Source organism: Chiroxiphia lanceolata, chromosome 7 (genome assembly GCF_009829145.1).
Source record: "Chiroxiphia lanceolata isolate bChiLan1 chromosome 7, bChiLan1.pri, whole genome shotgun sequence".
Lineage (NCBI taxonomy): Eukaryota > Metazoa > Chordata > Aves > Passeriformes > Pipridae > Chiroxiphia > Chiroxiphia lanceolata.
In genome coordinates, this window is record NC_045643.1 from 37948298 (window position 1) to 38018948 (window position 70651).

At 44.8% G+C, this 70651-nt stretch overlaps 2 protein-coding genes across 5 annotated transcripts; one reads left to right on the forward strand and one right to left on the reverse strand.

Moving 5' to 3' along the window:
* The first annotated feature begins 2529 nt into the window (after positions 1-2529).
* On the forward strand, positions 2530-37146 carry LYPD6 (LY6/PLAUR domain containing 6). 4 transcript variants are annotated; one of them, XM_032693074.1, is made up of 6 exons: positions 2530-3061; positions 3403-3584; positions 30696-30841; positions 32368-32466; positions 35388-35518; positions 36378-37146. In XM_032693074.1, the coding sequence occupies exons 3-6, from the start codon at positions 30739-30741 to the stop codon at positions 36600-36602; spliced, it is 558 nt and encodes a 185-aa protein (XP_032548965.1). In that variant the 5' UTR covers positions 2530-3061; positions 3403-3584; positions 30696-30738; the 3' UTR covers positions 36603-37146. The 4 variants fall into 4 exon arrangements, with proteins under 4 accessions (XP_032548965.1, XP_032548964.1, XP_032548963.1 ...); XM_032693073.1 differs by having other exon boundaries at positions 3408-3584; XM_032693072.1 differs by lacking the exon at positions 2530-3061 and having other exon boundaries at positions 3093-3584.
* Positions 37147-47463: 10317 nt separating this feature from the next.
* Positions 47464-58523, reverse strand: MMADHC (metabolism of cobalamin associated D). The gene is made up of 8 exons (XM_032693079.1): positions 58437-58523; positions 58038-58087; positions 55976-56120; positions 55541-55758; positions 53172-53277; positions 52403-52533; positions 50614-50700; positions 47464-48398 (listed from the first exon to the last, which is right to left on the reverse strand). The coding sequence occupies exons 2-8, from the start codon at positions 58044-58046 to the stop codon at positions 48204-48206; spliced, it is 891 nt and encodes a 296-aa protein (XP_032548970.1). The 5' UTR covers positions 58047-58087; positions 58437-58523; the 3' UTR covers positions 47464-48203.
* Between the last annotated feature and the right edge of the window lie 12128 nt (positions 58524-70651).

A 70651-nucleotide genomic window follows, 5' to 3' on the forward strand; every position in this document is an offset into this window, starting at 1 on the left:
GCCATGAACTGATGGCTCATCAACCACTGCAAGCAAGAGATGAATAAAAGCAAGAAATGAATAAAAGCCATTGAATGCTGGCACAGAAGCCAAGGGCTGCACTGGAGATACTGTTAAATACTAATGGGTTTCATGTCTGGCCAATTAGGAAGTGTCTGAAGATGTGTGAAAATCTAAATCTATTTTTATATCGTGCCCAAAGGCAGAACCCCAGTATTTATGGCCCCCAAAAACCCTGAAGGAACAGATGCCAGTCACTCATTCACCATAAGGGTCTGCTCACAACAGAGCTGGTGTTGCCCTCTGTGAACATAAATTCTTTCATGTAATATTTTAAATCAATGAATTAATAACAGCTATTAATAGCTGGCCTTTGATGTTTTGGGATTCCCCAGTTTGGCTTGGCTGAGACAGCAGAGCACTCACTGGGCTGTTGTGGTTTAATTGCTGCTCAGGACCTGCCTCCAATATCACATGTCAGGGCTCAGACTCTCAGCAAAGGGATGCACGTGGTGCCTGGATCCTCCTCAGGAGGAGAAAGAAATGCCTTTCACAATAAATTACACAGCTTTTTTTTACGCTTGACATCAATTATTTCATTAATCCTCCACTCTGTATGGGACTCTTAAAACGCTTTACAATTTGTTTCAGAGCTGACATAATTTTATGAGTTGTTTTAACAATGGGTTTGACACACAAAGGGTTTGAAATAACTCTGTGCATGCACACACAGGCAGGGAGGTGTTCCCTGCTCTGGGTACTGATGGAGAGAGTTGGAATAAATTGATTCATCTAAACCCCTGAAAATCAGACATTTTGACCTCCTAATCTCCCTACAGGAACACAGGGCTTTTGTAGCCTTCCCAAGACTTACAGCCCTTCTAATCCTCACACTGTGTTGGGATTTCTTGCCTGTCCTGTCAAACTTTCCATCCCCCTGATGTCGTCTCACAGCCCTGCTGCTCCTTTTCTCTTCTCTAAGCTCCTTGTTTTGGTATCATTGATTCATTGGGATGATTCACCAGCACTGAAAGCACCAGACAGGTCATTCTGTTCCTATTAATGTATTTATGGGGATAAATGTGGAAATAATTAGGTATGTGTAATTAAATCCTGTGCGTCAGGTGAGGGTTTTTTGGTCTGATGGATGATTTGAGCAGAGCCAGGAGCTCTGTCCCAGGCTGCCCACCCTCTGTTGGCAATGCTCAGTGTCTGTTCCACTCTTCTAACCATGTTTTCTCCCCTGAAAAGGAGATTTCTTTCTCTACTCATTAATTTTTGGGGTAAGGCTGGCTACCACCTCCATCCAGAGAGGATCACTGTGGCTACCCAACATGATCCAGGGAGATGCCCCTCCTTAAACTAAGAGGGGAGAGATTTAGATCAGATATTTGGGAAGAAATTCCTGGCTGGGAGGGTGGGGAGGCTCTAGCACAGGTTGCCCAGAGAAGCTGTGGCTGCCCCTGGATCCCTGGAAGTGTCCAAGGCCAGGTTGGACGAGGCTTGGAGCAACCTGGGCTGGTGGAAGGTGTCCCTGCCCATGGCAGAGGGTGGAACAAAAAGATCCTTAATTTCCCTTCCCTTCCAGCCCATTCTGTGATTCCACGATTCCTGGTCCGAGCAATTCCCTGTCTCTGTCTGGGGCTGCTGTAGCTTCCTCCTCACACAGAATTCCCAGCTCCTGCTCTCTCCATCCCAGTGCTGCCTGCTCAGCACGGAGTTCTTGTCCTCCACACCCAGCCCTGACTAAGTTCTTACACCCAGAGCTGGGACCTGCCTTTCAGCTCATGGTCCAGCACCACCCCCAGCTCTGGTCCTGCAGCAGGACAAGGACAGGGATTGTGTCCTGCCCATGCCAGGGTTTGTTCCTCAGTCCTTAAAGGTTTTCCCAAACCTCTTTATTCATTGCCTGCTCTTCTAGACCGTTTCCCTCTTTCCCAGTAACTTTCCAAGTGCTCCTCCAGCCTTTATGTGACTTTTGGGATGCAAAAGGAGGTCTGCCCTTGACCCTGAGTTAGGGCTCAATTACACGGTATTTTTCAGGCAAAACCCTAAGGAATCTTTAAAATTAATATTTATACTTTAGTAACCCTAAGAGAAAAAAATGGATGTCTCCAAGAGGCTGTGTAGGTAAAAACCAAGCAATTAATTCAAGAATTCTGACTTTGCAGCCTTTACAGTAAGAGTGGTTGTATCAACAGAGCAACTCTTAGAAAGTTAAATTATACCCAGGAGTGTACACGTGGCAGTGCTCAAAACCCAGAGGACAAAAACACCTTTGGCCATGTCAGAGAACTGTTTGAGCGAGCTTGTTATTTTATAGATGCCGTTCCCATAAACACTGCAAGAGGAAGCAGGAGAAGCACGGAGCAGGAAAGACCTGCCGGAGCCCCTGCCCCTGATTTGTGTGCCGGGAGAGCAGTGGGAATGGGAGACAGGTTGTGTAGCTTCTCCCAAGAGCATTCCTGCCTTTATTAGCAGCTTCCAACTGGCAGCCAGAGCTGATTTAATAGTAATGCTTTTTTTTTTTTATGAATCGTTGCTTAGACTGTTTTGAATACTTTCTGCATGACTAATTAACGACCCGAAATGATTTAAATTGCGCTGTTAAAACTTCGGGACGTGCGAAACAAACGGCTCTTCTTCAATATTTTATCTAATCTCGGCAGTCGCAGGGGCTGGGGGGGGGGGGGTATCGCTTGTTATCTAAAAGCCACTTAAGTGAGCTAAAATGTGATGTCATGTTCTCTAAATACACGGAGGTATTTGTGCTCAGTCTACCGAGACGCAGCCGTGACTGTGCGCTGTGATAAACCTAATTACGGCCTTTTAAACGATAACAAAAACCCACTGGAAACTGGCAGGAGATGAAAACCTGCAGCCTCGTACGCGCAGTTTTGCTTGGGTAAAGCGTTCTGTAACATTATGCCGGGATAAACCGGAGTGATTCATCGCTGGAAAGACACTCCCAGCTGGAGCAGGGAGTTGGAACTCGCTCGCCGGTGACCCCTCGGGAAGAGCGGCATCAGCCCCGCCGAGCGGGAAAGCTGCTGGGAATAAGGTAACCCCGGAGCCAGGAGTGCTCATGGTTCGTGGTTGAGGTGTTTGGGTCGCTCTTTGCTGCTCAGGATACGATTCCTGTCCCTTTGGGCTGCTAATTCCCTGTGCTTTTGAATCCGTGCTTATCCATAGATTTTTTTTTTCCTCCTCTCCCCCCTTCACCCCCCCCCCCCCCCCCGGAACAACGCCGGCTTGTGTAAGAGAGCAGGATAACAACCTAATTGTTCGATGTGTATATAAACGCTTGAAATAATGCGGCATCTAATTTTTAATGAAGCATGAAGGAAAGCTAGAGCTCAGCACAATCCCTGCCCGCCGGAGATCCTAATCTTCCCTTCCCAGCGCAGGAGAGTGCTCCATGAGCCGGCCCCGGGAGGGAGCCGAGCCCAGCCTGCAGCCCCGGCACCCGCATCCCTGGGTCCCGCATCCCCGAATCCCGCATTCCTGGCTCCCGGGGTCCCCCGGCCGCCGAGGGCGCGATGGAAATCCCCTGAACGACCGGCTGGAAAATACGTGCTGCAAAGGTACATAACCCTTCTCTCTAACCCTTTTCTTTATTGTTTTCTCTGTTTTTCTCTCTTGTTTTCTCCATTGCTTCTCTATTGTCCTCTATTGTTTCTCTATTGTCTCCTCTATTGTTACGGCGGAAAAAAGCCACTTTTTTTACTGGGAAAGTCACTCGGCTTGACACGTGCTTAGGAAAACAAACCGTGTCTGTGTCGGGTTAAAGGGAAAATGCCCTTTTTCAGCTCGTCCAGCCCTCGGACGGGTGATTCCAGCTGGATTTATGGACCACCGCTCCGTTCTCGGAGCAGAACCGGCCCCGCCTTTGCGAGCGGGTTTGGGGGCTTTCAGGGGGTTCCAGCCAAGCCCCCCGGGAGTTGGAGCCCTCCTTCCCCTCCAAATGTGCCTCTTGTCCCCCCAGAGTCACTGGTTTGGGGGATCCCAAACACAGGAGCGGGTTCTCCGGGTGCTGGAGGCGCTCCCGGGGCTGGTCCTGCCCCGCTCCCCAGCGTTTGGCAGCAGACTCTGGGTGTGATTCTCATTTTTATTTTATTTTTATTTTTGAGAGCCCGCTCGGGGAAATGTAGTTCTTCACAAATCGTTTCCCGAGTCAAAGCAAACGGAATAATCGTACGTGTTGTGAATCTGTAAAAGAGAAATGTCACTGCTGCAAAAGGGCTTCCCGAGCTTCCCTCTTAATTAAAAAACATCACTCTGTAAAAAAATCACGGAATGGTTTGGGTTGGAAGGGACCTTAAAGCTCATTTCATTCCATCTCCCTGCCATGGGCAGGGAAACCTTCCACCAGATCACGTTGCTCAAAGCCCCATCCAGCCTAGCCTTGCATTGAATTAAATTAAAAATTAAATTAATTTCATGGATAAACAGTTGTATTTCCAATTGTAGCTGGTGTCTGCGCTCTTTCTGGCTAAAATATACTTTTTTTTTTGGAGGGAATATTAACCATTTCTTAATTATAATTACATTCTGTAGCTAAACACTCAGTTACATCACTTGCCAGTACAGTAAGCTGTACAATTTTTCATAAACCCACGTGATTTCTGTTATATTTTGCAAATTTTTATGTGGCAATAGATATGGAAACCTGCCCAAATTGTGGGACTGCCTGCAGGAATATCCCTTGTGTGTAATACAGTACGTTGTCAAGTGTGTGTTGGTTGATTTTTCCAGCATCAGGAGCCCAGACTGCACAGAAAGGCTGTGATTAATTTTTTTTTAATCACTTGAAGATTCACTGTCAGGCCAAGCCAGACACAGGCCTGATGTTTGTCACGGATTGTGAAGTTCCAGTGGGCAGAACTGGCAAAATATATGTATTTTCTATTTAAAAAAATTATTATGTTGCATCAGAAATTTTGTTGTGCAGAAATTATTGTAACTAAGGCAGATCCCAGCGTGGACGGGGTGGAAATCCCCACCTTCAGAACAACCTCTGGTGAATTTTTTCCTGCTTTTATTGCCGTGGAACCAGATAGGAATATCTGGATGGGTATAGGAGTATCTGGATGGGTCAGAGCTCGAGGCTGGGGGGGGCAGGAGGTCGGGCTGGTTCCGTGTCCCGATCCCGCTCCACGGCCTTTGGATGTCAGATGTGTGAGTTTGGTTCCCTGGTGTGGAAACACTGCCATCCTTTGTGTAATGAGTGCTCAAGGAAGGCCAGGTGGAATGGAAACTTAGATATTCCTGCTCTGGTTGTGGTTAGGGATGAGCTTTCAGTGTCCAACACCGGGAGCGAGGAGGTGTCAGGACGAGGTTTCTCGGCTCGGGCCCCATGGAACGAGGTGAAAATAAACCATGGGTGAAACGCTCCTGGGTGGGTGATCACCAAAAGGGGCACAGTGATTTAGCTCATTAGCACTGCTCAGCTAAAATGATTCCCAACACTCCACTGATTAGTTATGCAAACACCCAGGACAGGCTTTTAATGGGGCTCGCCCTTGGGTCTAACCCTGCTGCCTCCAGACAGCCCCGGGAGGTGCCAGCAGGGAGGGAATCCGACCCTTCCAGTTTCCACTGGAGTTTTTTTAGGCCAGTGCTGACATAAAAACATGTGAAAAGCCATCCTGGCCGTGTTACAGTAGAAGATTTGTTCGCTGTAAATCTAAAACTTTATTTATGCATCAGTGATCCGCCAGTTTAATTATTTGGCATCCGCATGTCTGATCTTGAGTCTGATTTCCTCCGATTCTCTGGTGTAAAAGGCAAAGTTTAAGTTACAATGGAGTTTGGAAATAGAATAAATTATTTTCTTTCAGTTCTGCTCATGAGCAGGGGTGGGAACCCAAGCCTGAATCTCATGATTTACCCAGTTAGGAACCGGATCGATCGGCAACAAAAGAGTTTAAAATAATCGCTCTATGTCCTTCGAGGTGTCGTTCAGCCACCTTTGGACCTGAGGGCAGTAAGTTATAACCCCCCCTCCTTTTCCTGGCCCCCAGGTTGCACCTTGTGTCTGTCAAACTGATGTGATGGAACGGGCAGAGCGAGTCAATGGGGTCAAGTGGTACAACGGCCGAGCTTGGGCCAAGCAAACTCTGCAGGGGAGGGTGGAGTATTTTGGTGAGCCCGATAGTTTGGTCCCATAGGGCTCAGTGAGACCTATTTAGTTAAAATGGACTCATTTGCCTCGAAAACCAAACTGTTATTTTAATCCTGGGGCGACTGATGTGGTCCCTGGGTAAAAGGTGGCGTGTCCTGGTTGCTGATGGGGCAAGAAGAGATTTACTGAGTGACAAGGGCACAAAGTCGGTGGGAAAGTGGAATTTCTGCTGATTCTTTGGCACTCTGGATAGGTTTTTATATTAGACAGTGATGTAATTGGTGAGGAAGGACAAAAGTACAAATGTATCTCCTGTTTATGTGATTTATTTTTTTAATTATTTTGGATTCCATGATTTTTTTTGGAGGACGGGTCAGTTCAAACGACAAGACTCATCCGAAATCCCTTTTTCTGTTATAAAGTGGATAATTCCTCGTGGTTTTCCGTGTTGCCAAGTGTTACAATATCTGGGGTAGACCTTAGATGCCCATTCTCCCCCTGGTGTGTTCTTTGTTGTGTGGTGTGACCTACTGAGAGAGGAGCGTGGTTCTTATCCCTCAGTCACCATATGTTCCCAGAAATAATCATCGTTTTCCGTCGGTCCCAGTGTTTGGCCTGCTGTGTGTCCGCAGGACTTTGTTGCCTTTGGCAGAGTTTTCCTAAATTTACTGTGGAAATTCTGATGGTTTCCACGGTAGGGATGGAGATCTGCAGGCAGCACTCCTCCATCACAGGAAATATATCGTTGTTAACTTCTCAAATATTGAATTTTGCATGCTAAATAAACCCATGATTCTGTGGGGTTCTAAAATAAATGCAATAATTTCCTTGCTTTTTTTTTTCCCAGATAAAAAACATTTTAAACATTTTATACTTTGGTATAAGTCAATTTTAGATCTGATATTCAGGTGGCAAAAAGGAAAAAGGCTTTGTCATTGTTTTTTATTTTCAGGAGTGTCATTTTCATGAGGAACTGCTTTACTGAGCACATTTCAGTTGAGGCAACCAGGAGTTGAACCATTTGTTAAATGAATTTGGATTTACCTGCTTAGCAAAGGTAGAATTTTATATACACTAAAATGTCTCATCTGGGAATAGAGTTTGGTGTTCAGACAACCAGCCCCTGGTTCTGGGGAACTGGTAAAACAAAAAATCCATGAGTTTGACCCAGTTTTAACAACAAAGTCCCCACAACGTGCCTGGCTCCGAGGAGACCCAGCTCTGAGGAAGCTGCTTCCTTAAAAACTTGTGTCTTATCCTGGTTATCACTTGGCACGGGTTAAAAAAGGGAAAAATCCCTTATAAATGGTGTCACAATTTGTGCCTTGCCCAGCTTTGTGCCTACGTGATCCCGGCTCAGACCCTTCCCCGGCGGTGCATGGTTCCCTCTGAATCCACAATATTCCCATTTATTGGGTGGCAGCAGTGCCAAGGCATTAAGACTGGGGCTCTCTCCCGAGGGATGCCGCAGATGCACGGCGGGAGCTGCGCCTCGTGCCGGGACTTGGCTTTGCTGGAATACTCGGAAAATTCTCCCTGGGAGCCTCAAAGTTAAGGATTGGGAAGCGCTTTGGGTGAGGACATAGAATATCCCGTCTGCTCCTCCATCGGGGTGTGTTTCTGAGTAAGCTTTCCCTGGTTTTATATAAATGTGAATATATTTAAAAATTAATATAAATAGCTAAATATCCTATATGTGCTAAAAATGACAGGAATTAATGGGAGGAATTAATTCGATTATAATTAAAATTTATTACATCTTTTATCCTTTTATGTGCCTCATTTACACGAACTGTTTGTAAGTATATAAAATTTGTACATTCTATTTAAATTCTGAGCGGTTCATCCGCCTTTTAATTGTCTTCCTCCACGAGTGCCTTTCGTAGAATTACATAAATTACTGTCATCAAACTGTGCCTGCAATTACTTCATATCAGTCAACCCCTCTGCTTTTGTGTGTCTCTGCTTTCATCTCCTTAGCTGGGGTGCAGACCAATTATGACTCGCAGGCAGGTGACTGGCTCCCAGTGGGATGATCCCTGTGGATACAGAAGGTATTTGCCTGGCAAAACGGGCATGGAAGCATTTCAGCACCGGGCAGGTTGCAAAATTCCCGGGGTTTGGGCTGAGGAGGGTGTTTCCACGTGCTGCCAGAAAGAAAAGTGTGTAAATTGATTATCAGACCGAATTATTCGGATTCAGGAATTAGTTATGGTGCAGTGAGTAAAATGACTTTGGGAAGCTGGAATTAGGGCAAACAGGGTGTTTTCCTGGTGTTTTATATCCAGAAATGCTGAAGGCTGAATTAGAATCTTGTCTGATTTTGAGCTTATTAGCTCTGGCTGTGAAGTGCCTGAGGACAATTTTTAAAAAAAATCCTCAAAAATATCTTTTTCTCAGAAAATTATCTGAACTGTTGCTCTCTTAGTGTTTATTTACTTTTTATTAATTAATTATATTCTCCTCCCTAAATACTTGGAAATCACTAACTCCAGTCCCTGTTCCCTTTCACTGTTACTGTTCCTTTATCCATAAAGAGATTTTCAGATGGAATAATGTCTCAGTGTGAGTCCGTGCTGTTTTCCAGTACTTGGACCGGGGTGATTGCAGCTCATTGTCCTTCTGTGGCATGAGATTCATGCTCCTATTATGGAAATCAGGAATTTTTTTGGTCTGGCTGATGGAGGGAGAGGCCTGACCTGCTCATTTCTGGAGTTTAATCAGCTGTAGGATGGATTATTAAAGTAAATAAAGTGTACCCTGGAAGATGAGGTAAAGACATGCCATAAAGTCACTTGAAAATAAGGTTGTTAGGAAGGAGAAGGACAATCAATCCAGAATATTTTTCACTGAAACCTCTGGATTTCTCTTTGCCAGCTCCATCTTCCTCCTGCAGATTTTAATTCGTTGCGTGCGTGATTTTGGAACGAGCGAAGTGGGTTCCTTCTCAGATGTGATTTCTGAATAACTGAATCAAAACTAATTTGGGCAGATGTGTAAGATAACCAGTTCCCCCAAACAGCACTGATGTGAGGGCAAACAATAGCTCTTGTCTGCAGAAGAATGGAAGCCCTTGATAAAAATTTTAGCATCTTAAGTTATCGCTCTGTTGCTCGAGTCAGACGGTCTCGTGGGCTTTCACTGACCACAGCCCCAAAGAGCAGCAGTTTAATCTCATCCCAAATTGACTGTTTTCATAGTTGTGATGTCCACTTGCAGTTGGTTTAGACCTGATTTGTATTTTTGTATAGATACCCATCTTGTGCTATTTGAGTGTCATCACGTGAATCTGATGTAGGTCTAAACACATGAAACAAAACAGACCCTTTGAATTGTCGTGAACAAGGCAAATAAACACAGTTTTAACATGAGCATGAATGTATTTCCATGACCAATTTGGCTTATTCTTTTATTGTGTATGTTTAAATATTTAATGGAGTTTAAGTTGTTTTTTTGTATATTTTACATTTATTACCTCTATGGAGCTCTTTGTTTCCGTGGATGTCATTAACAGTTAGACTTTTCTGCGGATGTTAACAAATCAGACCATGAATATTTAGCCAAGGCAGTTTGTTTTCCTGGGATTCTTGTGTTAGCAGGACAGGATTCTGAAGCTAAACCAGCGCAGGGCTGGATTTCATAGAAATCCCGCCCGGTTTTTCTTCCCAGACAAACATTTGGGGCTAAACTGCTGAGGAAGCAGATGCCAGTCTGCAGATATTAGGAGTTAATACATCTCTTGAGATGTGTTCATGCTCTTAAGGAGCTTCCAGCCCTCAGAGAGGCTCCTTGCCAGCGAGATCCGAGGGGCTGGAGCGGCGTCTCCGGCCACGGCGTCGAGCGGCGTTGGAGGAACGGGTGAGTGAAGGGCTGGGAGATGCCCTTTGGAGCCAACTTCAACCTGTGTCCTTGGGATAGAGGTGGTGGCTTTGGGTAGTTTTCCAGGGATTCCAAAATACTTATTTGGTGGGCGACAACTGTGGTGGTTTCGAGCGTCCAAGGGAGTCAACAAGAAGGGGTTTGAGGGGAGTGAAAATGTTATTGATTCCCAGGAAAAGATTAAGTGTCCTTGTTGTCCTCGTTTTACCTCCTGTCTCTGCTGAATGATGATCGTGTGCATCCATATATATATATAAAAAACCCTATATAAATATATATAAAATATCTATTTTAAAGTGTATAAAATACGTACATAAAGATATAGATCTATATATTTGTCAGTTGGTCTTCAAGGATTGAAAAGATTTTAAGGCTGTTTTATCAGCATCATTGTAAGAATGAGAGTTTCCTTGCTGTTAAGTGGTTTTCAACAAGAGTTTAGCTTGTAGGTACCAAGCCTACACTGCTTCAACACAGAGTACAAAGCAGTTTTGTGGGGTTCTAAAAATAAATGCAATTATTTTCTTACTTTTTCCCCCATAAAAGGCATTTTAAACAGCTTCTGCTTTGGTATTAACTGGATTTTAGATCTGGTATTCAAGTGGTAAAAAGGAAAAAGGCTTTCTCGTGCTTTTTTGTGTCGTTCTCATGAGGAACTGTTTTACTGAGCACATTTCAGTTGAGGCAACCAAGAGTTGAACCATTTGTTAAATGAATTTGGGTTTACCTGCTTAGCAAAGGTAGAATTTTATATACACTAAAATGTCTCATCTGGGAATAGAGTTTGGTGTTCAGACAACCAGCCCCTGGTTCTGGGGAACTGGTAAAACAAAAAATCCATGAGTTTGACTCAGTTTTACCAACAAATTCCCCACAACGCAGACCATGAGCCCCAGTTCTGAGGAAGCTGCTTTCTTACAACTTTGTGTCTTATCCTGGTTTGTAATTCAATTTTTTCCCCATTATTTGGGCACCTGAAAGGTTTTCCTTTCTTTCTCTGTCAAGTTTGGTGAGGGTATTTTTTGGTTTGGTGGTCTTTTTGGGTTGGGATTTTTGGTGTCTAACAAGGTGCTAATGCAAGTTGCAGTGTTCCCTTAACTGAGGCAGTTGGAGGATGTTCCCAGTGCGTGTTCCCTAATTTCCCAGCCTCTGCCTTCATGTCCAACCTGTTGAAATGTCACTGATGGGTCTGGAGGAACCATTGAGCGACCCAGTAGTGGTGGGAATTGAGGTTTCTCCCCTCACCTTGAAGGTCTGATACCGGTAAAACTTTTCAGCACTTCTAATAATTGAAAAGTACTGATTTCCTCGCTGGCTCTTAAATGCCTTTTAGTGGATTAGTTTGAATCACATCCACTAAGAGCTTGATCATCTGCCAGCCCCTAGAGTTGGGCCAGAGCTTTGTACATTAATGAGCTCAAGGTGATTAGTACAGGTTGGGTGCTTTGGACCGTGCACCAAATTGGTCCTGTGCAAGGTGTGCAGCCCTGGATGTCTGTCACGTTTTAATTCCTGTGCTGTGAGGGGGTTTTCTTTTTCCTGGCTTGGCAGTCAAAATAACCATGGTGGAACTGTCTGATTGCACAGAATGAAAATCAGATTGAGGTTCCAAAAGCAGGACCAACATTATAACCACAGCTTTGTTGTGGAGACACTTGTTGCTGTGATAATTCTGACTCAGTTCAAGACTTGTCGTGTATTTAACAGGTTTGTATCCAATATCCATTCATGGGACATGGTATGGGAAGATGTAGCACAGAAAATCTCTGTGGGAAGGGGTTTTTTAAGTCTTGCAGCAACACTTCAGTGTTTCTTTGTGAAGGGAAAATGTCTTGGAATAAATATGTTGGGAGCCACACAGAATTCCATGGACACCAGCACATCTTCCCCACAAACTGTTGGCCCCAAATCAAGGAGAGGAACTGAGCTCTTGTTACCCAACAGGGCAAGGTCTGGTGATGTGTTTAGAACTCACATTATCTGCAGAATTTTTTAAGAATATAGGAACTTTCAGTGAAAGGCAGGAAAGACTCTTTTATTTCACAAGCTCTCAGACAGATCCAGGTGATAGAAAAATGATGTGTGCACTGGACATCTGAATTCCCTCTGGCATTTGTGGGGCCAATGAGACTTTGGCAGTGGAGGTCTCATTCCTGAGGCTGGTCCCATTCCTGCCTGCTACCTTGCATCCAGCATTTTCAGGAATGGAGAGCACTTCCAAGCCATTGGCTTGAGTTTTGGTCTAAAATACCTGATCAGTGTGTTCAGTGCTATTTGTCTTCTCTCACTTTTTCTCTCTGATCAACATCCATGGAGGGGAGCTTGGAACTAAATGATCTTTAAGGTCCCTTCCAACCCCAACCACTCCGTCATTCATTCTGTATAACTGCTTTTCCAAGCAATTTTTTTCCTCACAGTCCTCTTCTTCCCACGTACATGTGGAAAAGCTTTATGCTTGTTGGGTATCATCAGCTTTCTTGAGGGAGGATTATTTTCGAGGTGATCTGCCTTGAAAAGATTCCATGTGCTTCCAGCAGCTGTCAGCAGCATCTGACAGGTCTGGAGCAGCAGTGCTGGATCTGTCTGAGCACTGTTGGATTTTTCCCATTATTCCCAAGTGTTTCAAGTAAGACTCTAATATCAGCTTGTTGTTTTGAAGTCCCAAATATCTGCAGCTCTGGGTCAGTTAACTTGGCATTTTTCAGGGCACTGTGTGTCACAAGAGTTCCACTCAGATGGGTTTATCCTTCAGGAGTGAAGCTCTCTCTGTGGTCTCCAGTGGGGCAATAAATCTCCTTGTAGCTCCAAGAGGTGTAAATACTTTGTCAGTCCTTGGTTGTCTCATCTCCGGGGGTGTAAGTCCATCCTGTTGGACTCATGGAACACTTGTGGTCCATCCCTGATGGTCTGGGTGGCTGGAGAAGCAGCCAGGTCCCTCTGAAGCACTAAAAGTGTCCTGTTCCATGGACACACCTTGCAGAATGTGACACTTGACTTTATAACACAGAACTTCCTGTGTCATCTGGATTTTTTTGGTCCTCTGACACGTGAAACGAGGCACTGAGGCTGCTTAAAGAAAGCACCACCATCACCAGGTCTTTGTCCATGGTTTGCTGGTGGTGGAGAGCCCAGCTCAGGCTGTATGTGAAAAACCTGAGCCCAGCCCTTCATGGGGGGTATCTTCCCTGGCCAGTGCTTGGGGAGAGTGGGGTGGTAACTTGGGTCATCAGTTGGGTGGTGACTGTGCCCTGCTCAGGTGAGACCCCCCTGCAGAGCTGCCTCCAGCTCTGGGGAGAAACATCAGGAGGACATGGAGCTGCTGGAGAGAGTCCAGAGGAGGCCACGGAGATGCTCCAAGGGCTGGAGCCCCTCTGCTCTGGAGCCAGGCTGGGAGAGCTGGGGGGGTTCACCTGGAGAAGAGAAGGCTCCAGGGAGACCTCAGAGCCCCTTCCAGGGCCCAAAGGGCTCCAGGAGAGCTGGAGAGTTACTGGGGACAAGGGATGGAGGGACAGGACACAGGGAATGGCTTCCCACTGCCAGAGGGCAGGGAGAGATGGGATATTGGGAAGGAATCCTGGCTGGGAGGGTGGTGAGGCCCTGGCCCAGGTTGCCCAGAGAAGCTGTGGCTGCCCCTGGATCCCTGGAAGTGCCCAAGGCCAGGTTGGATGGGGCTTGGAGCAACCTGGGCTGGTGGAAGGTGTCCCTGCCCATGTCAGGCAGTGGAATGAGATGGGCTTTAGAAGTCCCCTCCAACCCAAACCATCCTCTGATAACAGGGTGCACTAGTGCAGGTGAAGTGTTGTTAAAACCAAGCCTTGCTGTGAGTTGTAATATCTAAATGTCAGGTTCTCTCTTAATCTGACCCATAATTGTACTCTTAATTTGATTTGGTTAAACCTCCTTGGTGTCTCCAGCTCTCAGGACTGGTTGGCAGTGGTGTTAAACCAAGATCCAAATGATTTCTTGTAATTCCAAACAAACAGTAACTCCTCTGTCTCCAACTGTTGTTTGAAGTTTCATCTTCCATCTCTTCCATGTGCTCCACATTTGGGAAATGAGGACATTCCTTGTTGGGAATGTCTGTGGTGGGCAGATCTGACCCAGGGGCTTGATCCTGCTGTTGTTCTGAAGTGTCTGTGTGTCTGTCCCTGATTTAAATATAAACCCATCACATAAGAGCCCATAGTGTATTTTGTTCAGTGCCTGGAGGAGCTGAGAGTGTGATAAGATGGTAACTATGCCTAGAGTTGGGCATACAGATTCCTATTAACCCTCAGGGTAGTGATGAAAAAATGCTCTTTTGTTCCCAGTTTAGCACAGGAAGCTCATTTTGGCTTCTTTTAATATCACTGCTCCAGCTGGCAGGGAGTCAGAAATGCAGTTACATGACATCATATCTCTGGCACAGCAGTAGGGTTTGGAGCTCCAGGAACCAGCCCCCCTGATAATAAATCAAACTGTGAGGTATCTGGGCAAGTCTGTCATGACAAGAAAAGGTTGTACAGCACATTTTTGATTTCTTCTCTTCCGCTTCAAGAAGAAAGATGAATTTTTCTGAGCTGTTCTCTGGATACCAGATGATGAGCAAGCCCAGGGGGGGAAGTTATGGGGTGTTCTGTGGGGATGGGGACCTGCCCTGTCTCCTCTGTGGCTGTTGGGACTGAAAAATCCCTGATGTCCCTTCACTTTGGCTGGGATCTGCTGATTTAGGGCAGAATTGGGGTCAAGAGGGTTGAATGTGTTTCCAGTCACACTCAAAAAATCCTAAATCTGTGCTGGCAGGTGAGAACATATGGTGGTTTATCACAGACCATGGAATGGTTTGGGCTGGGAGGGACTTTAAATCCCATCTCATTCCACCCCCTGTCATGGGCAGGGACACCTTCCACCAGCCCAGCTTGCTCCAACCTGGCCTTGGACACTTCCAGGGATCCAGGGGCAGCCACAGCTTCTCTGCCCAACCTCTACCAGGGCCTCAACACCCTCCCAGGCAGCAATTCCTTCCCAATATCCCATCTCTCCCTGCCCTCTGGCAGTGGGAAGCCATTCCCTGTGTCCTGTCCCTCCATCCCTTGTCCCAGGTACCTCTCCAGCTCTCCTGGAGCCCCTTTAGGCCCTGGAAAGGGCTCTGAGGTCTCCCTGGATCCTTCTCCAGGTGAATCTCCCCCAGCTCTCCCAGCCTGTTTAGCTTGCAAGAGTTTCAGCTGCTTTGCTTTTGGCGTAAAGTTTTATTTTATTATTTTATTTTATTATAATTTTTTTACTTTGGTTTTTTAATTACTCTTTACTGAAAGAGCAGGAAGCAAAGACTTAAACCACTGATTATTTGGTTTTCTTAGGCAAACAGTTTTTGTGACTACTGGGTAAAGTTTTGGGGTTTATAGTGACTGAGTCTGGAAGAAAGAAATCACTTGTTTGGGATGAGACCTTTCCTGCTTTCCTGTTAATTCTATTGCACAGGTTGAAAATATAAGACCAAACTGTACAGACTTCTATTTGTTATTTTTTCTCCTCATTTCTCTATAATTTTTACCTCAAATAACACTTTTTGTCAGCTGGCTCTGGAGGAGTCAGGTGTGGTGCCCGTCCTCCTTGTAAACAAAGCTGTAGCAGAAAGAGCAGACACCTGATCAGAGGTGGGGACCTGCTTTCTAATTAATTCCTGCTGCTTCTCACGCTGCTGTATAACTTTATGAGGAGCTCAGGGAGATCCTGTTCCCTGGTTTGGGAGGCTTGGTTACTGCTCTCCTTATCCCGCTCATCTCAGCAGGCCTGGACCTCTTGGGTTACCTGTGCTCCACAGAAAGGTACATTTTTAAAAGCACTTCTTGTTTTGGGAGGTTTTTTTTTATGCTGCTGTGTCAGAGAGGGGTGGTTTCCTGGGGGTGTGAGGTGCCAGGGTGGTGCTGGGGTGAGTTGGGGGGTGAGGAAATGAATTTTCCTGTGATTTAGGAATTGTGGTGTTTGGAGCTGTGGCTGCACCTGTGAGCTGATGTGTAAAGCTGCACTGGTGGTAGGAGGTGCCAGGTTTGGGTGGCACCCACAGCTCTGGGCAGGGGCTGGTCTTTGCTCAGCCCTTGCAGGAGGATACTCATCTACAGCTTCCTCAGGAGGGGCAGGGACTGAGCTCTGCTCTGGGGGACCAGGGACAGCACCCAGGGAAGGGCTGGAGCTGTGCCAGGGCAGGGTCAGGTTGGATCTCAGGAAAAGGTTCTTCTCCCAGAGGGTGGTTGGGCACTGACCAGGCTCCCCAGGGCAGTGGGCACAGCCCCAAGGCTGCCAGAGCTCCAGGAGGGTTTGGCTGATCCTCTGGGGCACAGGGTGGGACACTTGGGTCTGTCCTGTGCAGGGTTGGACTGGCTGATCCTTGTGGGTCCCTTCCAGCTCAGGATATTCTGGAATTCTGTGTGATTTCACCGCTCACTCCCACAACACCCCTATGGAAGTGGTGTTTGAGGTCAATGGAAGGGTTTCTGCTCACTTAAATGCCATAGCACTGAGCCTCAGAATTCCAGAGGAAAACAGAGCAGATGAAGTGTCTTCTCCTGGGAATTTCTGGTTTTCACATGCTTTTGGAGTCAGTAAGGCTTGACACTTAAATATATAAGCAAACCCTGCTGACTTCTGCTGAGAGGAACATTCAGGGTGTAATCACGGAGATAACTGCACGTTTTCCAGCCTGAACTTCTACCAGGGATTCATGGAATTGTCAGAGAATCAGAATGGTTTGGGTTGGAAGGAACCTTAAAGCTCAACTCATTCACCCCCTGCCATGAGCAGGGGCACCTTCCACCAGCCCAGGTTGCTCCAAGCCCTGTCCAGCCTGGCCTTGGACACTTCCAGGGATGAAGAATCCACAAGTTCTGGCTTTAAACTGAGAAAGAGTAGAGTTAAACTAGATATTGGGAAGGAATTCCTGGCTGGGAGGGTGGTGAGGCCCTGGCACAGGTTGCCCAGAGAAGCTGTGGCTGCCCCTGGATCCCTGGAAGTGTCCAAGGCCAGGTTGGATTGAACTCTGAGCAGCCTGGGAGAGTGGAAGGTGTCTCTGCCTGTGGTGGAACCCAACCCATTCTATGATTCAAAATGAATTATACTATTATAATAGAGAATAATTATAATAATACATGATTATATCTAATAATAAATTATAATATTATAATAGGCAATAATTGCAGCCAGCAATGACACCCTGGAATGTGCCAACACTGTGCCTTTATTCCAAGATATCTCCAGAGTTGCCCTCCCTCATGAGCTGGGTGGGAGTGATCAGTGCCCAGAGCTCACAGAAACCTCCCCAGGGCTGTAATTCCTTTTTTAAATGTCTTTCTTGCATTGTTAACTTGAGATATTTCCAGCCAGTGTGTGTTTTACTTGCAAAGAGAACAGAAATGCCATTTTTCTTGAGTTGGAACCCAACCTGGATTTAAGCAAGTAGATGGTTGTACAGCCAATGACTTGTGGCATAATTGGACATTATGGAATTAAATCAGTGTTTCAGTGCCAAAATGTGTCTGTTGGTGAGCATGGAGGGGATGGTCACAGATGCTCTCAAGTAATTTATGTTTAATCTATAATTTTCTTGGAAAGTCAATCGTTCCATATGGTAAAATAACCTTATTCCATGAGAACAAAAGAACCTTGCTTTATTTTTTCATAATGTCTTGATGACATATAAAAGATAAATTAATTAAAATAGTGGCATGGAAAGCAATTTAGAATTCCTTTTATCAGACTTGTTCTCATATATCCTTTGGACCAGTAAGATTTTTGAATTTCCAACCCATTTTCTAGTTAGTCTGTTGGCTTTAGGGAGTAAACGTCTGTCATATTTTATTCTAGAGTGATTTAATTTTATTTTTGGTGGTTTTTTTTGTTTGGCTTTTTGTTTTACCCTTTTTCTTTTTTTTTTTAATTGGTTTTTTTTTTGCTTGGGGGTTTTTGTTTTGGGTTTTTGTTTGTTTGTTTTTTCATACAATGTTGTGGGCTGACCTGATTGTGCTCTCAAGAATATTTTGACCCTTATGATAATGCAAAGGAGCTTCCAGCCTTTTGGAGGTGGTTTCTCAATTATTAGGGAGTCCTTTGCTAGAAAAAAAAAAAAAAAATGAAATATAGTGATGTTGGCCCAAGTGCTTAAGCTGGAAAGCAAAACTGGGCAAAGCTTCAGTTCAAATGTTTTCAAGAAAATGGGTTTGTTTTGTCTTAAACATTCTGTTGTGTTTGGTGTGGTAAAAACAGCAGAATTGTGACTGTGGTTGGGGAGTGTCTTTTCTAGAAGCCTCTTTTCTCCCAAGGCTGGAGGAAGAGGTGCCCTCGGAGGGTCATTATGTACAGTGGTCTGTGTTTGCTGCCAGCACTGAAGTAATTGTCAGAAAAGGCCAATTTTAGAGAAATTAGTGGGTGAAAAGCTGTTTATTTTCCAGTCAGATCCACATCTCGCGGATCAGACGTGGATTCCTCACCCAGCTGGGGGCAGGACTGAGAGTGGAGATCAGATCTCCTGAAAACCAGTAAATCACCATCTTTCAGCAGTGAAAATGTCAGTGGGGACATAATGAAAGTTCTATATCGTGGCCTGTGGAATTCCAGATGATTCACAGGTGAAAATTAAGCAACTGGTTAAATTGAGGGGGGCCCATTTTGAAGACTTTGTCTGTGAGTGAGTGTTGGAGGCTGATGAGTTGGAGCATGATTCTGAGGTATTCTCCAGCCATGCTGGAGATAACATCTCTGAGCTGGCAGACACTGGAATTACTGATGATGCTCCACAAACACTCTGTACCTTGGGAAAGTGGACTTTCTGATGCCAAGATGATGAGGCATTCGGATCTTGCAAGAGGCAGAGCAGATGAAGAGATAAGTGAAGGAGCAGAGGAGTCTCCAGGAGGTTTGATGGATCAGATGGAGCAGCAGGACCTCCCAGTTACTGAGACTGAATGTTTCATTTAATGTCCTATATAATATTTGCCATCTGGTGAACTCGTGGTATTAAAGCATCTCAACTGACTGAAACGGTCAGTGGCAGAGATTCCAGGGTGTGGAATGGTGGGGATGGAAGGAGTTAGGAAAGGTGTTGGGGCAAATGGAGGAGGCAGCAGGGTGTGGGGCTGGTTACAGGTGAGGGCAAAGAGGGGGATGAGGGAGTGGAAGGCCTGACCACCCTGTGTGGGAACCTGCCCCAGCGAGGCTTGGCACTGAAGAGGTCACACCTCCTCCATTGCAGATGAGGCAGGATGGAGGGAAACATTTAATATTTTTTTTTTTTTTTTGGTTTAAAGTTTAATGCCAAGAAGGTGTTAGAGTTTAATTCATGAGCCAGGAAATGCTTCTGTGTTCTCCTCATTCTGTTATAGGGTGAACTGTAGAGAGACATGGAGCTTCCAGAGCATGAAGGGGCTCCGGGAGAGCTGGAGAGGGACTGGGGATAAGGGATGGAGGGACAGGACACAGGGAATGGCTTCCCACTGCCAGAGGGCAGGGAGAGATGGGATATTGGAAAGGAATTCTTGGCTGTGTGGGTGGTGAGGCCCTGGCACAGGTTGCCCAGAGAAGCTGTGGCTGCCCCTGGATCCCTGGAAGTGTCCAAGGCCAGGTTGGAGCAAGCTGAGCTAGTGGAAGGTGTCTCTGCCCATGGCAGGGGGTGACACTGGATGGGCTTTAAGGTCCCTTCCAACCCCAATCATCCTGTGATTCCATCATTGCAGTGGGGATTTTTCAGTGCTGAATGTATGAAACATAAAATGGGTTCAGTAATAGAAGAAATGTATCATATATTGAATACTGGAGGCAAACACTTCAAGATAACTTTATTCATGTCCTCATTATTTCTGCCAAAATGAACATATGAATAAAAGTTTGTTATTTTGGAAAAGTATCAGTTAGCCAGGAACCACAGTTTCAGGGAGATTCACTTTTTCTATCCTTGGGCACTGTTGTTGTTTGCAGCTCACCATGAATAGACACAGCAAACAAGTGATGAGCTCCAGGGAATTCTTTCTGGTGGGTTAAAGTAACAATTGAAAGGAAAAGAAATAAAAAACCACAAAAGAGAACTAAAAAAAAAACCCCAAACAACAGGAAAATCAACAACAAAAATTCCTTTTCTGATATTCCTTACAAACGGCTGGGTTTGTTTTGGGGAGAAATCCAGGAAGATGAGAGCCTGGGTTTGTGCTTGTACTGATTCCAGTGCACATGTTTACCCCTGTTCAGTATCTTAATTTATTTTATTTATTAAATAAATACTTGTTTGATTATCTATTCACTGCTCTTAAAAATTAGCACATAAATTTATGCATCAGCTTCATGACAATGAGCGATCATGGGAATGTTTTCCTTTCTAACTGTAGAATATAACAGCATAATTTTTATTACAATATTGTGTTATGCCCATGCCCTTGTTTATGTGATATATATACAGTAAAATTGAGGAGGGGTTGATTAACCATAGGTGAAATGTAGGGGGGGTGCAGAGTTTGTGTGAAAAATGAATGGAAAATTAAATGCACAAGGGAACTGATGCTGGGGGGAATGAATATATTTCCATTTTATTCCTGCAGTTTTCCATCTGCTGTTAATTCACTGTATAAGCATCTCCCTCCAAACTGAAGTTGGAACAGCGAAGTTGTTCATTTTGGCTTCAGAAAGATGAATTAAAATTAGAATTAATTCAGTTATTCGGTGCAGGGTGAGCACTTTGTCCATCTGGAAATTTTAATGGCATCAACAAGAGGGGGTGACTTTCTGCACAAGGGGAAAGAATTTTCTGTAGGAAGGCACCTTGAGTGCAGCTCAGCTTCCCAGGATATGGATGGATGGATAAAAACCAGGGAGCAGAGCGAGGTCTCCCCCTCAGGAATATCCACTGAGACCCCTCAGCTGGAAGCTTGAAACCACCACAGGAGCAGTGACCAAAATTGAGGATGGTGTTTTACGGCTTCCCATCACGGTGGAGATGATAATTTTCTTTTAATTAGACCTTTTTTTTTTGCCAACAAGTTGGAAAAACAAAGGAATTAAATGGCTTTTTCTAGGAGGACAAGTGGCAATTAACTGGCCATTGAATTCAAATAACACTGGAAAATCATATGGAGCAGAGGGAGCGTTGTTTGTTTTGGGTTATGCTGAGGTTTGTTTTTCTGGAAAAACTAATGAAAATCTTAATGAATTGCAGAGTTGTTTACTCTGTGGATTAACAGACAGCTGAAAGAACACTAATTGGTCAATTCTCATTTGGGTTTATTTAATGATACATAGCTTTTTTTACTGTTTATACCAAATAAAATATGCATTAAAATCAGAGGGACAGCAGTGGAATCAACTTGAGTAAAGTTTTTTGAGGAAAGCATTTAAATTTTGATATCACAGGATAGAAAATACCAAATCAGGTGAATTTTGCGGTTTTAAAGCAACTAATTATGGCAATTTCTGCCAAGAAATTTACGACAAAGTCTGTTACAGGAGCAAAGGCTGGCAGCAGAAATAATCAAATAGAGCAAGAGAAAGTCTGATTTATTTTGATGTAGAAAACTGGTTTTGAGAGCCACCTCTGACTCTGCTCCATGTGGGCACAGACAAACACAAACTACTTTATTCTACCAAGAGAAAAATGAGATTGAGATACTTATCCAAAGGGTGGTTGTGCCAGGGTCGGGTCGTTGGTCATTAAAATTTAAGTAGGTACCAAAAGGGAATAGCCGGGAATGGTCAATCCATTCCCAATTCCCAATTATTTCCCTGGGGGTTAATGCCGACATCCCTGCAGTGTCTCCTCCAGCCTGGTTGGAGATGTGCCCTTTGGAAAGGAGCAAAAGCAGAACTGTTGTCCTCCTCCATGTCCTCTCCCTGGGTTTTTGATGCCTCGTGCCAACGGGAATTCACGGGCGGGTCGGGAAATGAAAAATAGGATGAACTCTGGATGAACTGCCAGGGGAACAGAGCCTTTCTGCAGCCTCATCTCTGCATGGCCAGGGCTGGAAAAAAAACCTCCTGGTGTTCATTAACTGCTACATGCAAATGTTAAATTGTTTGGGGGGAAAAAACATGGCATTACAACGGGAGCAGGCAAAACAAGGAAGCTCATTAATATCTTTCCCGTTGCAAGAAGCAATAACGGGCCCGATCAATTTTATGTTGGTTTTGGTGACAAAACACTCTTCAATGGGGGGGGGAAAAGCTCAAATTTTGAATCAGTTCACGGCAAGAAAACCTCATTTCCACAAGCTGATGTTGCCAGGGCTGATGTCTGAAGTCGTACAAAGCTGGCTTGGGGTGGACGCCGAGCGGTTTGTGACTCGCTGCCTAATCTAGCATGTCAAATGTGTGGGGTGATGTCCCAGAAGAACTGTCACAAATCCCTCTGGAGAGAGGGGGGGGGAGGCATCAGGAGAGCCAGGACACAATGGTGCAGATTGATGTATGGTTTTATTAAAGCACAGTTTGTCGCACGACGACTCGCTCGGCCTTTAACGTCCTCGATGGCCTCTCATCAAGAAGTTTCTTGTCAATACTTCTGGGACAAAAATGTTCAACCTAGACTTGCAGGAAAGTGGTGGGGGGGGGAAAAAGTAAGTATTTTCATTTGGAGGCGCCCTTTTCACCAATTAGATTTGGAGATGTCACTAAGCTGGGTTTTTAATTTGGCCCGGGCATGCCTGGTTAATTGGGTAGAACTCGTTTTTGTAATCACAAGGGTTCGGTGCTTTGGGGCTGTGCTTTGGTCTCTCCCCAATTATTCTGTGTAACAGTCTCCTTTCACAGCCAGAGCCGGAATCCTGCCCCTTGGAAAACGACAGGTTTGTTTGGAGACCTATTTTCCACAACATCCACAATTTTTATCCATCCATCCATCCATATCCTGGGAAGCTGAGCTGCACTTAAGGTGCCTTCCTACAGAAAATTCTTTCCCCCTGTGTAGAAAGTCACACCCCGTCTTGTTGATGCTGTTACAATTTCCAGATGGACAAAGTGCTCCCCCTGCACCGAATAACTGAATTAATTCTAATTTTGATTCACCTTGCGATTTTTTTACCACTCAAAATACTTCTTTCTGTAGGACAAATAAACTGCTCTGTGAATTTACCCAGGATGACCTCAGACGCAGCAGTTGTTCCTTTGAGCCTTTAAAAATGCCAAGTTTGTGCTGAAGATCCTCCTGGTCTCAAGATTGTCCCAATTTTCTGGAGGTAATAAAAATACATCCTTAAAAGCTCAGCAGGATCATCTCATTCCTCTCAAAATGCTGTTTATATGTATGTGCCAAGTGGAACATAGACTAGAAAAGTATTTTTTTGGCAAGTTTCATGTCTTGGTTGCAGATTAGATAATTTTCCAGCCCTCTGATCATAAACATGGAACATGTTCTCCTGTTTTGTTTGATTTCACTTCTCTTTGGCATCTCTTTGATTATTTTATTTGGTAACACACTGAAATTCTTTCCCTTTTTCCTAGTTATTTGAATGGTCTTGCTGCTTGGTTTAAATGAAAGTAGGAAAGGTGGTCTGGGATGATCCCAATTGAGCTTCTCCAAAATTTACCTTTAACGCTCAGGATCTTGGACCTCATTTTACTTTTCCCTAGGAGAGCATCACCACCTTGCCCTCAGCTCGTGGTGGGGCCACCACCCCTGGACCATCAGTCACAGCCTCCCTGTCCTGAAATATCCTTCCCTGGGTGTCCCCTTCCTCCTTTGCTCCAAGATTTTCACTGGGAGCAGAAAGGAGCCATAGGCTCCTGTCCTGGGATCCACAGGGATAACATCCCTGTCTCGGGAAGAGGAGCCCCTCTGGTTGCCCCTGTGAATTTAAATGTTTATTTAGGAAATTATTTCACCCCCCTTCTCCAAAGGAACTCAATGATTGGGGCTTTTGGCTTCTTATTAGCAGGAAAATCCCGGGATTTCTGTGCTCACGCATGGTTTCCTTCCCCTCGGGCTGTGTGGAGCCGGGCTGTCTGAGGTCACTCCCTGTGCTGTGGGACACAGGAGGGGTGGTTCCTGCCTTCCAAAATTCCCAAACTGAGCCAAATCCTGATCTTCCACATCCCACTCAGTTCAGGGATTGCTGCCTCTATCACATACCATGCAAAATCCTGGGGGATAGGTCTTGACATGATTTCTTGGGTCATCCATTTCTTCTGATTCTGAAGTGTTTATGGTCAGGGGTTTGAATATCCTGTGTAATTTAAAAATAAAAATAGTGGTGTCCCTGCACCACTGTGTGTTCTTTATGGGGTAAAATGGGAACAAATTCTGCCTAACTTTTAATATCTCCTCAGCTGGACAATTAATTAGCAGAAATTCTATTTTCTCATATGAACGTCATGCCCTGGCTGATTTTTTCCCTGTCAATTTTTTCCCTTAATTTATGCCAAATATGAATTATCTGAACTACTCAGGTGAAATATCTCTCTTCCATCCCCTCTCTGTGTTTATCTGAAGCTGAACTATCCCAAGGACATGTGAACAGGGGTTCGTATGAGACCCAAGAAAAGTTTTACTACTGCAAATAGAAGTATTTCAGGTTGGAAAGAGAAGCAACTTGCTGCTGGTAAAATAATCTTGGAATCACATCCTGGTAAAGATTAAATTGCACCCAAGGGAAGGCAGCATGAGAGGGAACATATTGTCCCCCCCTTCACTTGCCCAGGACATGGGCTTTTAGCTCAATGAACTCCAGGCTTGGTAATTAGCAGCAAGGCGATTAGATTTCTGGGAGTAATTTGTGCACTAATTGTGTTTGATTGTTTAATTACTCTTGCTTACTGTAATTGGGGAGAGGCAGCGAAGCCCTTCTCCAAGAGGTTCTTTAGATCCAAGCTGGATGTGCTTCACTATGTCCCAGGTTATCAGGAGACACATTTAACCATTCCCAGGGAAAAACTGCAAGGAAAAGCCTCTAAATGGCACGTGGGGAGAAGTTGGATTTTAAGGCAATAATAAGAATTCCAGTTTTTGTTCAGAACCTTTCTGATGTGTGTGGTGGGAACCAAAAGAAGAGAAATGAACAGAACAGACAAAAATAAAAAAAAAAGTAGGAAAAAGGTTAAGTGGGATAGAGGAAAACAGGGAAAACTACAATCAGAGCTGGAGAAGCTGCAAATAGTCTCTGGGATTGTTGTCTGGGATCCACAGTCAGCAGATGGGAAAGGTTCCATTGCCATTCCAATTTGTCTCTGGGCAGCGATGATGTGACACAGGCAGAGAGCTGAGCTTGGATTCTGAAGCTGTGGAGAGATGTAAATGAATCCAAATATTGTAGATTCAGTCGTGGAAACCCCAACCTGCAGCTTGGTGTGACCTGGTAGAAAAATCAGCTGAGTGAATTCTTACGTTATTTGGGAAAGTCCCGCTGGGGTTGTACACGAGGGGGAATTCCTGTTGGGGAGACCCTGCATCTGGGAGCAGATCTTCCAGCCTTGTCGTGCTGCTTGTAGCTCCCATAACTTCATTTCTCCCTGGTGAACAACCATCCTAACCCAGGGCAGGGATGGCCCAGCTGACCCCGCACAGCGGAGTTCGCGAGAGCAAATTACTCGCACCGAGGTCTCTGCAGTTTCTCACAGATGTTGCTGCTTGGACATGCTGTGCCTGCTGCTTTAGGGCTGGTGGGTCCCGCTGGGAGGGAACTTTTACTTGCTCCTGCTGGTTTGTTTAGCTGAGGGAAGCGTTGCTTTGGGGCGTTCTGAGGTGGAGGCTCTTCCGTGAGTGAAAATGGCAAGATGAAATGAGGTAGGAACCTCGTAGGTACTTGGAGAGTGGCCTAGACAGCAAGAAGGAGATGTAGAAGGAAGGTTGAGGTGAGATTTCAGCAGAATCATCAACCTCCTATGGCATTAGATGCCAGGGAGAGTAGGGAAATGCTCCATCTCCCACGAGAGGGAGGTGCAGGGACACTGCCCACTGCAGCCTGTGTTGTAGGTTCATGAAGAGAACCACAGGAATGCCCATGAACTGGGAATTCCTTCATGCCTGGCTTTGTCCAAGTGTTTGTATAGGAAGATTTGATGTCTGACTCCTTTTTCTTTTTCCATTTTTTCCCCCTGAAATGGTGTATTTCCTGCAAACTTGCAGCTGGCAGTGGCCCAGCTCATGGGCTTCAGTCATGGTCACTTAGGAGGTATCTGCTGAGCTTGTGAGAGGGACGGGAGGGACAAACACATCCTTAAAAATAACTGTCTCCTCCATCAACACTTCTCCCCCAGACTGGAAGTCTGACATCCATCCGGCAGCGCCTCTGCTCCGGGGCTCCCTGTCCTTCCTCGCAGGACGGGGACCTTCCATTGTCCCAGCGCTGGTGACAACGAGGACGAGATGTCACCTCCCTAATGAGACCTGACAAATGGGCAACTGGGCTCTGCTCGGGGCCTCCAATGGTTCATTTCCATAGCGCCGTGTCAGGGCAAAGGGCAGGAAGGAGTAATCCCGGGATGGGGATGCCTTTCCGACTGAAAGGTGCTGGGGAAGCTGGAAAGATGGAGTTTGAACCAGGATTTCTGTGTCAGCGCCCAGGACCTTTCGCAAACAGACTGCATGATCTAAATACCATGTGATGTGGCCCCAAACTGCAGCCCGGTGTTGGATTCAGAGCAGGTTCCATTAGGCTCGGAAAGGAGCCTGGAAAGGAGCCGGGTTAATTCAGAAGGAAAAAATCTGTGCCCTGGAGAGGTTCTGCTAGCAGAGGTTTAGCCCTGGGGTAGCTGATCCAGCACCAATAACTCCATGAAAAACTAGGTTTTTTTCTGTGAAGTTTGGCACTTTCGGTGAAAGTCATGAACTAAAAGGGGCTTGTGAGCAGAAGGAAAGGTCTTCATGCTTTGGGTGAGGCTTCTTAGGGCTTAGAGGCTTCCTGAGGAGAATCCAGCATTGCAGGAAAAATATCATTTTGGGAACTAAACCCATTTTTTTCTTGTCAAATGTCTGCAGATTTTAAGACAGTGCATCCATATATATATATATATCTATATACATTTATCTATATATATTATATTATCTACTCCTTTAAAAGCAATTAGATTTTTATTTTTAGGCATGGGTGTAAAAAACCAGGGAGGATGAGTGTGCTGAACAGTAATTATTGAATATTTTTTTTATGTTTTATAGTTACTTTTATTAAAAACAGTCCTGCTGTTCCACTCTCTGTGAAATGTCGTTATCACCTTAAGCATCAATGAACATTTTCTCGGGTGGATGTCACATGTTTATACCTGTGTTTTGCCCCTCATGAAAGAGAGAACTGTGTGAACCCATGTGTTTATGCTCGAAATATTTATGAAATATTGAGTATTTGGGTTTCTGACAGCAGTTAATGCAGAAATACCTATTTTTATATTACCTGTGTGTGTGTGGAATGAGCAGGGGGGACGTGCCCTTTGTGGCAGGTGATTTGCCACTAAGGACTTTCTACTTCACCAAGTGCCATAATTCAAAATATTGGCCCTGCTGGCCTTGCCCTGGATCATTTTGTAACCCACAGAGTTTTTAACTTGAGTTCTCTGCCTGCAATTAAATGTTCCAGACATACAAAATTGAGGTGGGAAGTGAATTCTCCGTACTCATTCGCGGTTCTTTCTCATTAGAAGCGGTGTCGGCAATTAAACTCTTTGCAATTACGAGAGGCACGATATGAGCATTTTTAGAGAGCAGCTGGAGGATTTCTGCCACCCTTTCAGGCAGGACTAACAGCCACTTGTCCTCTGAATCTGATGAGTAGGCAAGTGCTAACAGGGTTTGGAGACGGGCTGAATCAGCAATCGGTGCCACAAAAGGGAGCGTGTGCGAGAGAGGGAGAACCGGTGTCCTCCACTGGAAGGCTTTGATCAGCACTGCAAAGACAAAAGCTTTTTGTGGTTGGGATGAGCAAACTCAACAAATTCTTGTCTTGTTGCACTTGGGAGGAATTCACGTCATTGTTTTAACCTTGTTGTGTTCGAACTTAAAATATTGGTTAAAATATTACGGTTGGGCTCGATGATGTTGGAGGACTTTTCCAACCTTAATGATTCTGTGGCTCTGTTTGTCCTTTGTGTTGATACCATATGTTAATCACTGGTTGCTGATTAACACTGAGCTGTGACGAGCTCCTCTTTTTGGGATGTGAATCCCAGTTTTTTGGGGCTGTAGCTCAGGGTTGCGGCTGCGACCACGCGAACCCACGGTTTCACTGCAAACTGCTGATGTCTGGAAAGGAATAGTGGGGCTTGTAAAATCTGCCTTGAGTTGTTTGGGATAAAAAATAATCCCAAAATCCCTCTCTCTTCCAAACTTGTTATCTTAAGGGTATGAATATTAAGCAAATTCCATGTGTTGGGTTGAGTGGCTCTGGTTGAGCGACTAGCAGAGAGGCTGATTTGTGTGTGATGATGGAGAGCATCAGCTCAGGAGTCCAAAAACATCTTGTTTCCACACTGAGCATCCATGTGACTTGTGTTATGCACAGATCCATGTTCTGGAAGTGAAATCTCCTGGAGTGGAACATGTCTACCCAGCGCTGCTGCTTGTACAGCCGATGGCTCCTGTTGTCCTCAGCTCAGGAGCATCAGGGTGAGCTCCAAGTCCTTTTGGATCCATGAGAAACTCAAAAATTCAGGACTATTCAGTCCCAAATCCATGCACATACCTGGCTCCCTCACCCAGGTGGGCTCCAAACAGATTTGCTGTGAGCTTTCCCTCCAGACCCCACGTGGAGCTGCTGGACCCATTTCTTTCATCTTCCACAGGGCTGGGAGAGGTTTTTGTTTTATTTCCTGTCTGCTTCCAATCAGGCTTTCATTTTCCCCTGCCTGATAGTCATCTGTGGAGTAAACCCAGGGAAAACTGGCATTTCCTTCTCAGAAGGTTAAAACAACAACATTTAATGCACCACGTTGTGTGTTATCTGTTCCCCTCACTGTTTTTATGGATTTCACTGTGTTTTAATAAAAGAGCTGTTTGCTCACCAGAGCAAGGACAATGACAACCCCTCCTGATGGCCTTTGTGCTGCTGGGCCTGTGTGGCCTCTGCTGTGAGACAAACGTGTGGAGGCAGAAGTGGAAGGTCCCCACCCCTGGCACATCTTTCCTGAAAAGCAACCAACAAAAAATATTTGTTAAATAACAGTTAGCACATATTCAAAGGTGCTTGGGAAATATCTGAGTTTTGCAGATCTCTTGGTCAATCTGGGTGGGAGAATTAAAATCCCAACCCTGCGTGTTGTGGATGGATTCCAGGGGAAACCAGTGGCTCCTGCCTGGCTCGGCAGCCACATCCTCTTGGGATTTTCCTGTCCCGTTCGGTTTTTGAGGCACTGTCATAATTTTTAAGGATTTGTAATAATATGAGCCATGTATTTAATGATGTGTTAACGTTGTCTGCTCCTGGATGGCTCCCCACAGCTTGGATGCTCCTGAAAGCTGTTTCAGGGGTGGTTTCACATCAGTTCCCATCAGTCAGGAACATGGGAAAAAATATGTTGTGTTGTGGGTCAACGGCATCACAGAGGGAATAGGACCCTTTGGAGCACGGATGAGGAGAAAGCAGTGGTCACTTTGTGTTATGAACAGCAGCCAGGTGAAGGCAGAGCCCACCTGCAGCAGCTGGAGCTCCTCAGCTTCCCTGAGATACGTGGGAAGTGATGTGGAGCTCCTGGTTTGTACATTGGAGGGTGTGAGCCTGGGCTGGGGCTGGAGCTGTGGGGTGGAGTTGGGTTGGAGAGTGGCTGGGGGAGACCCACCACTGCTCTCCCAGATATCCCAATGGATCTCCACCTACTGCTTCCTTTCTTCCTGGTCTAATCCTGCAATTTTCCATTACTCTAATAGCTGTTAAATCCTGTCACAGCACAGTCTCTCATGACTTTATCAACATCCTAGTGAGGTTTTTGCCAACCAATCTCTGACTGTTTAAGTTCTAAATAGTGACAAAGTCGACCACCTTTGTCCTTGGCTCCTGTTTGCAGCTCTCCAGCCAGGAGAGGGTTTGTCCACGTCCTTTTCCCAGGCAGTGCCAGGGATGTCTATGCCAAATAATTTTTTAATAATTTATCATTTGTTCATGTAACTTAATTAATTTTATTTATTTTAATTTAATTAATTAATTTAAATGAATTTATTATGATTTATGAACACCACTGCCTGATCCATGGGAGGGCAGTGGAAGGCTCAGGGGAGCATCCAAAGGAGGGCAGTGAGGATGGGGAAGGGCCTTGATTTGAAGCTGTGTGAGGACTCTGAGGGCACTTGGTATGCTCAGCTGGAGAACAGGGGAAACCTCAGTGCAGTTCCAACTTTCTGGGCAGGGGCAGAGGAGGGGCAGGGACTGAGCTCTGCTCTGGGGGGACCAGGGACAGGACCCAGGGAAGGGCTGGAGCTGTGCCAGGGCAGGGTCAGGTTGGATCTCAGGGAAAGGTTCTGCCCCCAGAGGGTGGTTGGGCACTGCCCAGGCTCCCCAGGGCAGTGGGCACAGCCCCAAAGCTGCCAGAGCTCCAGGAGGGTTTAGATGATCCTCTGGGGCACAGGGTGGGACTCTTGGGTCTCCCCTGTGCAGGGCTGAGGTGAGGACTGGATGATCCTTGTGGGTCCCTTCCAATGCAGCACATTCTGGGATTCCGTGACCATGTGGCCATGCCTTTGTCGAGGTCACGTTGCCGGGGCCGAGGTGGTGGCCCTGCTCCTGGTGGCTCTGCTGTGCTCACCCCTCTGCTCTCTGCTCTTGCCCAGGGGAGGTGTTTCGGCCGCCGCATGAGCACGTCCTCACCGGGCCATGGCCCCGCCACCCGCGCCGGCCTGGCTGCTGCTGCTCGGCCTGCTCAGCGCCCACGGCCGCGACTTCACCCGCAAGGACATCGTCTACCTCCACCCCTCCAGTAAGTCACCTCCGGGGGGGAGCAAGGACAGGGACAAGGACAAACACGTGTCAGGGTGGAGCTGAGAGCGGAGCGAAGGTTAAAGGCATGTCCCCACACTCATGGAGCCGAGTTGGTGTGGAAGAAGAAGAACCAAGTTCTCTGGACCCACCTCAAGGTTTTCCTTCTGAATTAACCCAGCAACCTGGGCTAGTGGAAGGTGTCCCTGCCCATGGCAGGGGGTGGAACAAGATGATCCCTAATTTCCCTTCCAACCCAAACCATTCTATGATTCTACGTAAAACCGGACCAGGGTTTATAGGACAGGTTGGGGTCACAGTCAGCTGCTGGGCATGTCAGGAGCCTTTAGTTCACTATTTTCTGTCCCTCAATAATCTCCCTGGCCAGGAGACCATGGCCACATGGACCCTGAGCACATGGAGAGCTGAGAGCAAGGGCCGAACACCACCATTAGCAGCTGTGGCACCAGCAGCTCCCGGCTTGATCTCAGCGACTCCTGGAGCAATGCTGTAGCAGAGTTGGACATCTTTAGATCTTCTCTGGACTCTCACTAGTCTATTCACTTTATCAGACACAAACTTAGTGAATTCCATGAGAAGAGGGTGCTTCTGGAGCTGCTCCTTCCGTCTCTTCCCAGAGAAAACTCACCGCTTCCTGCATTTGGCTGGAAAATTTATACTCTGCACAAGCAGGATGAAACTCCAGTTTTACACCATAACCACAACCAGCAGTCCAGAGTGACAGGGATAAATTTAGTCTGTGCTGATGTGTTTTCCCACCTCAATCTGTTCCTTGAAGGCAGCACCAGCCCCACCAGAGATGCTCCCAAGGGACTCTGGCCCAGAGCTGAGGGACGCGGTAAAGAGAGGAAGAGGAGGGAGGGTTAAGATGTGATCCGTGGGGCTGTGAAGGTTCAGTTTACTTCACCTCATGAAGATAAACATGACCTGTTCACCGCTTGGCTTCTGAGAAGGTGGCAGCACCTTGGAGAAGCGTTGCAGGTGCTCCAGAAGTGCTGCCAGGAGAGCACTTAAGGAATTATGCTCTTTGTTTGGCAAGAGAAATTAGGACAGAGGCTGCTGGTGAAAGCTGAGGTTCAGCACAGTGGTTTTTCTTCCCTTTGGGAACATCAGCCTTCAACAGGAGCAGCTCTTTTCCTCGGTGGGAAATTTTCCAGAGTATTTTAATCCATCTGATATTTTGTTATCAGCGCCCATAAAGCAGCAGTGTTGGATGTGAGCTCTGATTCCAGGGGAATAAGTGTTCCTTGCTCACATTAACTCCCTTTGAAGTCAGTCTGCTGGGTAAAAACACATCTGAAACGAGTCCATATGTACCTAAAAGTGCCTCTGCCCTGCTATAGGTGACAGGATTTTCCAAATCAGGCCCAACCTGCCGAAGCTCACAGGTGTGTATTTGTAGAAGAACAGATCTGAGGAGAACAAACGTTGCTGTGTGCCCATGAAAAGCACCAGGGAAGCAGATTACCAGGCTCATTTTGACTCCGTGTTATCCATTCCTTCCAGCCACGCCGTATCCTCGGGGATTTAAGTGTTTCACCTGCGAAAGGGCCGCCGATAATTACGAGTGCAACCGCTGGGCTCCGGACGTCTACTGTCCCAGAGGTAACGTTAATTAGTGTTTAATTAAACCCACCTTCCCACTGCTGCTCCCTGTCCCTGCCACGGGCCACGCTGAGCCCCTGGTATTCCCAGATCTGGTGGTTCTGCTCCTTTTGCCTGTGAAGTCTCCCCAGTAAAGGAAGAGGTGTAAGCGATAGGAGTAATCCTTTAAGCTTTTCTGTCTCTGTGCTGGATGAAGTTCAGGACTTTCATCTCCTCCCTGCACTCCTCTGGTTCAGCTGGGGATTAAATCAGGGGGATGTTTATTTTATAGAGTCCTGGAATCACGGAATGGTTTGGGTTCAAAGGGACTTAAAGCCCATCTTGTTCCAATCAGGGACACTTTCCACTGGAGCAGGTTGCTCAGAGTTCAGTCCAACCTGGCCTTGGACAATTCCAGGGATCCAGGAGCAGCCACAACTTCTCTGGGCAACCTGTGCCAGGGCTTCCCCACCCTCACAGGGGTGTATTTTTAAAGGTTGTGTTTCATTTACTGGGAAATACAGGCCTGGTTCTGCTTTTGTTCACTTCCCTCCCCTTGGGCACGAGCCCACACTCAGGGCAGCTGAGGCTGAAATGTTGATATTTTCAGTGTTTTGATCTCATAACTCCCCTTGGAGTCTGAATTTTGGAACAGCTCAGGAAAACCTTTGGAATACAGGCACTCAGATATCATACCCAGGCACTGGTGAGATCCCCAGACCTCCCCTTCCCTTCCCACTCCTTTGAGACACTCACAAGACATTAAGATTATCCACCTATGAAGCCCCTTTAGTTGAGTTGGGTCTGTTTTGGGACAAGTGCCCTCAGAAAATATTTACTTTGGAAGGAGGGAGGCCCTGACCTGCCCTGTGGGGACACAGACATGTTTGCAGCACGTTATCTGTCCCAGAATTGGTTTCCTTTCAGCTGAAATCAGCACAGCAACTACAACAATAAAAGAGCTCAGGCTACCTGGCATGGGATGAGACAAATATTCCCAGACACTCCCTGTTTTGACAGGAGAAGGGGATGTTTAGGTGGCTGTGTGCAAGGAGAAAGGGGTGACTCAGGGTCTGCCTTTAGAAACAACCAGCAGGAATGACTTGAGCAAACCCAGTTCTGATCTGGAAAGGGAAATCAGTGACATGTGGTGGTTTAAGGGAGAGGAAAACTGTGCTTTGGTGTGTCCAGAGCATCCCTATTACTTAGAAGCATCAACTTTCACGCTGCAATGTTTGATTTTCATTGCTCTAAATTTCTCTTGTTATTTTTGGTAAAATTTTTGGGTCCATGTTCTTCACAAGCTCAGCCTGGAGTTCCTCCTCCACCCCTCTGGGCAGTAGGACCTGATGTTCCCCTCCCTTACTTTGCTCTGGGCTCTCTAAGTATTCTTTGGCTGAATCCTTACACTTGGAATGCCTGGAGAAGAGAGTAAAAGTTAATTTTCATTGGAATGAGTGGATTTTATTACTTATTGTGGATTTGTGTGGAGCCTTGAAGGAGGTGACAACCTCTCCTGTGCCTGGTGTTCTGTGCCAGGAAAATCCGTATCTCCAAGATGATTGCACAGTATTTTCTGAAGGAAAGGAAGGAAGAAAGAATGAAACAGCCTTAAAAGAGTTGTTGAGAGAGGGTGTTGGAAGCTTTATTTGTTCCATCTGGGACTGGTCAGGGGGAAACTCCGCTGCCAGAGCAGGGATGAAAAAACTCAGAATCGCTGGGAATGGCACTTCCAGGCAAAATCCTGGGAGGAGCTCACAGCTGGGGCACAGAGGGTGCTCTCCTTGGGGTAAAACTGCGAGTTTTAGGGCAGGAGAGGCTGGAAAACACATCAAAATCCCTGGGAATGAAGGCAAACAGCACACGGAGAGACTCCATCCCCCGGTGATAAGTTAAGTCTGTTCTGTGATATCACACTTGAGTCAAGAGCAGGTCAGAGATATGACAGATATCTGGGGGGTTTTATTGCCTAAAGAATGACATGTTCAGTCCACAAGCTCACTGGGATGTTGCTGAATGCCTAAAACATGAGAGGAATGCAGGGTTTGCCCACTGGGAACCAGGGCTGGGCAGGAGTGGGGGCTTCAAATGCACCACACTCCTCCTTTTCCCCCCATGGAAGCAACAGTTTTATTCACAATAAGATGGATTAATTAAAGAAATGTGTAATTTAGAGGATAAATATATAATGGTGTGTTTCCTGTGTTGAAAATCCAGTGTTTTCAGCTTGGAGTGCTTGGAAGAAGGGGAGCAGCAACTTCAGCTTCTCTTTAATGACTGAAGCAGGAAATAAATCTGAATTCCTAATACTTGGGAATGACCACAGCATCTGTCAGTCATTCTGCTGGGAATTTTGGGTGTGGTTTACAGATGTCACTGGAGAAATGGCTTAAAAAAGGAGGAGGAAGAGGATGGTCCCTCTTGGGGATGAGCAGAAGGTGCAGTGGGAATACCAGGAATACCAGCCCATGCCATGGTGCTTTTTCCAAAACCTGGAAAAACTGAGAAATACTTAAATCCTCCTGAGTGTTCTATAGGTATTCTGGCATTATTTTATACATGATAAAAGTGAAGGACAGAGAAGGTGAAGGATCTTCTCCAGGCTGTGCAGGAGCACAAGGACAACTTGCCCAGGTTTTTAGGATATAGGGAAAAGTGTCTCCACTGGGGCAAACCTAATTCCACAGAACTAATGATGCTGCATGAAACCAGGAAAAAAAAATATAAAAAATATATTATCTAAAAGTATCTATTTTATGTTGTACATTGTATATATATTAAATCTTTTCACCCAAATGAAAATAAGCTTCAGACTTAAACAGGTATTGGGAATATTTTCTTTTTTAAAGGCTTCTTTCCTATTTCTTCCTATTTGCAGCCTATCAGAAAACTGGAATTTGGCAGATAAACATTTTTTTTCTGTTTGTTTGGGGTTTTTCTAGGTACAAGGTACTGCTTTAGCCAACATATGATGAAAGCCACTGGGGAGAGTGTGTCTGTCACCAAACGCTGTGTGCCACTGGAGGACTGTCTGTCCACAGGATGCACGTATATAAAGCATGAAGAGTACAAGGTATGGCAGAAAAAACTGCCCTTTTATTCCATGTAATAACTGGGAATTGGGGTCTGACAGAAGCCTGACTGGTTCCATGGCCAAGGGCATCCTGGCCTGGATCAGGAATCACGTGGCAGCAGGACCAGGGAAGGGATTCTGCCCCTGGACTGGGCACTGGTGAGGGGCACTCGAGTGCTGTGTCCAGTTCTGGGCCCCTCAGTTTAGGAAGGATATTGAGGGGCTGGAGAAGGTCCAGGGAAGGGGCTGGAGCAGCAGGAGGGGCTGAGGGAGCTGGGGAGGCTCAGCCTGGAGAAAAAGAGGCTCAGGGGGGACCTTCTGGCTCTGCAACGCCCTGACAGGAGGGGGGAGCCGGGGGGGGTCGGGCTCTGCTCCCAGGGAACCAGGAATAGGACAAGAGGGCACAGTCTCCAGCTGTGCCAGGAGAGGTTTAGGTTGGACATCAGAAAGAAATTCTTTACAGAGAGAGTGCTCAGACCTTGAAATGGGCTGCCCAAGGAGGTGGTGGAGTCATTGTCCCTGGAGACTGGATGTGGCATCAGTGCCATGGACTGGGTGACAAGGTGGGGTTGGACTCAATGATCTCAGAGGTCTTTTCCAACCCAGTTGATCCTGTGACTCTGTAAATCAGCGTTGTCAGAAACAAAGTTTCTCTTGGGAAAGATAAAAAAGGGGGGGGGGGCGGAAAAAACGGAGAAAAAATTGGTCTGTGAGTAGATGGATTAAAAAAAGAAGGGAGGGGGATGGAAAAAATGGGGAAAATTATCAGACTGGCCACTGTGCTCCTTTACAAATATCATGTTATATTCCTTGTGTTTTTATTCACCAAATAACCAAGTTGTGACCTGTTTCCCCCCAGGTGTGCACGTCCTGCTGCGAGGGCAGCATCTGCAACCTGCCCCTGCCCAAGAACTCCACAGATGCCGTGTTCACCACCCTGTCCCCCCTCAACAAGGCCCAGAGACTGTCCCCTCCTGTCCTGCTGACCACAGTGTGCCTCTGGCTGGGGCTACTGGCCCAGCACTGGGTGACAATGGCACAGCTCTGGGTGACAATGCCACACGTGGCCCGGCCGGGCAGCTGAGCCGGGCGGGAACATCTCATGGACATCCAACCTCTCCCTGCAGAGCTGGAGCTTTGGAGTTGGCTCTGAAAGGCTGGTTTTCCTCCTGGTTTCTCGGTCATCATGAACTCCCAAGCCTGGGATCTGGATGGGATCAAAACCTCCACGTTCCTACTGGTTTTTTTGAAGAAACTCATGGAAAATATTCCCGGAATCCAATGTGCTCTTCACAGCATCACTTAGGTTGAGAAAGGCCTCTAAGACACCGAGTCCAGCCTAACATTTGTTGATGTCTGTCTTATCTCTGTGAAGAAATGTTCTTTCCAAGTACTACACCCCTGCTCACGTCATCACTTACTCACTGGACATGGCCCTTTGTCACCTCCCCCTGCACTAATTCCGGTGTCTCCTTAACCTGCTTGAGACCCCACAGTAAATAACACACAGTCAGTGTCCCCACTCTTCCTGATCCTCTTGGAGAGGGCAGGAATTCGCAGCAAGGAAGCAGCAACCTGGAAGGGATGAGCTCAAGGGAGCAGAGGGAGCTTGGGGCAACCAGTGGTGCACAAAGACCCACCCCCAGGCCCCCACCCCACAGAAAATCCCTGGGGTTTATAAACTGAACCAGCAGAACTCAAAAAAATCCTTGTTCTGGTGTGATTAGGGGTGTGTGATCTCCAACCCTCAGGTGTGAGGAGGATGGAGAGCTGGTGGATCCCCACACTGAGCTGCTGGTGGTCACCAACCACCATCTCCACACTGTTTTAGGACAATATTTTCCTGTTTTGGCACCCAGCCCTAGAGTATGAGAGAGAGAAAACTGATCCTGAATAGCTCTGTTATTTTATTTAATGAAGTCTGGGCTACCCCAGCTGTGTTTTGGTGCCCTGTGTTGCTTGTTTTGCTTGGAAATCTTGGATGCAATATTTATTTTTCTACGTTGAGTAAGGTCTGAAGTGTTTAAAAGATTCTTAATGCTGATATTGCCAGGAAAAAAAATGGGTGTTTTGCAAGTCAGTGAGCCTGTAATATATAAATGATTAGAAATATATATATATATATATAAAGAATTAACTTTGTTTGCAAAGTCAGTAATAAAAGCAGGGTGTCATGGACTTGCTTAAAGTTAAATCAAACGGCTTTATAATTAATTTTTTTACACCATTACAGTCATAAATTGTCCTTTTATGAGCTAATCTTTTGCTGCTCAGGCTCCAAGGTAACTTGAGCTCAAGTTCCAGCATGTTTTTGCCCTGAAGTGCTTTTTTTGGGGGGAGAGTTACAGTGAAATGCAGATGAAGGAAGGCAAAGTTGGAATCCAAAGGGATTCCTGTGTCAAGGGATCCTGGAGAGTCCCAAAAGTAGAATCCATGAAAAACGAGGAATCTGAAGATCTGGGCACACAAAGGGTTGTCCTGGGTTTTGTGGTCATGGGACTTGTGCTCCTGGGAGGTTTCTTGGAAGCAGAGGAGGAGGATCAGGAGCAACACTTGCTCTCCACTGACCTTCAGGTGATTTCTCTGGGGAAGGAAAGGCTGGAAACCTCAGTGTGGTGTTGTTAAAAAATGTATATATATATATATATATATATATATAAACTTATATATACACCACGGGAAATTTTACCTTCCAATACTGTTTATTTTCCATTTTTTTATATAAAACCCTTTTTGAGGGGGGTGCTGGTTGACCTCACACACAACCAGATATTTTAGTGTCCTCTCAGTCCTTCTGTGACCTGCTCACAGATCTCCAATATTAAGAGGGTTGTTGCAATCTGCTGTTCTATGCAAGTTTAACCTGTCTCTGGAGATTCCCCCCCAAAAAAAAAATCAACCCTGCAGCCTCCTTGAAGCCTGTCCCCTCCTCTGTATTTAGGGAATCTAAGGAATTAAGGTACTGAGGGGCTGAGGGAGAACGAGGCAAAGGGGGTTGTGACTTCTCTGACATTAATTTAGATATTTATTATTATTTTAGCCTGCAAAATGGAAGAGTTTAAGATTCAATCGAGGTGGGCTCGAGGCTTGGGCTGTATCCCAAGTCCCCACTGTCCTCAGGGCTCCTCAGGGGTTGTGGCAGCTCAACTGGGCGTTTTAAGGGGATTGCATTTTAATTTTGGGGGCCTCATAGTTTTAAATATGTGCATTTAGGGGATGGCACCTCCTGAGCTGAGCTGCTGCCTTGGGCAGGGGCTCTGTCCCTCCATCCCTTGTCCCCAGTCCCTCTCCAGCTCTCCTGGAGCCCCTTTTAGACCCTGGAAGGGGCTCTCAGGTCTCCCTGGATCCTTCTCTTCCCCAGATGAACCCCCCCAGCTCTCCCAGTCTGCCTCCACACGAGACACATATTTTGCAGTTTCTTTGTTATTTAAAACCCTTCCCTGTGGTTCCTCTGGGCTAAATCTGCGGAACCACAAGGGCTGAGCTGCAGGAATGGCTGGATTTCTTGATAAAATGTTGGATTTTAGGACCGCTCCCACCTCCTGGAGGGTGTGGTGCCTGCAGTGAGGTGAGGTGGGCTCGGTGCTGGCTGGGGGGCACTCCCAGGTGGGATCTCTGTGACCAGAGACATTTTTGGGTTCTCTACCCACAAACTCTGGCATGCCACTGATCCAATTTAGTTATTGGTGTCATAGAGAGATTAAACCAAGGCATTGCTTCAACTCCCTCTGTAACCAGTGGAGGATAAAGTGGCATTTCAGGGGTTGATTTGTTACATGTGAAGGTGGAGGGTTAAATTCCCTCAGCTCAGGCACATGATGGATGTAGATAATACACCCCACTGAAGGTGTCCAGCTCCCAGACATGTTAAGCCAAGACTAATGCTTTGCAAAACCTGTTTTAGGAGCCACTCCTGAGCACGTCACCAGCTTTGCTCCCACCAGGACGTTGCTGCAGATGCAGAAAATCCCAGTTCTTGTGCTATGCTGGTGCCTTTCTCTCCCCACTGGGCCACCATCCTGCTCTTCCAAAGGGACCTCAGCCCTGCCCAGCTCAGCTGCTCCCTCCTGGTCTGAGGATTTTGGACACTGAGCTTAAGAAAAAAAGGAAATTAAGGTGACTGAGCCCACCCAGCATCAGCAGGTCCCTGTGCCTGCTCTGCCCACTGAGCTCTAGAGGGTTTTTAAACCACACAGATGCTGAGCTGCACCATATTTATTGTTTAGGTTCTCTCTCTGTGCTGTTGCTTTGAAATGTCTAATTTTTGTAACTCTTGTAAATGCTGTACATTTGTATAAATAAATGTTTTAAATATGCACACGATGTGTGAGGTGGTGTCTGATCAAATTGTCCTCACCAGTCCTGATCTTCCAGGAGTTGCCACCCCCGTACTGTGTCCCTTTTCCTTTCTCTTTCCTTGTCCTACCAGCAAAAAAACTCCAAAAGTTGAGCTGTATTTAGAGAATTTTGTGAGCTCTGTGTAGGGAATTTTGTTTGAACTCTCCCTGTAGTTAATGAATCTTTCCCATGTTTCCCCCCCTGTTGAGCTCCCGTGGTTATTGGGTACAAATTATTTCATGTTGGACAATTATTATTTAATAAAATAAGTCTGAGGAGGTTCCTGTTTAATCTGTGACCCCTGGATCTTGCTTTCCCTGCTCTGGGAAAACATGTTCTCCATAATTGTGCTGTCACACTAATTTAGTCCCAGCGTGTTCTGGGGGGGGTTTCGTGGCTTTACTTCTCATTTCCACTCCTGAAACCAACAATTCCTTGGATGGAAACAACTTCCTGGAGCTGATGGAAAGCTTTCCAAGTTATTTGTGGATAATGCTAAGTCAGAGGCAGCTCCCAGTGTTTCTGCACAGCCCCAATTCCCACAGCTTTAAGTGGAATAAATGCAATTTATGGTAGCACAGATAACTATGGAACATGGATTTAGAGCTCCTGAAATTCCCAATAATCCCAAAATAAGCTTCTCTTGTGGTTTCATGTTTGGTGCAATGCTGAACCTCCCAATTATTAATCCCTGATATTTAAATTTTTTGGGATCCAAACCAACTTCTCCATTTTCAACCAAATTCCAGCCCAGCCCCACAAAACCCAGGTTGAAATAACTGGCTGGGCAAAGCTTTTAAAAGCATTTTTATCTTCACCAGGTTCTAGACATGTAACATTCACACCTTTCATGGAGTGCAGCTCAACTCTCCAAGCCTCAGGCTGAAAAAATTCCAGGATATCTTCAAAAAGATGGACTTTATCCACCATAAAGGCAAACAAGCTCAGCTTCCATGGATTTCCTTGTTGGATGGTGTTGGGATATTTATCCAGAGAAAAAAACCCAGCTAGTTTTAATCCTGGGGGTTACTGTGTAGCAGAAAACCTCACTCACTACACTTTAAATTGGGAATAACAGAGCTTTTTTTCAGTTAAATTGTCATTGAGATGCTTTTTGGAACCTAATTTTTTTATCATTTTATTGCTATTCAGCTCATTGAGAGTTCAGTGTTTTCAAACTCATTAACAGTTCAGTGTTTTTAAACTCTTTGATATTTCAGTGGGTTTTTTAAACTCCCAGATTTCCCAGCTGGCCCCACAGGTTGGGCCTGACCACCTCCCCTGGCCCTTTCCAACACCAAATATTCCCTGAATCTGCAGCAATTTTCCAGCATCAGAGCCAGCAGAAAACCTGACCAGTAAAAAAAAGCTGGCAGGGAGAGGAATTATTTTTAAACTGCTAAATAATAATAATAATACAACAACCCCATCTATCAGTTTTGTTTGTGAAAATCCTCTTTAATAGGGGATTTCTACAATTAAATATAGATTTTTTTCGGCCTTTCTGTGCATCCACATAAACCCTCAATTCCTGCAAGATCCAGACACACATGAGAGTGTCCACCTGTCTATAAGTAGAATATATATTTATTTGATATATTTAGTATTTATTATTATTTATATAATATATAAATATATATATTATATATATTTATATTATATATATATATTATTTATATATATTTATATATTTATTTTACCAGAAGAAGGAGGCCAGGACATGCCTATGGAGGAGGAGGAGTTGCTCACAGTCTGTTGTTAAATATGCACAGGAAAAGGTTATGGATCACACAGCCCTGGATTTCTAAGGGATAATAAACTAATAATTAGTTTCCCAGCTCTGTAGGGAATGATTAAGGAGTGTTTTGCGTGGAGGGTGAGGAGCAGCAGGAGGGGAAGGGGCAGGAATGGGGGTCCCATCACCCCAAATCTGTAGCACAACCAGGAGGGTGTTGGTTTGTAGGGAAAATTCCTGGGCTAAAAAAATCACATCTTGCTCTGGGTGTTTCCATAAATAACAGGATGGAGTTAAACACCTGCATTTCCTTTGATTCCTGCTGGGATGAAGGAGTTACTGATGTTATTACCTGTACTTTTGTCTCTGAATTCCCAACTTCCCTGATCTCTCTCTCCTCTCTCAGACCCCAAAGTACCAAGTCAGCAACAATCCTGCCCTCTCCCCTCACTCCCTAATTTCCTTTTCCACACTTCCACACAAACCTGCCTCACTCCTGCACCTCTTTTCTTATCTCACTATTCATCACCAACCTCTATTTTTCAATATTCCGGAAATATTATGTATTTCTGGGCTTCAAACACACAACACTCCTCCCCTTAGAGGGAGCAAACTGGACGAAATAAAGACAGAAATATCTCAAAAATCCTGCAAGAAACCAAAGGAAATTACTAAATAACCACCTCAGCATTTCGTTTCTACTCAAATTAAATAAATTACCTGGTTCAAGATGTTTCAAATTCAGTTTTTTCTGAGCTAAGCCTGGGGCTGAGCAGCAAAAGGAGCCCTGAGGGAAAGCCCAGCTGGCACAAAACCACCCAAGTGTTCGAGCCACACTTGAGTTCACTGGTACCTTGAGGCTTTTTCTGCTGTCACCACATCAGCTCCTCAGCAAAGACTGACAAAAATGCCACCCTGGAGTCTCCTTCTTTTTCCTCCCCCCGCTGCACAGCCCCAGATAAATCCCCTCCAAAACCTGTAGGACTTTCACAGGCTCCTCCTCACTGCCTCAAAACCCAAATACTCTCAGGGCAACTTAAATTATTTTAGAGTAATTTAAATTATTTTCACAGCATTCAGAGCCAAAAGCATCTCACAGACACAACTTACCTGTGTGGAGGCAATAAAACTTTGATTAAATCCTCTTGGGAGAGGCAGGATTAGTTGAGCAGCTCAATAAAAACACCCCACCACAGGTTTTTTCTGATGAGGATGAGCTGGGCTAGGGGGAAGAAATAATTAACTAATAATTAGTAATATGGGTAGTGATTATGGAGAGTTTTGTGCTGGTGGAGGGGATTAGAGAAGCAGGAGGGGAAAGGGCAGGGATGGGGAGTCCCATCACCCCAAAGCTGCAGAACACTGAGCTCCAGTTCCCCACCTGCTGAAAACCAGTAACCACGGGGTGAGGGTGGGGTTTGTTTGGTGTTTTGAAGCTTTGCCAAGCTAAAATTTGCTTTTTCATGAGTTTTTTTTTGTGCTTAAGTGCAGTGTTTAGGGTGGGATTGTGAGCAAACAACTCAGACTGAGAGCTCTGGTTAAGAAGTAACCAGGTTGGAGAGTCAAACCCGTGTGTTAACAGGGCAAAGCTCAGCTTTGCATCCTTAAACCAGACCTAAGGGTATCACCCAGACCTAAGTGGTGTCATCCACCAGCTGCTGACAAAGGAAGCCCTGAATTCCCTGGAAACAAAGGGAATTATCCCAGAGCAGGATCCTCTGAAAAAGCCAACACACAAGTGATTCTTGCAGCTGGCACAGGCTGCCCTTGTTGTCCCCAGGCAGCTGCTGGGAGTGTGTGTGGATCCAGGCATGTAGCTCCTGGATTTAGGGAAAAGTCCCCCCTAAACCAGTGCCAGGCTGCACGAAATTTAGGGATTAACTGGAATTAAATTAGCCCCCGAGGAAAGGGAATAATTTATTTTGTTTCTTTTATTCTGTTTCAAATAAACTGCGAGGATTTTCCTCTGTATTAATGTTATTTATAATTAGATCTCTGACGGAAATTCTGACTGTTGGTGCTGTGGCACAGCAATTGCATAAAGGAGATATTTTTTGGACCAAAAATATAGAATCCCAGGATGGTTTGGGCTGGAAGGGACCTTAAAGCTCATCTTATTCCACCAGGGACATCTTCCACTAGCCCAGGTTGCTCCAAGCCCCCTCCAGCCTGGCCTTGGACACTTCCAGGGATGGGGCAGCCACAGCTTCTGTGGGCCAGAATTCCATGGATATTCCCATGGATACAGTTCATTCTCCTTCCTCAGCCCTCCAAGTCCCAGCTCAAGAGTAAAGGAAGGAATTAATTTAACAGCCACAGGCCCATGGGCAGCTTTTAAGTGGCAGCACTGTGGGTTTGTCACCTCGTTTCTAAAGTACATAAATTCAGAAATATATTTATATTTATGCTGTGTACCTTGCAACACAACGATAACCTCCTTGTCTGCATCCATCAGCTGTTTTATTCCATGCAGACATGAAAATCAATTCCACAGGGGTCTGAATCAGCAGCTTTCACCTTTCCCTCAGGAAAAGTGCAGGGAGAGCTGCTCTCCAGAGCTGCAGCAGAGGGAAAACCAAGCAGAGCAAATGTGCTCTGGTATCTCAGATCATGAAAATCACTGCAGGAATAAAAATGGTATTGCCACTCCATAATTATTTCCAATTATTTGAGCAACAGCATCACTTCCAAATTGATGTTTTCCCATATATATCCAGATTTGTGCAGTTAGCTGAGCCTGACTGGGCAGCTTTTAGAGCAAGACCAGGTTTGAGGGTTATTCCTGTGACAAATAACTTTCATCTCGTGGCCTCTCCATTCTGGATCAGCTCCTGGAGCTGTCTAAAATTACACCTGGTTTTCCTGGGCTTTAGGAACTGCAGGATCCCTTCAGCTGGGGCTGCCCCAGGATCCCTGGAAGTGTCCAAGGCCAGGCTGGACGGGGCTTGGAGCAACCTGGGCTAGTGGAAGGTGTCCCTGGCATGGCAGGGGATTGGAATTAAATGGACTTTAAGGTCCCTTCCAACCCAAACCATCCATGCTGGGATTCCATAGTTTTGGTCCAAAAATATCTCCTTTATGCAACTGCTGTGTCGTAGCACTAACAGTCAGAATTTCCAGCGGAAAATTATAAATAACATTAATACAGAGAAAAAAATCCCTGCGGTTTATTTGAACTAGAAGAAAATAAATATTTGAACTAGAAGAAAATAAATATAATAAAGTATTCCCTTTCCCCAGGGCTAATTTAATTCCTATTAAAGGGCTGAAAGACTGAAGTTTTGAGCCTGCCATTAAAACCTTTGGCCAGAGAACTCGATCAGCCATCCAGACCTCTCCCTGAGTTTTGCTGCCACTGGAGCAAGCCAAGCTCCCAGAGCATGTTCCTGTGACAAATTTAACTCCCATCTCGCGGCCTCTCCGTTCTGGATCAGCTCCTGGAGCTGTCTAAAGTTACACCTGGCTTTCCTGGGCTTTAGGAACTGCAGGATCCCTTGTTGAATGACACCTCAATTAGCAGGAAAGGGCAAGGAGCCCCCAGCCAAGATGGCAGGCACAGCAAAGGGCCCCTCTCCCCTCTTTGACCCTCGGGATTATTTTTTTCCAGCCAGGTGGCTGCCAGTGGAAGGGGAATATTGTTCTTTGCTGTTTATGCTCTTAGAAATGGGAGCTGCTCCATGACCCAGCTTCTTTTTTTCCCTGTTCTTAATAAAAAGAGGCTTTAAAAGGAGCGGGCACATGAGGCAAGGCAGTTTTTTTGCTCTTGTATTTCAGCTCCTCATCACTAATGGGGTTTTTACTCCCTCCACGTGCACAGTGTTAATTTTTAACTCCAAAGCCCAGGTTTTTTTGCTCTCTCCCAAGTTAAGAACAGCTGAATATAAAGCTGAGCTGTAAATCCTGCACTGTGGCAGGAGGATCTCACGAATAAAGCAACTAATTCCCTGCACCCAAGTGGCTGAGCAGAGGATTTGGAAGAGATTCCTCCATCCCAACCTGGAAAATCCCCACCTGGTGTTGATGAGGCAACAAACAGCTCTGACAACGAGCTCTTATACTGAACCTTTAACTTGCCACTCCCTGAGAATACACGTTTTTGGGGCTTCCACCTCAACATTTCTACTTTAGTCTGATTAAAAATGATCACCCAGTCTGAACTTGAGGAGTGTCCACGTGGAAAGATCCCAATCACTGAAGACCTGAAGATAATTAGGCAGGAAAATGTGACCTTACCTTCCTTTCCCCTAAAAAGGAATTCATTTTGTAACTCTGAAAGTTGTTCTGGCTTTTATTATCAGAAGTTCAGTTACACTGCATTCAAGGACTTTTATTTCCTAGTATATTAATATAGTTAATTAATACACAGTTTGAGGTCTGATGGGAGGGGAATGGAACTGGAATAGCTCTTTTGGGAATTAATACGAAGAAAGTTCTGTTTAGAAAAATATCAGGAAATCATCCCTCCCCTCAAATCCTGGCATGAAACATTAATATCAGTGAAGGCAAAACTCTCATTATTTCCAGTGAGATTTCTGACAAGGAAAAATCCCTTACAGGACAAAACTTAACATGAATTTAAAAATGAGCATCCCAAGCTTAACTGGAATAACCTGACAGCTCCCACCCTTTCTAAAACACAGGAAGTACAGCAAAGTACAGGGAAAGGTAACATCAAGTTGTCAGGATATTTACAGTATATATGAACTCTTTCACAACTTGATTTTTCTAATATTTACCCAACAAAGTTCTCCCCGAGTCCAGCAAGACACCACCCCTCTTTTATCCCATGAGCTCATCTGTGCTCACCAAAATTAAGTGTATTTTGCAAACAGACAAGACACGTTGCAGCTTCTCAAGCTTTTTTAATCCTCTTGACGAGAATGAGGAAATCAAACAGCAATAAAAGACTTTGAAGTGACAGTTTTCTTGGACAGCAGAGCAGAGGGCAAGAACTGGGGCTCTGGAAATACAGCACAAATTCCAGGACAAAGGGAAAACCAAAAATCCTGCCCCAGCAGCCACACACTTAAACCTTGGAATGTGGGCAGAGTAGAGCCAGTGAAGGGAAGGTGAGTAGGATAACCTTGGAATTGCTGGCTTTGGGAGGGAATTCAGGGTGGGCAGCACTCACTCCTCCAGGGGAAAGGCTTCCTCACTTCTCCAGGGGAAAGGCTTCCTCACTTCTCCAGGGGAAAGGCTTCCTCACTTCGACCTCCCTGGTCCAGCAAAGTTCCCAAGGACAGGGACAGGCACTTGGGAAAGGATCTGATTCTAAAGCCATTAAAGCCAAGAAAAGGACTTTGGTGGAAACTGGCTGAGACCTGAGTAGGGAACAGAAGAACTACACAGACCCAGGACAAGGTTTAAATCCATGTTGTTGGTGAACACTGGGAAAAGACACAAGGATAAAATCCCAGGCTACCTGAGGGGAAGCTGAAACTCTTGGATCCTCATCCTGGGCAGTCATTATCCTCGAAATTCAGCTTTCTGATGGAGTCAAGACTGAGGGATTCCCGTTGTTACATGACCGCAGGGGTGTCATAAAGAATGGCCCCAAAACCGTGATGAGATTAAAATCTACTTTATTCCTTCATCCATGGAGCCAAATTTCAAGGCATTGACATTCCAGGTGTTCCAGGTGCCTCGAAATGTTTTCCCTGTTCTTCCCCCAGTGCCTTCAACTGATCTGATTGTTTTTGTGATCCCTGAAGAGCCTGAACTGATTTACTGAAACCCTCCTTTTATAATTGCACTAATTGATCATAATTGCTCTTTGTACAGGCATTTCAAAATTCCAGAGACAAGTCCAAATTGCATCAGAGTCCAGGAAAACAATGATGATATCCAGGCATTGCTCTATTATCTTTTTTTCCCCTCCTGTATTTAATGACCTAAGAAAGTTACAAAAGCAACTTTAAATTACCTTTATATATATAAACTAATTAAATATATTTAGCTAACATTGAGAAAATAAATCCCAAGCACCATGAAGACAAAAAAAAAAAAACAATAAGAGATGACTGATTTTAGAGTAATTTAAGACTTTTTATGGAGTCTGTGGATGTAGCAGTTGAGTGAACACTTCCTTACTAAAGTATTACTTGTATTTAGAGCTTATCTCAATATTCTCATTTTAAAACACTGAGTAAGTGATTAGTCCAGCACTAACTTCTGTAGTTTTTATAAAATTTTATATTCTGGGAGCACAATTTTATTGCTTATTCCACTCTTTTTTTCGCCACTTACTCATTTCAGTAAGTGGCAGAATTCCTAGAAATTTCAGTGGCATCAGGATTTTTATTACTAAGCAGATTTGTTGGACACTGAAAGACAAAACAATTGAGAAGTGTGGCTTGTGTGATAAAATTAAAAAAGGAAATGCAGATAACTATGTCCTTGTATACTTAAACTCATTTAAGATGAAGGAAACTCACAGCTGGAAACTCGTGTGGCACAAAAGGATCTGTTTGGACGCCGCCAATTCATCTTTCCAAGTCACGTGCGGTGAACACAAAGACTGAGAATAAATAACAGCTACTTTATTACCTAAGAACACTTGAAAACGTGGCATTTCCTTGGAGAGGATCATCGAGTCAAAGGGTGCAAAGGGCTTTAATTGCCACTGAGTTTCCTCATGATGGGGCTGTCGGGCTCGGCGTTGGTGAAGATGCTCCCCACCAGCACGTGGGTGCCCCAGAGGTTGTGCCGGATGACTTTGCAGCAGCCGAGGTCGTCCACGGAAAATCCCAAGTGCCTGTAACGCTCGTCCGTCTCGAACAGGGTGTTGTTGGTGTAAGGCCCGAAAAACTGCCAGAGAAGAGAAGGTTGCGGGTCAGAAGTGAAAAAGAACTAAAAAAAAAAAAAAGGAGAATTTTTCGCCTGAGAACTAAAAAGAGGAGAATTTTTCGCCTGAGAACTAAAAAGAGGAGAATTTTTCGCCTGAGAACTAAAAAGAGGAGAATTTTTCGCCTCAGAACTGAAAAGAGGAGAATTTTTCGCCTCAGAACTGAAAAGAGGAGAATTTTTCGCCTCAGAACTGAAAAGAGGAGAATTTTTCGCCTCAGAACTGAAAACAGGAGAATTTTTCGCCTCAGAACTGAAAACAGGAGAATTTTTCGCCTCAGAACCAAAAACAGGAGAATTTTTCGCCTCAGAACTAAAAAAAGGAGAATTTTTCACGTCAGAACTAAAAAGGAGAATTTTTTCATCAGAACAGAAAAAAAGAGAATTTTTTCTCAGAACAGAAAAAAAGAGAATTTTTTCTCAGAACAGAAAAAAAGAGAATTTTTTCTCAGAACAGAAAAAAGGAGAATTTTTTCTCAGAACAGAAAAATGGAGAATGTTTTCGTCAGAACAGAGAAAAGAATTTTTCGCCTCAGAACTGAAAAGAGGAGAATTTTTCGCCTCAGAACTGAAAAGAGGAGAATTTTTTGCCTCAGAACAGAAAAACAGAGAATTTTTCCCCTCAGAACTAAAAAAAGGAGAATTTTTCACGTCAGAACTAAAAAAAGGAGAATTTTTTCATCAGAACTGAAAAAATTTTTCACCTCAGAAGCAAAAAAAAAAGAATTTTTCTCGTCAGAAGTGAAAAGAGGAGAATTTTTCACCTCAGAACTGAAAAAAGGAGAATTTTTCGGCTCAAAAGTGAAAAGACAAGAATTTTTCACGTCAGAACGGTAAAAAGATTTTTTCACATCAGAATTGAAACAAAGGAGAATTTTTCACGTCAGAACTATTAAAAAAAAAAAAAGAGAGAATTTCTCACACCAGAACTAAAAAAAGAGATTTTTTTCACATCAGAACTGTAAAAAAAAAAGAATTTTTCATGTCAAAACTTCCCCTTTTTAAACAAAACCTAAGCCTAGAAATAAGTTACATCTGCTGGAGGAAATGTCATGTATATTTTTACCTAAAATCTAAAGGGGAGATTAAGCAGAGCAGCTGTGGGTGTATTGGTACCACATTTTAAAGGTTTTCCTTGGGCACTAAAGTGCATTTGAAGTCTCATCAATCACACCCAGAAAAACCTCACAGGCTTTGGAAAGCTTCTGATACTTCTCCAGGGATTAAGGACAGAACCCCTCTGTGAAACAGCAAAAATAAGACCTGGGCTAAGAATAAAACTCTCTGTGAAACAGCAAAAAAAAGCAGAAATGTACCTTTTCTATGCTCCCCCTGCAAAAAAAGTTGCTTTGAAGAGCAAAAATGGGCTTGAATTGGAACTGGAAATGGGTATCTCAGTTTTTTACCTCAGGAGGAAGCTTCTGACTTGTCCTGATAATGGACAAGGATGTTACCACTGAACTGGATTCTGAAAACAGAACCTTACTTCCATCAATCCCTGACTATTCCTTAAATGCATGGAATTTCTGGGAAGTTTTTAAGCCCTACACACCCCTTAACTGCCTGTTCAGCTTATAAACATCCCCTACTAAACCTGTTTGCAAACAGGGATGTTTGTAAGGTGAACAGACACGTTAAATCACTGCCTTTTGTAGTGTTTTTAAATAAAACCCCACTAAACTGAGCTTTGCTATATGGTTTTAATACTTCTCAGACAAAACCACACAGATTTCTTGCTTGGATAGAAGTTTTCTTAACTCTCTCTCTTGTAAATTTTAAGATTCTGTTTCATAAATGTCTTGGTAACAAACTCAGCTCCTCCAGAGAACTGTGTGATCTCACAATCAATGCACACACTGTTTGATAGGAACAATTATTCATTTTTTTTCCTGCAGCAAAGAGGCTTTTTAAACCCTCCATCCACACAAACAGGTGTCAGGGTTACCAAGTTACCCTGGCAGGGCACAACCAGCTTCTTGTGCAATGAGCAAAAGCTTTTTTTTGGGGGGGCATAAAAACTCCAGCTCTCTAAAATCCAACTTCATTTCCTCAAAATGCCAACTGCAACGAGAGCTGACACCCTTTGGGAATGGCTCCTTGATTTATTAAAGGAATTATCCTTTTGGACCACTTGATAAAGTTGGATTTAACCCATACAGAAGACAAATTTCACACTTACTGCCAGTCCTGAGGATGGATCAATGAAATCAGCCCAGTAGCCCTCAGAAGAAATTGCATAGCAAATTTCCTTGGCACCATTAATGAACTGAAAGGGGGAAAAAAAATGGGAGAGAAGGTTATCAAATGAGATTTCTGTTACACATATCCCTGATCTCATAAAACAAGATATATTTCTAACTTTATTCTATGTATTTATATCTACTCTAAATAAATCCTTCATTTACTTTCAGTTCTAAGAATTGTTCTTCACAATTATGGCCCTCAGCAGCCCAAGGTTTCAAATTTATAGAAATATTATAATTACTCAGCTTCTTAAGGGTCCAAAATGTGGGAATTTTACCCTTTCCAGTAAATTGTTGTGTATTTTGAGGTTTGATGGCTCTGGTGATTCTTAAGGATCCAAAATAAGGGAATTTTACCCTTTCCAGTAAATTCTTCTGTATTTTGAGGTCTGATGGCTCTAGTGATTAACTGTGTCTCAACTATAAGTCACCAATAAAATCAAACCACCTGAAAACAGCATTTTAGACATTAAATTTCTGATCTAGGACATCTTTTGGTGTTGTAACAACCCCTCAGCAGCCACTTAATAAACATTTGAGAGGCACCACTGTAAAAATTTAGATTTGGTTGTACATGACCCTCATTTCTTTAGCACAGGCCACTCATATTAAATATTTCTAAGGTTAAATGTCCCAAGAAAACATCCCAATTCCCAGTGAATTTTGCTGTTTGTAACCTCTGGGCTGGGAGGTTACAACCAACATCCTCACACCCCAACAGTGACTGGATTAGACCTGACAGGGAGGTGCACAAGGAAGAAAGATGCCAATTAACATATAATTAGACCAGATTACAAAGCCAAAGACCAACAGACCAGAAATAATTCAAAGAGAAGAACACACTGAAATGAAGGGAATTTTAATTTGTGTGTAATCTTTGTGTTGATCCTTCGGATTGTTGCTTCCTTTTTTTCTTCCACTGCTTTAGAGAGGCCACACTTGCATTTATAGGATGGGAAGGACGTTGCCAGATTAATTTTAAATATAAATTTAACACAGATAAAAATCCCACAGGGTGATTTTTTGCTAGATTTGGAAGAATTATGACAAGTAACAGACAGAAATGTTTTATTTTGAGGTGCTAAGGGAGAATGGCAGCAGTGAACAGCGACACTTGCTGGGGGAAACACAAAACCCCTGAAAAATGGGAAATAAAGTGATTTTCAGAGCCCTCTAGTGGCAACAGAACAAGACAAAGTTCATGAGGATGGTTAAGATGAAATAAATATAAATGTAACAGGTTAAAAGAATTAATAGTGTCCATTATCAGAATGGAAAAAACCAGAAACACCAGAGCAATTGGTGGTTTTTAATACTTTTACCAGTGAGGCCACAGACTCTGTATTGGGATCTTAATTAAATCACAGGAAAGCAAAGATAGCAGTGAAATCCTACAAAATATATTGTACTGAAGCTGAACTGAGGGGAGAAAATAGTTGCTGCCCTTTACCTGGATCAGAGCAACATCTTTATTAATGTTTGTGGCATTTCAGCCTACTTTTGACTCACCCCAAGGAGAAGTTTCACATAAAATAGTCAAAAAGCTCTAAACCTGCAAAAAATTATCAACGATTTCAACAGCAAGAGAACACAGGAATAGCCCAGAAATGCTTTAAAAATATAATATATTACTAGCAGAACTAGAAATTAATCAAAATACACAGGTAGCTCATGAAAGATTCATTTCCAAACCAAAAGAAGCCGGTGCTGGTGTCAGGTACTCACATTTTCTACGAGCATCTCTCTCTCATCCTCCACTTCTTGGCTCCACACAGTCATGTCATTTTTGGTCTTCTGGGTGACAGTTAACACAGTCAGGCGGTTGGGACTCACCTCTGGGAACATGGATTCAAAGTCTGCAGGAAGAGAATCCACCAGGTTGTATTTTGATCCCGCATTTTCCTCGTGTTTCCTTTCGTTTGAGACAAACCACGGACCAATTTCAGCCCCATTTCAGCCCCTTCACTTCTTAAATGGGGGTTTATTCCAATTTAATTTCAATGCTTTCCTTCTTGAACTGGTTAAAGATACAAACCTGATGCTGTCAGAATTTCCATGCTTTCCATTTGCCATTTTAATATTGCCAAAACATCTGATAACTGGTTTTGGGACAGTGGATTAGCTCCAGAATCTACCTGACACTAAAGCCGAAAGTTACTCCCTGCCCCAGCTGATCTGAAATATAAATGTGAATTTTATATGAAATACTAAATATTGTCAACAGCACAGGTTTGGGTTTTATTATACAGTATGTTTTAGTATATAGTTATAGTATGTTATAGTATATAGTATGTTTTAGAAAATATTAACTCTTTCCTAGTCCACATCCTGTGGCATTTACAGAGTATTTACTTAACTATTTAAAAAAAATTATAGAAATAAAAATATTTTTAAGATATTTTTTAAAAAAAAAGATGTATAGAAATAAAAGTATTTTTTAAATATTTGGAAAAAGTTGTGATTTCTTGGCTACAAATGGAAGTGCAAACCCCACCTTTTCGTAGGAGCTCAGGACAAGCCTGGACTGCACATTCCACCTTGGCATTTTCAAAGTAGGTTTCAGCATTATTTATTTGCTGCTTCTGGGGAGCACCAGCACCCTGAAAAACAAAAAAAGGGAGAACTGCAGCTTTCTCAGTTCATATGATCACAGGAATAACTTGGTAGACTTCAATACCCAGATACCCTTGAGCAGTTTCACACAGAGATGATCTGCAGTCAGATTTAACATTTTTTAAATATTAAAAGTGGAACTGGTATTGGTTTTACTTAAACCTACACAGAAATTTTATATTTTTTTTATATTTTAGTGTTCTCTCCAAGCAGAAACAGTACAGAAATTTTTATTAATAATATTAACTAAAGGTATCAGCACTAAATATTTGTGGGAATGTTGTGATCAGGCTGCAAATTATGAAGTTTTTGCTGTTAATGATGTGTGTGATTCAGTGCCAGCTCTGCCAGCACCACAACCCAGATTCCTTGGGAGATGCTGATTTTCCTGTGAGAATTCCATGGCTCTCACAACTCAACACTGTCCAAACTGTACAAATCCAGATCCACTAAATGAAATACTAAAGGAATGACTGATTCTACTTATTAAATGGTGGCAAGACCTGGTAAACAGCAAGTTTTAAAAGTGATTTTTTGCCACACCCACATAATTAAGTCACTTCTAAAATACTATTTCAAATAGCAATGAAATATTTCTTTCTACCTGAAGTTTTGAAGTCCTCCCATATCCATAGAATGAAGTCACATCAAAAATACTATTTCAAAACTCAGCCTGAAATATTTTCAACTGATCATTTTGAAACTGAAGCTCTCCCATATCCACAGAATTAAATCACTCAAAATGCTATTTCAAAACACACCTTGAAGTATTTTTTTCAACTAAAAGTTCTGAAATTGAAGCTCTCCCATATCCATAGAATTAAGTCACATCTAAAATGCTGTTTCAAATAGCAATGAAATATTTCTTTCTACTAAAAGTTTTGAAACTGAAGCTCTCCCACAGCCACAGAATTAAGTCACTCAAAATGCTATTTCAAAACACAGCCTGAAATACTGCTTTCTACTCAGATATTTTTCAACAGGGTATTTTTCAACTAAACATTCTGAAACTGAAGCTCTCCCATATCCACAGAATTAAATCACTCCAAATGCTATTTCAAAACACAGCCTGAACTATTTCTTTTTACTAAAAGCTCTGAAACTGAAGTTCTCCCTTATCTACATCATTAAGTAACTTCTAAAGTATTATTTCAAATAGCAATGAAATATTTCTACTAAACTGAAAGCTCTCCTATATCCACAGATCTAAATCACTCCAAATGCTATTTCAAAACACAGCCTGAACTATTTCTTTTTACTAAAAGTTCTGAAATTGAAGTTCTCCCATAGCCACAGAATTAAATCACTCCAAATGCTATTTCAAAACACATCCTATTTTTTTCAACTAAAAGTTCTGAAACTGAAGTTCTCCCACATTCACAGAATTGAGTCACATCTAAAATGCTATTTCAAATAGCAATGAAATATTTCTTTCTACCTGAAGTTTTGAAACTGAAGCCCTCCCATATCGATAGAATTAAATCCCTCAAAATGCTATTTCAAAACACAGCCTGAAATATTTCTATCTCAACTTTAGAAACTGAAGCTCTCCCATATCCTCAGAATTAAGTCACATCAAAAATGCTATTTCAAAACACACCCTGAAGTATTTTTTTCAACTAAAAGTTCTGAAACTGAAGTTCTCCCATATCTACAGAATTAAGTCACATCTAAAATACTATTTCAAAACACATCCTGAAATATTGCTTTCTACTAAGATATTTTTCAACAGGATATTTTTCAGCTAAACATTCTGAAACTGAAGTTCTCCCATACCCACAGAATCAAATCACTCCAAATGCTATTTCAAAACACAGCCTGAACTATTTCTTTTTACTAAAAGTTCTGAAATTGAAGTTCTCCCACATTCACAGAATTGAGTCACATCTAAAATGCTATTTCAAATAGCAATGAAATATTTCCACTAAAATTTTTGGAACTGAAGCCCTCCCATATCCATAGAATTAAATCACTCCAAATGCTATTTCAAAACACAGCCTGAAATGTTTCTACCTCAACTTTTGAAACTGAAGCTCTCCCATATCCACAGAATTAAGTCACATCAAAACACACCTTGAAATACTTCTTTCTCCTAAAAGAAAAGACCTGGTACTGGTCCTGTGTAATCTCTTGCTCAATCCAGCTGGAGTTCATCTTACAAAACCAGCCAGAAAATCCACAATCTCATTTTTCAGGAGGGAGGAGAGCTGAGTTCTGTTCCTCTGAGACAACACAGGAGTCTGTTCTTACCTGGAACTCATTGATGTATTGTGCCATCACAAATTCATGCCTCTCACTGGCTGAAGGCTCTGCTAAAATATCGGGGAGACTCTTGGGAACTTGGTTTTTCCTCTGGGAATCGGTGCCATTGAGGTGACAGTCAAAGCCAATGTTCCCAGGCAGCTGGAATCTCTGATCCTGAGGTCCAAAGGGACCCATCACTTCATCTGGCCACACAGTCCTGGGACCTGCAGGAGCCAAGGCCTTGCTTTAGTCACCACACCCAAAAAAAAAAAGGGGGAAAACCCAAATGAAACCCCCTCTCCCACGCAAATATTTGCTCACCAAGTAACCCCAAGGCACAAAATCAGGGCCCTGCCACAAAAACCACACTCAGAAATGTCTCTGGAGTGCAAAGTTCTGACAGCACACGGGTTCAAAGGAAAGGAATTTGCTTTTTCTTACATAAATCAGGAGGTGCAGCAGCCACATGAGGCTCATCTGAGCCAGAGGAACCTGCTGTGGAAAAAGCCTTGGGATTTACAACTCTTTTGACTAAGGAATAAAACCCTGGGAGGTAGGTGACCAATCTTGCTCTGTTACAGAGCACCTGAGAAGACAAAAAACAAAAGGACAATTACAAACTGCTCCCCAAAAAATCAGAGTTTAACACAGCCCCGTGGGTCACAAAGAAATCCCTGCTCCACAATTCAATTACAACCTTAATGCTGATCAACTGTAGCATCACGTTTCAGAAGTGTTTGATTGTTATTTTGATATCTTACCGGTTTATTTTCAAAATATTCAAATATTTTACTGTTTGTTTTCAAAATCAAAACACTCCTCATACGAGGAAAAAGCCCTGAAAACTTGAAATAGCACCAGTGAAACCCCACAACTTAAAGTAAATTATGGATGGGGATTCTTTCCATGATTATTTCCATGCATGTCACTGTTTCCAGGATTATCACAATTCCATCATGGGGGTGATTATCAGAAATACTTAGTGATATTGTTAATTATTGTTAATTATTGTTAATTTTCAACAATACTTCATTGTTCATTTTCAGAATTAACTTTGAAGCCTCATGACAATATTTTAAGGAGTAACACAAGCAACTGTTATTGTTTTTTTGTGGTTGTTTTGGGGTTTTTTTTAAGAAGAAATACCCAGGTGGTGCCATTAAACAGAGAATTGTGACCTATTTTTTATGCTTTAGAAAAACACTGACAACTTTCAAGCTGCACTGACACACTCAGAACAGAAAAATAACCAAGCAAACACTCCAGATGGAGAGTTGGGAGTGTAATTTTAAAAAATGAAGATTAAACTCCCCAGCACAAAACTGCTGCTATTTGACAAAACTGCACCAATTTTGCAGGTATTACTGGAAAATACAAATATCACCTACCAGAGGGTGTGGGGTTTTTTGTAAAATTCTATTTTCAGAAAATGACACAAAGGGATTTTCCTTAAGTGCTGCAGCTTTGATTCCATAAATATTTATGTACCTGTTTACCACTAAATATTTCTACAGCCAGGTTACTTCAAAAGAAGGGAGTAAATGCTGCTATTTGTATGTGTAATATAAAAACTGTATTTAAAGTATCAGCACTTAAGGCAATAAAAGCACCAATTTCTTCCACACCACCTCTGTGTAAATATAAAATAAGTCCTGCCAACATCACAAAGACTCAAATGCTTAGAGAAGCATTTAATTTATGATTTAAATCAATTATTTAAAGCCTTAAGCTGTTTAGTTATAACAGAGGTTTAAAAGGCTCCTTTAACACAACAATCTGATGCCACTTAAGTTCTTTTTTTTCTGTTATATAAAATGACTACTGAAATTAATTTCTGCATAATGATTGTATAATAAACAGATGTAAACAATTCCAGCTGACACGTAATTACAAGAGAAGAGCGTTTTTTTCTTTATAATCAGGCTCACTTAACATGGAGATGTCATTAATTACAGCTATGACTGAGCTCACTCATGCAAATATTGACACACCTGGCATTACACAAGCGAGAAAACACCGCTGAAATCAATGAATTATTCATGGCTCCATGGCAAGAATAAATCAATAAAGGGGGTTTTATTCTCCAGTGTGACAAGAGCCCGGTGAACACGAGCACTGCAGGATCACAGAACTGCACCTGAGCTCGGGATGTTACAACAAGCACAAAACAAACTGTACTTAATCCTAGATCAACCCTGTGATATTTTAGGTAAAAGACAGAAAGTTTAGATGGGATATTGGGAAGGAATTCTCGGCTGTGAGGGTGCTGAGGACTGGAATGGAATTTCCAGAGAAGCTGTGGCTGCCCCTGGATCCCTGGAGTGTCCAAGGCCAGGCTGGATGAACTTGGAGCAACTTGGGCTGGTGGGAGGTGTCCCTGTCCATGGCAGGGGGTGGGACTGGATGAGCTTTAACGTCCCTCCCAACCCAAACCTGTCTGTGACTCCACTTAACCCTCAATTGGACAATTCCCGTGATATCCACGGAATTCGGTGTCACTCACATTGGCCATGGCAGACGCCGCTCTCCTCTCGCCGACAGGCCCGGATGCCCCTGGAAAAGAAAAGGAGAGGAAGGAAGAGGAAAGAGAAGAGAGAAGGGAGACGGAAGGGAAAGGGAAAAGGGAGGAGGAGGGAAAAGGAAGGGGAAGGGAAAAGGAAGGGGAAGGGAAAAGGAAGGGGAAGGGAAGGCGCTGGGCTCCGCCGCCCCGGACCCCCCTCACGGCCGATCCCCTCAGTGCCGCCCCCGCGCTCCCCGGACAGCGGTGCCCGGTGTCACAGGGCTAGGGCTGCCGGGGACAGACGACGGGAAGAGAGAAGGGGACAGAGAAAAGGGGATAAGGAGCAGGGATATGAAAAGGGGGATCGGGGAGCGCTCCCGGGGCTCTCCCGGCCCCTCTCACCTCTTCCTGCAAAATGGCGGCGCCCGCCCGCCCCCGCCGCGCCCTCGCCGCGCGCTCCCAGCCCGAGCCAGCCGAGCCGCCGACGCCTCGATTAGATGCGGCGCAGAACCAGCCAGAATCGGCCTCTCGGCGCTCGGTTGCTCGGGGCTGAGGATGAGGCGGTGGGGGGCTCGAGGGGAGAAGCGGCGATGGCGGCGGAGACGGGACGGCGACGATCGTGGTGGAGACGGGGCGGCCCCTCGGGGCGGCCTCCAGCCGGTGTTATCCCGTGCTATGGCGCGGCGAAGCGCGTCCGTGGGCGCCCGTGGGTGCGGCGGCGGTGGCGGCTCGGCGGGCGCGGTGGTGGCTCGGCGGGCGCGGTGGTGCAGTACCCGCCGGGGGCACCAGGGGGCGGTCACGGAGTGTCGACCGCGCTCACGGTATCCCCCCCCCCCCCCCCCCCCATACCTTCATGGGGATACTGAAGTGGAAAATGGGGAGAAAAAGGGGCTTTTCTCCTGGAAAATGCGGAGGAAAGGGGATTTACTATGGAGGGAATGAAGAGGGGAGTGTTTCCACCCCTGCGATTCCCGGGGGATCCCTGGGAATGCGGAGCGTCAGTGTCGCTGCTGCCACAACACCAGGACTTGGAGGCGAGACCTCGAAGAACTGTTGTACAATATAAGAATAAAAACCTTCAATATCTTTTGTTGTTGATTTTTTTTTTTTTCCCTTTTTCTGGGGGGGGGGGGAGGGGGAGAGAGAAAGGCTCCCCAGGGCAGTGGGCACAGCCCCAAGGCTGCCAGAGCTCCAGGAGGGTTTGGATGATCCTCTGAGGGACAGGGGGGGATTGTTGGGGTGTCTGTGCAGGGCCAAGGGTTGGACTGGGTGGTCCTTAGGTGTCCCTTCTGCTAATTTCTGTACTTGCTGTTAATTAACTGCAGAAGCTATTAATGCAAACGAATATGTAGGCTCTGAAACTGTTCTTTGTGTGGTGCTGGATCAGCTTGGAGGGATCCCAGCACGGGTCTCTCCAGCAAAGGGAAGGGTCGTGATTTTACTCCACTCACCATCTGAATGTCCCAGAGAAGCTGTGGCTACCCCTGGATCCCTGGAAGTGTCCAAGGCCAGGTTGGAGCAACCTGGGATAGTGGAAGGTGTCCCTGGAGGGCTGGAGCCCCTCTGCTCTGGAGCCAGGCTGGGAGAGCTGGGGGGGTTCACCTGGACAAGAGAAGGATCCAGGGAGAGCTGAGAGCCCCTTCCAGGGCCTGAAGGGGCTCCAGGAGAGCTGGAGAGGGACTGGGGACAAGGGATGGAGGGACAGGACACAGGGAATTTCTCCCCACTGCCAGAGGGCAGGGATAGATGGGATATTGGGAAGGAATTCCCAGCTGGGAGGGTGGGGAGGCCCTGGCCCAGGTTGGGCAGAGAAGCTGTGGCTGCCCCTGGATCCCTGGAAGTGTCCAAGGCCAAGCTGGATCCAATGAAGGTGCTCCAAGCTGGATTTATGGGCAGATCTTTGTTCCTCCAAGGAAAACAGGTGTCACAAAGGTAGCTGAGCCCTGGTGACTATTGAGCCCTGGTGACTCCAGGGGTTCTGCAGAATAAAGAACTTGTTATCCACAGAGAATGTGTCGAATATACCCAAAGTCAGTGGGGCTCAGCCAGAGCACTGATCCCAAAGCCATGTCTCTGTGCATGTGTAGAGCTCCTGCCTGTGTTATTTTCCAGAATTCTGCTGGTTTTCCAGTCCATAACCTTGGTTCAAATTACCATCCTTTGTTTTGTTTTTTTAATGTCACCTGGAACACGACACGTTTGTCCCGCTCTGGCCTGAAGTGTATTTGTAGGAAGGACCATTTTAGCTCCTTCTTTTTCATCATCCACTTCAAACAGCCATCATTCCATAGGAGGATGGAATCCAGGATCCCTGGAAGTGTCCAAGGCCAGGTTGGATGGTGCTTGGAGCAACCTGGGCTAGTGGAAGGTGTCCCTGCCCATGGCAGGGGATGGAAAAAGATGATTTTGAGGTCCCTTCCAACCTAAACCATTTTGGAATTCTATCTCTCCCAAATGCCTCCTCACACCCCACACCTTTTCAGCTTTTCTAACAAAACCATCTATGCATTTTCTGCTACTGAGTCCAGAGCAGCCCCCACAGACACTGTGCTGAACAACCTCCTCATCTTTGTCTTCAAGTCCAGTGTTTTCTGTTTGCCCAGCACCAACCACCCTCTATTTCTCCTTTTCACAAGCCCTGGCAGCGCTGGAAAGGGAAGGCAGAAGCTTTGTGGGCAGCTTAAGGCTGGGTATTGTTTTCAGGTACCTTTTTTGTGGCGTGTTCAATATTGTGATTTCATTTAAATCAGGAGCTCTTTGAGGCAAAAACCTCCCCACTTGCATATGTGGGGAGTGCTGTGCATACTAATGCAACTATTTAAATGCTGAATTAAAAATATCAGGGGAGAGGTGCCCAATCCCAAATCTGCTTTAAAGCTCATATAAAAGAGCTGTTTTGCTGCACTAGAGGGGAAACACAGACAAACCACTTCAGAATACCAGGATTAAGACTCTTCTTTCTTTTTTTTTTTTTTTTTTTTTTTTTTTTTTTTTTTGCCATTTCTTTGCTGTCTGTTCCAAACCAGTCAAGAAAAAGGAACTTTAATCTCTTCAGAATAAAAGATTGGGCATTCAGATCCCTCAGTGACTCTGCACATGACCTTTATTTAATGTACTTTATTTATAAACCAGATATTTCTGGACATTTATTTGGCTTTGCTGCTGGTTTATAAGGATAAATTTATTAGCATAAACCAGGTTTCAATATATAATAATATATAAAAGTACATAATAATATAATAATAAAAGCTTTCAATATATCACTCTGTAGTTCAAAATCAGAGCAAGAAATTGGTTTTGTGATCATAATATTCAGCCTACAATGTTCTTATTGCATTTAATAAAATTTTGGCTTTATTTGATGGCAATCAAGAGGAAATTATTATATCCAATTCCAAACACTATGATATATTAAGGAGCTATAATGTTGCAATTTTGATTTTTGGACTCTTTCATGAGAACGTTTGCTCACTATTGCACACCACCCAACTATTTTATTAATTTCATGTTGGCACACTTAATTCTCATTTGCTTTTAAATTAAATGTTCATGTTGAATCTCTGAACTTCAGCAAAAAAAACCACCAAACAACAAAATGCTGGAGAAATTCAACTTTAACTCTTTACAGAATATAATTCAGATAAATTGGATTCCAACCAGCCTGTATTGACTTGTCCTGAGGCAATCCCAGTTTATCTCCTCTCCGGGGTGAGCACTTGGAGATACTCAAATCAATCAATGAGTTATCACCCCCCTGAAGTTTGTGGCCTGAATTCGTAAAGATTCATTTCAATCCAGTTTCTACCTCTATTCAAAGGGGGCTGCGAAATCAAACAATCCAATTACGGATTTATCAAATATTAATAATGAAAATCTCCCAGATCTTTTGGATGCCAACATTCCTCTCCCCTGGTGTCAGGAAAGTAATTAGCAGCTGGCTTTGATTAAATTCTTCCCTCAGAGATTACTCCTCTCGGTCTGAGGAAGGAATGCACACAAGATGATCCCTAATTCCTCATTTTAAAGCCTGTTTTGGTTCAGTTCAGGGAAGCTCAGTCTGTGCCCAGGAACCTGCAGCAATTTTGAGGGTGAAACCTGAAGAGCACGAGTGGCTTTTCCTGAGATGCTCTTTTTCCTTGGCTTTGGGCTCCCCAGCACAGGAAGGACGTGGAGCTGTTGGAGCAAGTCTAGAGGAGGCACCAAGATGATCAGAGGGATGGAGGTCCTCTCCTATGAGGAAAAACTGGGAGAACTGGGATTGTCCAGCCTGGAGAAGAGAAGACTCTGGGGAGACCTGAGAGCTCCTCCCAGTGCCTAAAGGGGCTCCAGGAGAGCTGGAGAGGGACTGGGGATAAGGGATGGAGGGACAGGACACAGGGCACGGCTTCCCACTGCCAGAGGGCAGGGATAGATGGGATATTGGGAAGGAATTGCTGGCTGGGAGGGTGGGGAGGCCCTGGCACAGGTTGGGCAGAGAAGCTGTGGCTGCCCCTGGATCCCTGGAAGTGTCCAAGGCCAGGTTGGACGGGGCTTGGAGCAACCTGGGCTAGTGGGAGGTGTCCCTGCCCATGGAATGAGATGATCTTTAAGGTCCCTTCCAACCCAAACCATTTTGGGATTCTGTGTTTCTGCCAGTCTCTGTTTTTGGTGACAGCGGTTTCCTTGTGGCTGCAGCACCAGGAAGAGTCTCAGCAGCTGCAGGAATGTCAGAGCAAGGAGGAGGCAGAAGGGAGCTTTCCAAGTCACCACCACCCTCTGCCTGAAAACTGAACTCCCAACCTCCTTGGGGTTCTCCTTCTCCATCCCAGACTTGCTGGAATCCTCTCTCTGTGAGCAGGAGCAGCCAGAGGTGCCCGAGAAGGTGTTTTGGTGCTTACAACAAACACAGGGTGAATTTTCAGCCCTTCCCTCTCTGCTCTTCCATGAACCCAGAGAAGCAGTGGAAACTCCACCCTTGGAGGCTTTCAAAACTCAGTGTGATGAGGTCCTGGAATTGGACTGGAGAGCTCCAGTGTGGAGATGTGGCTTTCCCTGTCAACAGGTGCTTCTGTGCTCATGAAAATCAGAGGAATCTTCTCACACAAACATCAGATGCTCCTGGATGGTCCAGTGTTCCTCAGCACCTGCACCAGGACAGGTAAGTGTAGGATCTTCAATATCTATTGTCACCTGTTTATTTGGGACAGATGGACCTGGATTCCTGGGACTTTGGCCTTCCTTGTCCTCTTCACTTGTTGCACAAACAAGACATTAATTAAAACCTCTTTGTCACCATCCCTATCCATTACCTTACAGGTAACACTTTTGTTAAGTCTGTCCAAATAGATTCTTCTGGAATCCTCCCCTAAGCATTAGAGCTGCAGGTTTTCCGTATTTTCCCTAACTTCATCCTTAATGTGGATTTTGCTGCCTGTATTTCCCATTCCCCCCTGCACTTAACCAGCTATGATTCACTGGTTAACTGGAATTGCCCCTGGTTGTGGGAGCAGTGGTTTTTTTCATCTGAATACTGCAGAAGCCTGTTAAGTGGTCATAAAAATAAGGAGATATTCTTTATTCCCGTTGCACATCTATCTGTGCAATGATGGATGGAGCTGGGACTTGCAATTTATCTAATGGCCTCCATTAAACTTCATTAGGACTGTGTTAAACCCAACTTAAAATCGTTGCCATTGATTTTGGATCTCTAAAACCTGCTCAGGGCAAATCAGGAATGAGCATGCCCAGCACCAGGCAGCTCTCTGAACATTCCAACCGCATTCCCTGTGGTTCAAAAGGGCAGAGGGAGGGAGGGGGATCTCAACCTGTGGTCCTTGGGATATTTGGGAGCACCACGCAGCTCCTCTGAGCTGACAGTCCTCAGCCATCACATCCCCTGCCTCTGTCACTGCCCCAGCCAGGGAATTTCCAGCTCTACCTCGACCTTTTCTGTTTATTCCTCTCGTTCCCTGTATTTATTTTTCCTTGCATATACAACCACGACTCCCCCTCTGCCTGACCTGCTAAACCCCGTGTTTGGAACGAGGAATGTCTGTTCCCGAGCAGTGATGAAGTGGAGGAAAGGTTTTAACATGCTCTTCTCTTTTTTTTTTCCAGAAAAGTAAACATCCTCTGGCTATAGGAAGAGTAAACTTCCCCTGGAAATGTATGTGTTTATATGAACAATCTCTTTCTTCTGGCATTTCCAGAGATTTGTTCGCTGGCACTGGGAAAAGAGGCTTTTAAGTCGGGCGGTGCAATTACACGAGATAAGTCTTTGCATGATTTGTTTTCTTTTCGGAAAGATATCCCCCCTGGATCTGTTTCTGTGAACCTGAAAGGGATTTCCTCCGTTATCTCAGGGCGTTGCTCTGTGTCTCAGTCCTTTTTGAATGTCCATCCAAATGGACAACCGGAGGAAGCCGGAGGAAACGACCATTTCCCTGAAAACCTCCTGGCTTTGACTCTGCTTTACTGGGGGGTTACTGGAAATCCTTTACCAGCATCACTTCTCCTGGATCTATAAACTGCCAGTTTACATTTTTACCAAAGAGAGACATTTATTAACCAAACTAACCTGGGATGTGCCCCATTTCCACCACCCTCGTGTGTGATTCTCCAAATGGATCTGAGGCTGTAAGACAGACATTAATTCATCTCCATTCTTATTGCAGCTTTTAATGTTCCATTGGAGACAGGGAGGGTGAGCTTTAAAAGCTTTATAATTTGCTTGAGAGGGATTAAACAGGGATATTTTTCCTGGGGTGGCAACATGAGCTGCTCCTTCCTTCACCCCTCACGTGGAGGGAGGGGGAGATTCCCATCTCCTTTCTTTCCAGGTGTCACTTCCACCAGCATTTCTGGGATGCTCCCACATCCAACATGGCCAGGCTGCCTGTGGGGAACAGGGAGAGTTTGCAGCTTGGGTATTTTGGGAGATATTTACATTTATGACGGGGAGGTGCTGCTCCCTCTCTGAATCTGCCTCTTTGTGAGAGCAAATAGGGAATTTAGGTATCAAAAATTCACTGCTGAGACTGTCACCAAGACTGGAGGCCAGAAGGAGCCTGGAATAACCTCACTGAGACCTGAGTTTGGTCCACATCGAACCTGAACTCGGAAAGGGACTGTTTTGTTTCAGAACTGCACCCAAACGTTGCTGTTCTGCTCGACCAAGGTGCCAGGTCTTGGGTGGAGAGATCTAAAAGGAGGAGGAGGACGAGATGGAGCTCTCCTCTGTGATCCCCTGGTGGGAAAGCCATCAGTTTGGCAGGCTGGAAGTCCTTCAAGTCCCATCTCCTGGCTGTGGTGGCCTTCAGGTGCAAATCTGCCCTGAAACGTGGTCCTCCAGGCTCCTGGCTCTGGGTCTGTGTGCCAGATGTGCTGGGTGGCAGCTCAGGAGACAGGTTCCCCTCACAACTGTATCAAAATCAGTCTTTTATAGGGTCTTTCTATTTTCTAAAATATCTATCTAAATCTTTATTTTTCCCCTCCAGAAAATGTTCCCTTAGAAAAGACAAGAAGCCAAAATTCCTGCCTAAACACAGTGCCATTGCCTAATGGGCTACTTATTCCACTAGATTCCTCATTTTATTGTTTTTTAAATATATGGGGTCATATTTTTTAGCCCTCGTGGATGTGAGATATTCCTTGCAAAAAGGTTTATGTGTTGCCTGTGAGTTATGAGACTGTTCCTGTCTGGCAGTGAATGAAAGAGCCCAGCATCTGGCACTGTGGAAAACCAGCTATCCCAAAACTTCCCACTCTGAGGAGATGGGATGGAGGTTGTGATAAAGTATCTCTTTTGACATGTGAGTCAGGACAGTTGGAGGCCCTTACTGTAAAAATTTATGGAGCTTATCCAAACCTGGCTGGAAGCTTGAGGAGATCAGTCCCTATGCAGCCTGTGCAGGGAGGCCTAAATTCCTGCCCTTTTTGTCCTGTGTGTCAGGAGCAAATCTCAGCTCAGCTCTGCAGAAAGGGAGGTGAGGAGTGCCCAGAGTTTCAGGGATCAGTCCCCAGAACCTTCTTGCAAAGTCTCACCGGGTTCTTGTTACCCACGCTCAGAGCCTGTTGGAGTTTATAGAAGATCTGTAGTGAAAACTGGACATAAAAATAGACATTGAGACATTGCATGTTAGTAATTCCCCAAATACTTCTTCCCATGAGTCACTGAGTGAAGGAGAATCCAGGTGGAAAGTCTCTGTCCAGGCTCCTCAGCACTGATCTGGTGCTTGGGGGTAAAATTATTGCTGTAGAGGAGATTTGGGTGGAGACATGAGATGAACTAACAATTATTCAAATTACTGCATTTTTTCCTTCTCATAGACTTAAACCTTTGAACTTGGGGAACGTCTTTATTGTTGAGAGCAAAACACTTCTGCTGACAAACCCGGTTGGGTGCTATTACATATTTCTGTCACCGAATTCTCTTTCCTGATTTGCTGTTTTGCTGATGCAGTTTTGGCCTAGTTCCAGGGCACGACACTTATTTATGCTTCAGGAAGCATAAGAAATAGTATCATTTCCAGAACACATCCCCAGCAGGTTGAATATTCTCTTTTACCAGTTCAGGAATAACAAACAACCCCCTGACTTGTCACTGACAGATTCCTTTTCTCCGACTAAAACAAATGACTGAAAACTCCATTTTGCATGTGTCAACCTCCTCTTTGCTAAAGGTGTTTTAAAATAAAGGCCCTTCACTTTTTTACATGAGCTTCATAAGAAAACATCAGATGTGCTCTTCAAAAGTTCTGATAGGAACAGATGAGACCTGTAAGATGATCAAAGGGAGAGCGAAGTGAGCTGCAATTCCCTGCCTGTGTGACGGAGCCATGAAATGCTGGGGGTTCACACCAGGATCTTTACTGAAAAAAAAAAAGAAAATCAGTGGTGTAAAGGATTGGCTGATCCCGTTGGATAAATCAGTGTTATCCCCTTGGATAAATACTGCTCAGAATAGGACTAGTGGGGACAAACTGCAGTGCTGCTTTGGAAGGGACCATTCCAGGTCCATGTTACTGATTCCCTGCTGAATACTTAGTTGCATCTCCCAAACAGGCAAAGGCCACTGTTGATGCACAGCTTTGGCAGCCACAGCTTTGGCTGAAGCATCATTTCACTGGAGTTGAGTTAGTTTGCTCCAAACATTCTGTAGAAGAGCTGTGTGAGACCCACAAACAGAGTAACACATGCACAGTTTTCATGAATATATAGTTTTATTTCAGCTCCCCACAGCAGACCCAATGTTTTATGCTCTCTTTCAAATGTTATCTTTAGCTTCCCTTTGACAGCAAGTATAAATCAGGGCCTGGGGTGTCTCACAGAACCCATCATCAAGGATATCTCTGCGTGCCTGAGTATTCAAACTCACATCTTTATTCATCTCCCTACAAAGTTGCTCATCACCAACTATGGAGATGAACCATATGAGCTATGAGCTCATGGCAGCTTTCTCCACAGAGGGACAAAGAAGTCCCATGAGGTCATGGTAAGATCATCATTTCATCATGCTGAGACTCCTCTGGGAGCAAACCCAGCTGAGCTGCTCACAGCCAAACCTAGAGAGCAAAGTATAGACTGAGAGAAAGGAGAAGGGAGCCCTGTGCTCCCCTTTGCCAGCCTGGAATAAAACAAGTTTTAGAGTGAATCAGTTTGAGGGAAGAATGATTGGGGCCAAAGATTTACTTGGGCAAATCAGTTTGGTGTGGAAAACCAGCAGAGGGGTTGAATCTCCTTTGAAGCTTTTCCTGTTCTGTTGTGTTCACTTTTTTTTCACGAGGAAGAAGTTTTTGGGCAAGCTGCCTTCAGCTCTGTCCCTGGGTACACCTATTTCACACCTCCGTGCTGTTCCTTTGAGAGCTTTTTGGGAGAGAAGAAGCAACTTGTGGAAAAAAAAAGAGATTTCTTTTAAGTGTGGGCATTATGGAAGGGACAAAGGGAGTGGGTTTTGAAAGGTCGCCGTGGCAGGGTGGCTGTGGTGTTTGCACATCTTTGTAGGACATTATTGCCTTGTTTGGAGCATGCCTGTCCCTCTGGGCTTCCCAGTGATGTCCACAGCTTGTGCAGGGCAGGGCTGTCACCCCTAGAGAGGAAATGAAGGCCCTGCTCCCTGCAGCACCTCGTGAATATTTATGGTGGCAGCGCTGAGTATTCCTGTGGAGCTGCTCAGCCTGGAGGGATCTGGAGTTGATTTTGCTGCTGCTGTTTACTTTACAAAGTGCATGCCAGGAATCATCCCAAGAGACAGCTGAAGTGCCTCTGTGCCCAGCAGTGGTGGGGCTGTGACATCTCAGACAGACCCCACATCCATCCTCCTGCTTGTGACAGTGGTTGCCCCTCATGAGCCCGGCCAGCAGCTCTGGGGTGGGCACAGCAGGGCAGAGCTGATCATAAAAACACTGATCACCCCCACAAACAACCCAGGGTGCAAGTACAGGGAGCAGAAATTATTTGTGTCAGCAGAGGACCTGCTTGGCCAGCTGTGGGAGAGGACCCAGCTGTGGCCCAGGTTGCCCAGAGAAGCTGTGGCTGCTCCTGGATCCCTGGAAGTGTCCAAGGCCAGGTTGGACGGGGCTTGGAGCAACCTGGGCTGGTGGAAGGTGTCTCTGTCCATGGCAGGTGGTTGGGATGAGCTGAGTTTTAAGGTCCCTTCCATCCCAAATCATATGATCATTCCATGACTCGATACAGTCTTCTGGCTTTGCCCTCTCCATCCCTTATATCCAACCCAGGGAAGGCCACAAACTCTTCCAGACTTGGCTGCTGAGTGGTTTAACCACTTGGCAGTGTTTAAACTGAGCCCTTGGCAATAATAAAAGCCAGTGCTGTGTGTTTGTGCACTGACTGCAGAGAGCCTGGGCAGGAGAGGAGTGGGTTAGGCTCAGCTTTGTCCACATTACTGACCTTTTGCCTTGCATATTGCGTGGCCTGAGGGTGGAGGAAGGGGGATTAAAGGTTAAGAAACCTCTCTTGAAAGAGTTAGGATGCCTAAATGTTTAAAATGTTTCCTTTCCCCAGTAATTCCAATATATATTAAAGCTAAAACCCTTCTGAGAGGTAATAAAACAGCACAGTGGAGAAGATCATTGGGAAGATTAGGAAGAGGAGACTTAAGAGCTTACTCTTGATGCTTCTGGTTTTATGCTTTGTTCTTGTTTTACTCTGTCAATCTCTTCTAGTGTTTCTCACTGTGATTTTATTGTGTTTTTATGGAGCAGGGATGGCTCCATGGCTGCAAACTACCAGGGAGAAGCTTGTTGTCGTTTGGTGGAGGGGGGAAAGAACATTCCTTTGCACATTTTTCAGTGTTCCTGTTATATCTCAAATTTAGAAAAGTAACAAGAAGTAGCATCCAGTTTTCATTAATGCCTCAGGGCTTTCTTGGCACATATGTTTTCATTTCCAGGAGAGGCAAAGGAGAGGATGAAATTCCTCCTCCTCCCAGCCAGGGATGGAGCACAGCAGGACCAGGGGGAATCCCTGGATCCTGCTGCCAGGTAGGAGCCTGGTAACCTGCTTTCTGTCTTTGCTCTGCCTCTAAAGCAGCAGCACTGGGAAGTACAACGATGGTTTGTCAGGACAAAGGGTCATGCTGTGACTGCTTCCCTTATGTGAGAGTTCCTTCTGACACAGCCTGGCTCGTGGCCCATATTAATTTGCTCCAAAAAAAGAAAAAAAAAAGACATGATATTCACATTCTTGGAGGAGTTGTGTGTTCCATCTGGATCCTGCAAACCTGCGAACCCTGTCCAAATAATTCCCATGTTCCCCTTGCTCGGGGAGTGATTTTTGTGCATCTTGTGAGTTAAATATATCCGTGAGCTCCTGAGGGTGTCTCGTGCCTGTCCCTGCTTCCTCACAGCCCTTGGGAGATGGTCCCACGAAGCATTTGCTCCCAGATTAAATCCCAGCAGTGTGTGACTCCGTTTGGGACAGCTCACAGGTCCGGGTTGGCAGGAATGCTGTAAAATTCCCACGGAGATGTGTTTTGTCAGCTCGAGCGCGAGCAGGCCTCGAAGCTCCGGGCCTGGTGCTCACTGCTGTGCTGGAGGGTGCCTGGACTGGGGGACCTTAAAAGGCTTCTCTCTCCCTTAATTTTGGTGTTTCTATGGAAACGGATCCTGAACAGAAATCGTTCTTTCCTGCTTTTTCTCCTCATGGTTTTGTCGGTGGGAAAAAGTGAAACTTGGGATGAAAGGCAGTGAGTGTTCCAGGGAGAGCAGGACCGTGTCCTTCCTGATCCTGCTCCACTTCCAAATCAAAATACATGGAAATAGGGACCTAAAATCTTCAGTTCTTATTTAAGAAATAATTTCTGGTTTGTGTGACCATGACTTTGGCCAGAGTGTTGCCACCAGCTGAAGGGGAAGGAGGCTGCAGGATGAGGGCTGTGGCTTCCCAGATTCCTCCTAATCAACCTGACCTGGAGCACCTCTGGTTTTGGGTTTCAGGAAGAGAAATGTAGGCTCTGAGCACTGTGCCATTGTGGGAATTAAATGGTCACTCAGGTCAAAGAGAATTTGGATGAGAGCAGTTTGGGGACACGGGGCTGGCTGGTGGTTGTTGGGAAGATGAAAGTCAGCTGGTTTCTGCTCTCTGGGATATTTGGGTCTCATCTTCATCATCATCCTCCT

Excerpts from the sequence above, each read along its gene's own strand:
- LYPD6 (XM_032693074.1), top strand. The coding sequence starts at position 30,739 with ATGGCCCCGCCACCCGCGCCGGCCTGGCTGCTGCTGCTCGGCCTGCTC. Across the intron at positions 30,842-32,367 it reads CGTCTACCTCCACCCCTCCA|CCACGCCGTATCCTCGGGGA; the intron begins GTAAGTCACCTC and ends CATTCCTTCCAG. Across the intron at positions 32,467-35,387 it reads GGACGTCTACTGTCCCAGAG|GTACAAGGTACTGCTTTAGC; the intron begins GTAACGTTAATT and ends GGGTTTTTCTAG.
- MMADHC (XM_032693079.1), bottom strand. Across the intron at positions 53,278-55,540 it reads AATACATCAATGAGTTCCAG|GGTGCTGGTGCTCCCCAGAA; the intron begins GTAAGAACAGAC and ends TTTGTTTTTCAG. Across the intron at positions 52,534-53,171 it reads TCCTGAGCTCCTACGAAAAG|ACTTTGAATCCATGTTCCCA; the intron begins GTGGGGTTTGCA and ends CTCTTCCTGCAG.